The sequence below is a fragment of the Platalea leucorodia genome (genome assembly GCF_965183815.1).
Source record: "Platalea leucorodia genome assembly, chromosome: 4".
Lineage (NCBI taxonomy): Eukaryota > Metazoa > Chordata > Aves > Pelecaniformes > Threskiornithidae > Platalea > Platalea leucorodia.
Window position 1 is genome coordinate 54,014,909 of NC_138826.1, and position 72,089 is coordinate 54,086,997.

At 40.4% G+C, this 72,089-nt stretch overlaps 1 protein-coding gene across 1 annotated transcript; it reads left to right on the top strand.

Moving 5' to 3' along the window:
- Positions 1-8,237: 8,237 nt before the first annotated feature.
- Positions 8,238-40,688, top strand: ETNK1 (ethanolamine kinase 1). Its single transcript, XM_082309035.1, has 8 exons — positions 8,238-8,495; positions 18,279-18,538; positions 19,380-19,520; positions 21,099-21,241; positions 27,776-27,859; positions 29,569-29,729; positions 32,343-32,416; positions 33,647-40,688. Exons 1-8 carry the CDS (start codon positions 8,340-8,342, stop codon positions 33,717-33,719), a joined length of 1,092 nt encoding a protein of 363 aa, XP_082165161.1. The 5' UTR covers positions 8,238-8,339; the 3' UTR covers positions 33,720-40,688.
- Positions 40,689-72,089: the final 31,401 nt, after the last annotated feature.

The window sequence follows — 72,089 nt, forward strand, 5'->3', positions numbered from 1 at the left end:
GCTGACTAAGCTCCTGACATACTCGAAGCACAGCCAATTGTAATGAATGCCAGGGAAAACAGTATCTTCTAAACAAAAATGCCGCTCACTTAGAAACTTAAAGTCAAGATAAAAGTGTAAATCTCAGAATAACATTGAGGCAGAAGATACACGGATCACAGAACTGAAGCAAAATGCTGCAGTTGCAACCTGCTTGCAAAAGATTTTCTGCTGTAGTCTGGGTGAACCTCACTCAGCCTTTAGGGATTGTGGGCAGGGAGGCCTAGCTGACATAGAAATGCAAAATTCCAGTGTGTGAGAAAGAACCAGAGGCATTACTCTGTACCTCTGGTGCTTTGGAGAGGGGGGGTGAAGCCGGAATGAATATTCTTTTCTTTTCACATGTTAAAAGCTTTGTGGATTCCAACAAACCAGAAACATCTTCAAGTGTAAAGACTGCAGAGTTGAATCTGCTGCATGAACCAAAATATTTTAAGGGAAGATGAGAAAGAAACAGAATTTAGGAAAGCTGGTAATGATTAAGAATGTGTTTGCTTACACTGCAGTGAAGCTTGCAGTTCTCTTTCAAGGTGTTTTGGTAAAACTTAAACTCTGAATTCCACTTGCACTGGGAGCTCCTAGTAAGACACCATGTTCTTGTAGTACCGACTCTTGCTACCTCTCTCCTTGATTACCCTCCTGCGTGCTTACTGCTTGTTGTCCAAGCTGGCAGGAGTCGGGGAAGCAATTCTCCTCCCCTGCAGTCCTCTGTGCTTCTGTGGTTGTTGAGCTCTACAACCCTATGGAGGGGAAGACAAAGACTTTGGCAAAGTTTGGCCCTTTACCCTTGGTATATTTGCTATCATTTTATTACATTGTATTTATTTTTTATCGTATTATCATTTTACTTTTCCAATGGGAATACATAGCTTTATTATCCCCAGGCTTGAAATGTAATTTAATTAATGCTCCAAGCTCTCCCTTAACAAAAATACAAATGAAGCTGACTAATTCAGTGATTTCCCATGCTTAGCAACAGTTGCAAACAGAGGAGTCTGTAAAAGATATTTACAGCCTATGATTAAATATCAGGCTGTTCTGAGCTGTTCTCTTATGCCCACTGCACTTCTTTGGCAACTCCCCCTAAGATTCCCAGCCTCAGGAGTAAATAAAATCTGTAGGACAAATAATGAAACAAACCATACTGAAAAAATAAAATCTGTAGGACTTTCAAAAGCAGCCTGGGATGGTGACCTACAGCTTGTAGGTTCAGAATGGAAATATGAGTCTGCCCTTCTGAAAGTCAGATTTGCTTCTCCCCTGCCCCCTTGAGAGCAGGTTGTTTTGCTCCAGGGTGGAACCAGGGGGGCTGCTGCCAGGCCCTGGGGCACTCATGGGCTTGCCCAGCCTCCCCAGGACCCCATTTCAGCCCAGCCTGCCTCACTCCTTGGCTGGGGTGGTCAGACAGCCCTGGCTGCCAGGCCCTGCCCTGCCCTGCCCTGCCCTGCAGCCCCGGGGGCATCCCCCATCGCCCCCGGCCCCCAGGGCACCTCCGGCCCCCAGGGCACCTCCGGCCCTGCTGCACCCCGAGAGGTGGGGGGAGCGTGCACCGTCACTGGGCGAGGGGTGACGGCAGCGAGGGAGCAGCGCTCCGCTCTGAACTTTAATCCAAGCTCATGTGACCGTACAGACGTGGGTAGCCTGTTTCACTTCATTTGGCTCCTAATGAAGAACGGTGGTTTTCCTGGTGACGGCAATGGAAGCTGAACGGGCTGCTCAAAGGTCTGCTCCTCCGGCGTAACTGATTTTAAGCAGGCTGGTATTCAACGAGAGAAGACAGACCAAAGGAAACAGGAGTCAACTAAAAACAAAAGCCAATGGGGAAAAAAAAATACAAACAAAATGAAGTGTGTAGGTTATAGAACAAAAAGAAGAGCTCCAGAAAAGGAAAATGACTGCAGAGCCATGGACTAATTTGGGGTGCTGTTGCTTGTTCCTTGGACACAGTGCAAGCCCTTCATTACGAAGCTGCATACTTCCACCCTACCGGCAGGAAAGGACCAAAGCATGAGAGCACTACATGAGAAACAAGGCAGGGGGCTCAAAATAAAGAAAAAAGAGGCAAAGTCTGAGCAGGGAAAACTAAACTAGGTTATGCTAGTCAATTTTAATCCAGAGAAACCGGGATTATGCACCTTTCAAAAGTGAAGTGACCTCTCCCTTCAGTCTAATTGAGAAGTGGTAAAGATAGAGACAAAAACCAAACAAGTTACTTCATTGGTAGCAAGAGAATAGGTAGAAGCTTAGCTCAACTTTCCTTTCTCTCAGTGAGAAATAATGGGGATTCTTTTCGCCTGTTCAGTAATTCCCAGTTCTAAGATTTAAAACTGTCTTTGGGATTTAAAGTCCCAGTGAAATTCTGAAGTCCCTCCTCCTCAAGTTATTAAGGGAGGACAGACACAAAGTCTGGTCGCATTAACCTTAAATCTGTAGGAAATAGGCTATAAACAAGGATGGAAGTAAGGCTTAGAGAAAATATGCACAAAGGGGCACCAAAAGAGTGTCCAGCTTGGAGTCTACTGGGCATGCAGGCCTCGGTACGCAAGCTCGAGTATTTATGGAAAGGATGCAGTGGTGTTGCCCCAGAGTCCCCTCGATTATCTATCAACTTGATGAAAAGGAATAGGGTATAAGCACAAGAAAGCAGCACCATTGCTTATAATTTCTATGATTTTTTCAGTCCTTGACTTCTTGAAACTACCAAGAAATTTGCTGGGAATGGTGTTTCTGTGAGGAAGACACTTAAGTCAGTTTAGTAATTTCTTCTCTCATTGACGCAGAATCACAACGATTTCCTGCTCTTTCCTTCCCCTTCTCCCTCTCATCTCCTCTCTTTGCCACCCTTTTTTGCCTTTCCTTCTTTATTATTGATTCAGGTTGAATGTGAATTGGCAGTCATTTATATGGGATAACTATACTCTCAGTCTCTCAAGATAATTCTGTACACATTTTTTAATTGTTTTGATTTAGTTCAGCTAACTCTCCACACACTTTTTATGCTAGAAAATTGATTAGAGATTTCACTAGAGAATACAGAATGGCATTCTGACAGTATGTTAAAAAAAGGAAAAAGTATTCTAGGCTTCTTTTACAAGCTTGCATAACATTTAAATGCACATTTGGTATTGTCTTTGTTCACAGAGAGTGTTTCAAATTGCTGAGGTTTATAACTTTTCTTCATAGGAGGATGTTTGATTAGTCAATAAAATGTTAGAAAAGCTTAAATTTCTAGAAGCTTTAAAAGCCATTCAATTTCTCCTCTTATATTGCTGCAGGTGAATTTATTCTTGCATGCAAGGCATCCTAAATCTGCCTAAAAGTAGACTCTTTTTGGGTAGTTACACAGTACATGTATTTGTTGCCCTTGAGAAAAGCACCAGGATACGGTAAATCATTGGACACATGTACAGTTCAAGTTTAGTCAAGGATCAGTCAACTTGTAATTACTCTTCATATTATAAAATACAGGCGTGTCTATTAAAATAAGTGCAGACACTGGCCTTAATTATGATTTTGTAATGCTTTACTTAACCTGTATTTTGAGTAGTGTAATTAGTACGAAGATTTTCTCTTCTTTCTTTATACCCAGTGGCTATAAGGTTTTATAAATAGCCCTAACCAAATGTACAGTTCAGCCCCACCAGCATGCAGGAATCGCAGAATTCCTTGCTAAGCTGCTCATTTTGGTTTAGCACCTGCTTAAGCCTAAGCATGTATTTCGTCCTACTGACTTAAGCAGGTTTTGTCAGGTTTTGTCTCTTCACTGCACGGAGGTTACTTCACAGGCACGTTTAAGCATTTTGCTTAGTTTGCTTAGGTTTCCTGCAGGACGTGTGACGGGGTAACTACTCGCAGCGGTTCAGCCTCCAGTTCATGGACTCGGAGCCAGGGACAGCACAGAGGGAAGGCATCTGTCTGTTCATCTGAAGGAGCCTTGGAGGTAACCAAGCCTATTGGCACAGACGTCCAGACTTCCACTAGAAACTTCTGAGGGCTCCAGGTGAAACCCTGAAAAGCTGAAAGAGCCGGAAACCACTAAGCTATTTCACATGTAGTCACATCTGTTATTACATTACATTATGCACCGCACCACTCCCATGTTGGAAAAAATAGGAGTTAGATAGTCAGGAACTAGGTTATCACATGGAAGGTGTCAAATGGGTGTCACAAATTGCTAGGCTACTAGAAAATTAAGCCATAAAACTGCAGTGAGCATTGCGGCTTTTACTCTGTTATCGTATGTAGCTTTCAAAATATACTTGAAAAAGCTATAACCTATTACTCTGTCAAGCAACTTGCACAAGAGAAGGGTTTTTACCATTTCTACAACATAGCAAGCAGTATCCATCTTAGAGAAATCTGTAAACTGTCAAGATTTTTATAAAATATGTTTCAAGCTAGTCTTCACCAAGATTAAAATGAAATCTGTTTATGAAGTACAATAAACATATGACAGAACTATCAACTTTGTGTGTTGAGAGCTGTTGCTGGTAAATCAATATGGATGCTAGGGCACCAGGCACTTTAAAAATCGATATAATAAATAAATAAATGTAAGAGTTGAATTACAGTTTAACACTGTGTGTACAGAGATGTGATTCATCTTGACACAAATAATACATGCTGGATAAGAGCAGAGATGACATTCTTTAAAGCGCTGAAGAAAGCCTGTGATCGAAGGACTGGACTGGAAGTCAAAAATTATTTCCAGGCCCACTGACTGACTGGTCTAATGGCAGGTTTAACCTTCTGATGACTCCATTTTTGTATTTGTGAGATTAGGACAACAGAAAGTATTTTGAGACTCTCTGCTATGCAAAATGTTATTATTATTAATTATGGCTAGAAGGGGTAAATTTCCCATTTATAGTCACATTTATGCATGGAGTTCTTCTGAAGCAATTACTGAATTACTGGGTTTGGAAAGCAGCCAGGAGAACTGCACCTGGGAAGTTAAAACTGGTTCTGAGCCTGACATTGCTCTTTCCTTTGTGCCTTTTTTTTTTTTTTTTCTTCTTCTTTCTTTTAAAGAGCTTATAAAGCATCCAGCACTGACCTAAAGGCAAGGTGAAAAATGTAGGAATAAATGAAATGGCACAACCTGGTTTCTGATTAGCAGAAGAAGGAAAAGGGGATGGCAGAACAGTGAGGATAAGCAGGTCGGACAGGCTGTATGTAGTCAGTACCTGGATCGCCTGGTAGAGCACAGGCCTGGGAGAGAACTAAAGCACCCTGTTTTCTTCAGTTCCATGTTGTGTACATCTGTGGTCAGCCTTAGGATGACTTTAATTTAGTATGGTGTACCTACAAAACTATTGGGCATTAAGATAAAACACATTCTCTTTATTCCTAAGCCCTTACTTCATGTAACGTCAGGTCTTTCTAAGAACAAGTCTACAGCTGACCTGAACACTTGCAGCCTGTGAGGAACCCACTGGAGTTCTTATTAACGAATTCCACAGTTTGTAGGGTATAGGTGTCAGGAGCGGGGAAAAGAAAAAGGGAAATACACTTTTCAAAAAGGAAAAGCATACTATTCTTGGAAACTTGAGAAAGAGTCCCAGTCTTCAGATGATGTTTTCTGGGGTTTGATTTGAACACAGCAAATATTTACAGGAAACAAAAGGTAAAAAGGAAAGGAAACGGAGTGAGCAGCAAACTATAACTTTTATTGAACTGTTTTAAAACAGGCATTAAGAATTCCCAATGCACCATGAAGACAAGTAAAAAGGATGGGTCTATACCATGACCAGAAAGATGAAGTTGCTACTGCCTAAGTGTTCTTGGTTCTTTCATCTATTTGATAAATATTTAGAAGGCAGAAGTTCAGTTCCCGTAATTCCCAAACAATCTAAGCACCATGACTGCTCCAACTTCCTCCCTTTATGTTTAAAATATACTCACAGCCGACTTGTGGAAATTTAGTGAGACTTGGGTAAGTTAGCAAGGCTTCTTAGGGTTAACAACTGAAACAACTTCTGGTAGGAGTATTATGTTCAGCATTAGCAAGATTGAATCTCTGTTTAGACCAGTTCTTATTTAAATTAACATACAGAAGCTGGAGCATTCAACCTTTGATATTTTATTTCAACAAAAATGTCACTTTGCCCTTAATCCATAAATAACTTTTAGTTTATCATCTACCAAACTGCCTAAGCGGAGGGCACCATGTATCACACGCTTGATCAGGTAGAGTGATATCATGCTACTATGGTAATACTAACTTTTATAGGACTGAACAATGTATGAAGGTGAGTGTGTTTAAAGAAACCTCCCCCCCCCCCCCCCCCAATAAAAAAGAGTTTAACTTTCAAAATGTCCTTACATTTAAAGAAGAAACAGTGGAGTGGGCTAATGGAAGAAATGGGTAGGTCCAATCAGGTGAGATGGAGAAAGATGATTTTAAGAAAGTGGTGAGTCAGTGTATATAAAAGACAGAGGCAAAATCACAGGAAAGAGGGTTATAAAACTTGAAACAGGTTTTTTTAGGGAACAGATTTAAGCAAAGGAAAGTCAAAAGCATATTACCACTATAAATGTACTCAAGCTATAACATTTAGATCTGGAAATTTTATGACATTTGAAATTAGACCCCTATATTCTTACCCTTTTAATCTTGGATAGAAAAAGGCTATTAATGTAGAATAACATATTTACACTAATAACACCAACCCATAACGATTACATTTTCATTTAAAATACAACAGAAGGAGATTTTGTTTATTGAACTCTCACAAAGAGAGATTCCTGGCTCTAAAGATTTTTAAACATTTGGTCTGAACCAAAGTTTAGACAGAATACTGAGATTAATGATAATGAGGAAAAAAAGATTTAACAAGGAAATTACTTGAAAAATTGTTGACAGACTATTCCAGATGTTTAATCCTGTCTGAGGGGAAAGGCATACAGGTGAGTGAAGGAAGAATAAATACTGGGATGAGGTGAGGTGTTCAACAGAGATAATAGAAGTGATGACGCATTTAGATAGTGAGGTCATGCAAAACCCTTCGGTGACAAGACAACAGCAATTCTTGGTAAAAGAGAAGACACACTCACAAGTAGGTGGTGGTGGGCGACACAGTGGAAAGGTTACTAACGCACTAACCTAAGAAGGTTACTAACGCACTGCGCTTTTGGGGAGGAACACGTATGAAATGAGTGAGAACTAAACCTGTAGAGCTAGCGGTTTCCCTCATGGCATTGTTCATTTTAAGCCTAAATTACGGCCCTTTCCCCTGACCTGGGTCTATTTAGAGTAACAACTCTTCAGGGAAGAGACTGGCCACTATTCTGTTTGCATAGTTCTCGTGTTTTACGCTAACCTAATAAACTTGCTTTATAACTGAGGAATTTCTTGAGTTTTCAGTGTTTCCTAGATGGGAAGATCAGAATGTGACGGGAGGCAGGTACTTGTAGGAATGTCATGGGTAGCATCAAAATATTTCTAAAAAAAACCAAGATAATTTGTTTCTTTTTTTTTTTTTTCCTTGATGGATTAAAATGCTCTGGTGTAGTCGGGGGTTTGTTTTGTTTTGTTTTTTTTTTCCCTGGAAAGAACTGCCCCATAAAACTTCAAGGCGGCAAGGTTTTCAGCACAAAACAGGAAAAAAAACAAAGTAGGTAACTTTTCTGTAGTGCTCACGAAAAGGATAATCGTTATGCAGATGTTTAATCAGGGCGGGCACGTAGCGTGACACCTTCCCCGTGCCCTGCGGGAGCAGAAACGGTATCAAACTACGACTGGTTGACACTGGAAGGTGGTTAGCAGGTACACACCCTGCAGGGCAACGGGGGAAGCAAAAGGGGGGGGCCGCTACGAAGGCTGGCACAGAAATTAAAGAGAAAAATTACCGGCGGCAGCTAACTCAAAGCCTGATTAAAACCAGCCGCCTGCCCGGTGACTGGGCGGCGCCGCGGCAGCCGCCGGCCGCATTCCTTCACGCCCCGCTCGCCCGGGGAGCGGGCGGCGGCGGCGGCCGCTCCCCCGCTCCGGCTGCCTCCACAGCCCCGAGGGGCTTTTATTAATCACCTCCCCGCCGCCCCCCGGCGGCGGGCGGGGCCGGGAGGCTGCCGGCGGCGGCGGGCGGGCAGGTGAGGGGCGCGGGGGAGGCGGAGGGCAGGGCGCCGGCGGGCCCCGCCCGCTCTCCCAGGCTGCTCCGCGCCGCAGCCGGGGGGAGGTGGAGCCGCTTTATCGAGAGCCGAAGTGGAAATTTCCCCCTCAGTTGCCGGCTGCGCCGCGGAGGAGAGGCCAGCGAGAGCCGCCCGCCCTTGTCGCCCCGTGCCGCGTCCCGCCCGCCGCCATGTCCAACTACATCCACGTCCCGCCCGGCTCCCCGGAGGTGCCCAAGCTGGACATCACTGTCAGCGAGCGGGAGGGGCCCGGCTACCGCCAGGGCGCCCTGCAGCTCCTGCGCCGCCTGCGGCCCCACTGGAGACCCGAGGAGGTGACGCTGCAGGTACGGGGGAGGCCGGGCGCGTCGCGGGGCCCTGCGCCCGGGTCCGCGGCGGGGGATGCGGCCGCCCGAGCTCGGGGAGGGGGAGAGAGAGAGAGGGAGGGAGGGAGGGAAGGAAGGGAGAGAGGAAGGAAGGGGGGAGGGCGGGCGGCCATTGTGCGGGGGAGCTGCCGCCTCGCTTCCTTCCCCTCCCCCTCCCTCTTCGCTCTCCAAATGCAGCCCCCTGCGCTGAGCCCCATTTGCTCGGCAGCCTGGCGGCGGGGCGTGTCGGCGCGGCAGCATCCCCTGCCCCCTCCGGCCCTCCTCCTCCTCCTTCCCCCGTCGGTCGCTTTACTCTTCCTCCTTTCCTGCCCTCCCCGCTGAAACTTGGCCGCCCCCCCGTTAGCGGAGGGGCGAGCTCTCCCACCCGCTCTCGGCCGGCGTCCCCGCCGCCGGCCGGGGGGCCGAGGGCTGCGGTGCCGGCGAGGCAGGGGAAGGGGAGGGCCCCGTGAGCCTCATCCTCGCCGGGTCCGTGCCGAGCAGGGCGTGTTCGTAAGGCGGTGGGGGACTTCCCTCGGCCCCGGGGCAGGGGAGGGGAAGGGCAGGCGGAGGAGGAGGGGGCGGCTGGCTGCGCCGCCTGCGCTGCCGTTGCGCGGAGGGGGGCGGCCGCTGAGGTAACGGCCGCCGGGACGCGGCGCGGGGCTGGGGCGCTCCCCTGGGCGCCATCGGCGACGGAGCCCGCGGCGGGCCCTCCCCGCGCCGGCCGTCGCGGGTCAGACATCTCAGTACGTGCCTCGGCTTCGCCGCCGGGTTTGGCTTTAGGCCGGCGGTGTCTCGGTAAGTATCGGCCCCGTTACCGTCCTTGCGTGCATCTCTTGGTCCTGACCGTGTGCAGAGGTACCGCCGCTTGGTCTCTGGTGTTCTCGAGGTGAGCAGTCATTCGTATTTATGACGAGTCATCTGCTTGAGGATTGGCTGCTTTTGTGCTTCTAGAATATACTTAACCTGGCCCCATACGACTCTTCAGTCAATTTACCTGGCTAAAACAGCAGTTCAGTTGCAGCCCGTGTTTAGCCGAGCGTTTCATTATATGCTTTCAAACTGTGTTATTCGGCAGTTACTAATATGGGGAAGTGTCTTATTTTAGTGAAGTTCCCCTGAAGAGAGCTGCTGGAACTAATTCATATAGAAAAACTGAGCACATTGAGGTAATACCACATGAATTGACCGACCTTTACTGAAGTTTCTTGACAAGAAGAGAAACTTGACACGTGCCAGTCCAGTTAGTATGAAAATAAAGCTAATGAGATTTTTCTAAGCAATTTCTTTGAGGCCTATAGCTGTAAATTAAGCACAGCCCCAGCATCCTGAGGTGCAATTCAAATAGCTTTACAACATGTAATACTAAAGAGGGTTGCTAGAGTTCATAGAATCATAGAATATCTCGAGTTGGAAGGGAGCTGTAAGGGTCATCGAGTCCAACTCCCTTCTCCTTGCAGGACTACCTAAAGTTAAACGTGTTTTTGTTCTTTTAGCTCTCTTATGAGGGTACTTCTCAACAGAATATTTTTATTTCTTTCTTTCGTACAGAAATGCTAATAAATGAAACAAACATTTTCTTATTAAGGAGGGATGACTAACCTTTCAGGAAAGTTCTAGTAGGTTTCAGGGAAAAAAAAAAAAAGCTGCTTCCTTCCTCATTTGCAATTAACAGAATAAAAACCACCAGTACTGTTCCTGTGGAACAGGGACTCATTTGACTGGTCATGCAATAGTAAAGTAATAGACTACTGTCTGGCTAGAAGTTTCAGTCTAAAAATTGTCTTGAGTTTTGTTTCAACCAAGTTTCTTTAAGACCAAAACCTTTCAACTCACTTTTTTCCTTTTGCTCCTTTTGAACAGCAGAACATCCTATTCATGAAGCTCTTCAGTGGCCTTTTATTTTTAACTCTTTAGTCTGTGTTTAAACTGCTGTGTGTACCTAACAAGCAAGAATGCATGTGGTTTGACACTAGTTGCATTACCACCATTGCTGCTGCAGTCTGTTACACATGCATGTTACACGTACATAGATACAGTAAGATGCTGAAATGAAAGATGACTGTTTTTGTTAAGAGGATGGAGTGAACGGAAGGTCTGCCTTGGAGTCCCCTCATTAGAGGGGCATCTATTTAGGAGGGAGATGAAAAATGAGAATCATGTATTGCATAGAAAATATGCTTGACTAATCTGAAGCATCAGGATCATAGCAAAATAGATAAAGAACATTGATAGGTGGAATGAACTACTACTTATTCTGAACTCTGCTGTTAGCTACCTTTGCTCTTAGTACTTCTTGGGTCAAAACAACTAGTAAGAAGTTGAAGAGTCCAGAGCTTTACTTGAAAAGTTAATTAACTTCTCTTGCAAAAATTTACTGTTGTGTGTCAAATTGTTTAGTCAGCTAAACAATTTTGAAACAGTGTAGTTAAATTTTAATGCTTAATCCTCGCTTTCTGTAAGATTTGTAAGTATCTAAAATCATTACTATATTTCAACATTTTTGATTTTTTTCATCATAACATAGAACATAAGTGTAGGACAGGATTAAAATAATTTATATCTTCAGTGCTTAAATTACTCTTATTGCATTATTTATCAGAAAGTCTATAGAATCCATAAGTATTGCCAATTATCTGCTGAATCACACGCAGTTCTACTGTAATGTATCTTCTCTATGTCAAGTTATATGTGAATATTTTCGCTACAAAACAGTACAAATATTAAAGTTCTTTGTATTGTTTTGTACTGTTTTGTAGTGAAAATATTAAAGTTCTTTTACATTGGTAAGGAGAAACAAAATTTTCCTGTCTAAACACTGATCTTGTAGATACTTTGTGTAGTTGTCATCTGAGGATGTACTAGGAGCTGTGTAGAACGGGGTGTTACATTTTCTAACTCTTAAATTCTTCAAGCTTGCTTTCTCTGCTTTACGGTAATACAAAGCAATGTCATTAAAACAAATCTATGCTGTTTTTAGTAGTTGCTTTTGATTCTGTAACAGCTGATTTTAATAATAAAATCGTAGAGCAGTTCAGGTTGGAAGGGGTCTCTGGAGGCCTCTCTCCTGACCTCATGCTGAAGAGCTTACTGCTTGCTAAATTCAGAAATTGATTGCAGTGAACATGAGAAACATTTTTTTGGGACTTCATAAACAAAAATGCTCTTCAAAACTCAAACCCTGTTTTGAGTTGGTGAACAGCTTAAATTGTGACAGTGGACCTTACAATTTTTATATCTTGGACAATTCTTTATTAATGAAAGATAAAAAAACGTAATTGTTTTAACTCTTTACTGTCTTAAAGAAGTTGTACCACCCTTCCTAATGTACAAATACAATCACAGTTTGGAATCTGTTGCCCATATTAAGATTTTTTTTTTTTAATTTTTCCTCTGTTATGGAGATTAATTTGTGTAGTATTTCAAGGAGGATCAGTATTTGGTTACAGTAAGGGAAGGTTAGTTACCACTTCAGTAAGTGCAGATTCAGGATTCTTTTATTCCATGATCTATTCTACATCTTGTAGGTCTGGTGATAATGAGGATTCAGTAGGTTAATGTAATGCAGTGTAATGTTATGGTATGGGAAAACCAATTGTATTTCTTTTCATTCTGAAGTAATCTTTAACATTGAGAATAAAGGCTGCTTGTTTTTACTGGTGAAAAGACTTAATATTGATAGTGTTAATTTACATCTTCATCATTTGGATAGACCAGCATATCTTATGTGTGGAAAAAAAAATCAGCTGTAAAATCATTCAGGGATCTAAAATGATAACAATAATGTGCTAGAAAACAGGGCTGTTGACCTGGCTCAGACCTGAAGAGGGAAGAAAAAAAAAAAAATCGGTTTTGCAAAGGATATCAAATTCTTCAAGAAGAACGTTCCGCCCGCTTCCCCCAGAATCCTGCAAGCTCCTGGAACTTAGTTCCAGATCGTCTACAAATAAGTGTCATGAAGTTTGGGGTTTTTTGTTTGGTTGGTTTTTTTTGGTTTTTTTATTCTCTGAAATAATTGGACCTTGCTTGTTTTCTGGTACTGTGTCTTTGTTACCATGATGTAAATCTCTTTGCATTTATCAACACTTTGCATGTGTCTCTGCGCTTTATTACTGCAGCATTTTATAATTTTTTGCAAAAATTTGTTCCTGTAGCTACGAAATGTGAAGAGACAAGAGAGCCATGCTTGCAAAGATTTGTGTTTCATGAGCAAAACACCCCCCCCCCTTTTTTTTTTTAACATATATGAGGTCAGCTTTTCTCTGTCTCTCTTTGCTTTTTCTTCCTGACTTGTCCTCAATAGCTTTTCTTCAGACAGTATTTTCCGGCTGCTGGTCTAATTTCTTTGCTTGTGTAAATCTTGGTATTTTCTTTATGACGAAGTATGCTTCAGATTTCTGAACTAGTTAAAATATTTCAAAGTTTATTTAAACAGACTGAATGTGGGATTTAAAGCATTGAAATAATTGAATGGAAACAGAAAATTTTAGTCTGAGAAACTAACCTTTTATTTTGTGTCATTACATTTTTCAAGAGTATTTTTATTGCTTAGGTGTTTTTAGGACATCATGCTCTTCAGCAGATGTGAAAGTAGCTACCACTTAAAGAGGAAAGACTGAGTTCACAGATTAACATCCTGACATGCTAGTATCTCTAAATAGAAAAGTGATGAGTGATGGCAAGAATAAGAAAAGTTAGAGATGCCGAATGGGCTGCATTGCTGATGTGTTGTGGAAAAACTGTAATTTGAGGTGTGCCTTGAACACAGTGTCACAGTAAGTGGGAAATGTAAGCCGTATTAGATGTCGCTTGAGGCTAGGTTGGTTTCTCCATTCTTACTAAGCTTCTGATGAAGTTTGATAATCTCAATCCCTGGTTGTAAAGGGTTTTTTGTGCTATTGGTGGGTGGGGCAGCAATTGTGCATGTGGTGATGTTTTACGCAATTGATGTGCCACGTCACAGTGCATGACATAGTCCAGTTGTGCATGCTGTAGGTGTGTTTGTATTGCTGACTGGTTCTGATTACAGAGAATCGATATTTCCGTAGACACAGCTTCAGTCTGGCTATGTAACAGCATATGACTTACGCTATAGACTCATAATGTTGGAAAGGAAGGTAGCTATCTAAGATATTTTAGTTTCTGGCTTTTTCCCCCTACTGTTACATGGCCATTTTATGTCAAAATCTTCCAGGGAAAGGAGCAGCAAATTAATTCTTTGAGTTAGAATAAAATCTTATACTCCTTTTCTGTTAGCTTAATTTTTTGGATTTATCTGTAACTGTTTTCATCAGTATCGTGAAATCTGTAGAAAGATCTAAAACAATTCACCGCTTTGGAAGTCTTAACTAGTTACCTGATGTTGACTGTTATCAGGTAGGAGAATATTCTTCAGAAACAAGATGAAAAATATATAATTTCTCTTTGGGGTTTTCTTCTGACATAAAAAAAGCTTTGTCATCTTGTCATGCCTTTAGATCAGAACCAGCCCTTGCAAGGGGTGGCGTATCTATAGCATTTTATAATAGAATACTGAATGTAATTTTAAATGTTCTTTATACTGAGAATATGGAGGATGTTAAAACCGTAAAAAAAAAAAAAACAACCCTCTAACAAAACCAACAACAACAATGAACCCCACCCCCAAGTTCTTCTTGAAGCTGCAGTGTTGATGGTTTGGTAGCAAAAGAAATGTTTAAGTGATACTATATAGCATAGGTAGTGGTGGTGGTGCTTTCTCCATGCTTCTGTTGTGGATGAGCACCCCAAGAGTTCAGTGGAAAACTGCTAGTTCAGTCTGTGGCCAAACTTACCATAGAACAGTGCCATTAACTTACTGGCTCCCTGCTAGCCTTGGTACTTCTGACACCAAATGGTCTTGTTCATGATCATCTGACCACAAAAATCATGTAGACAATGGCTTTCACCTGCTGAATGTAATGATCTAGAGGATATGGCTCCAGAGCCTGGAGACCTTTGAATGATGTTTCTTGTAAGCCCTGTTGAATATATGGGAATTTACCCAAGGCCTGCATTTTCCATTAGTTGTACTTTGTCCTTCTATTAGGAATAGCTACAGAAAGAGTTGGAGAAATAACTAGCCTTGTTTTAAGAAATGAAATTTTTGAGATGTATACTTGTGGATGTGCCTGTATTTATTTTTCCAGAAGAAACGAAGTTACACCTTACAATACAAACTTGAAGTTTTGTGAGTGTTAAAGAAGCACATATTAAAAGTCTGTTCCTTTCTGGAGATCTTGCTGTGCAATATGAGGTTCAGCAGCAGAATTGGGGGAGTCCCTACTGCTTGATGCTGAAACTTCACATCACTGTTCTGTTTCTACAGCAGTACAATACTGCTTTCTGTATTTCTCCTCCTATGGATGTAATTAACAGTCTAGAAGGAAAAAATCTGCTTGGTTTTACATCTCTTCTCTGAGTGATAAGTGCTTTGTACTTTGCCCCTGTGACACTTTATTTTTGCCTGTTCACGCTTATTATGTGTGACTAATTTTGTTCTCACTCTTTTGAACACCTGGAACAATAGGATTAGATATAAACTTTTCTTGAACCACCTACTTATGAGATGGGACCATATCTATCACATGCCCGTTTCAGGAATCTAATAATCTGATTGATGCTGATAAGAGTGCTTTTAATGTAAACTGTCTCAAAGATACTTTGTCTTGATTGAGTTTTCTCTGCTCTTCCTGGACTCACTTGGCCTGTCTTGTTTCTACCATGTGCTGCTTTCTGAGACTGCATTTGAGTAACTCAGGCTTATTTGTAGCTTATTCACCTTCATTCTGCATTTCAGTGAAGTTTATATTTGTTCCCAAGAGCTAGAAAGCCTTGACTTCAAGCTAGATCTGACTGGATTGTGGGCCAGTATAAATAGCATTTCCAGAAATGTTTTTGGAATTTAGTTTTAGCTTTGTGTCACCTTACCTGAAAGTACTAACTACAATGTAATAAGTACATATCACAATAATTTTAATGTAATTATAAGATTTAAATTAAATAATTAAATTACAAGAGTACCTGAATCGTGCTGCTGGATTTTTGTGTTGGATTGTGTTCTTGACTTCTGTTGGCACTTTGTATTTCTTACTTATTTCCAGGATTTTCTATCTGCTATTCACAACATTCTGTAGATTCTTACATTGTCTTCCACATGGTCTTGAGAGTTTACTGATTATCTTATCCATGTCATCATAGTCCATTCTCTGTTTATGTTGCTCAGGTGATGCTTTTGTTACAGAATTCCTGTTTTGCTCGTGCTGCATCTCAGGTTACATGTCAGGCAAGGCATTCTAAGCTGATTCTTTAAATGCTACAGTAAAGGCGTTCTGAATAAAAGAATAAAGTGAGTATTAAGTTCTTTTACTGGTAGAAAACATGAGATGTTTTCTCATGATGGAGTATGGAAATTGTCTACCTTGGATAATGTTATTAGAAAAGTAAGCAAACCCTTCTGCCTTTTTAAGAAGCAATAACTAAAATGCTCCTGGGTGTAAATAATTACTTATAGCAGCATGTTACAAATAGATGCTAATAAGAAGTAGAGTTCCTAAATTATCAGTTGAGGGAGTTCAATTTCCTTGCTGTAGATTTCTTTTTATTAACACTAATGAGACTTGTTTTAAGGCGATAATAGACCTGTGCACTATGACAGAAGCTGTACAGTGGCCAGAAGTTTCTGTTTAACAGCATAAGCAAATCAAATTCTTACTGCTTCTTTGCAACAGGCCTACTTAACGTCTGTTTTTTTGGTAGTATCACTATTTCTGATGGCCTGAGAGCCTTGTCTTTTTTATAGTACAGTTTTCTATGGAGAGAAAGGCAAGCTTCATTAGAGGGTTGTTTTATAATAAGTAGAAAACGGTAGCACAAGTGATTGAAGTGATGCCATTGTACGTTGAGAATTAGTGCCTATTGTGTTTGCCACCTTTGCCATTCGATAAAGACAATGGACTCCAGAGGGGATAGTGAATTTTATACTTACTGGTTTTGATCCTTCTTAGTTCAACAGAACTTTCACTTTTCTTTTGGTCCTGCAATGACAGGATAAGAGCTTTTTCTAATGTTACATTTCAGAAGTTTTCATTTATGTGTGGCAGGCAAGATATTTTTTAACTTGATCAACAGCTCAACACTAATCACTTCTGCAAAGAGCTCTTTAAACTTTCTAATGAGTTAATTCTGGTTTTATGCTAAAATGTATGAAAATCAGTACTTATACATTGATTTGCCATATTAGGGTGCCGTGTCCTGTTCTTGGCTCCCCAGTATGACAAAGATAGTGACTCACTGGAGCAAGTCCAGCAAAGGGCCACGAAGATGATTGAGGGACTGGAGCGTCTTTTCATATGAGGAGATGCTGGGAGGGCTGGGACTTTGGCCTGGAAAAAAGAGGGCTTGCAGGGATCTTACCAATAGGTATAAATACCTGATGGGGGGGTGGTGAAGAAGACAGAGCCAGGCTCTTCTCAGTGCCCAGTGACAGGCAAGTGCAAAGAGCTGGAAAGCACCAAACATCTGTTTTCTGAGCTGTAAAACTGTCCCAGATTGTAGGAGGAGATCAAGAACTGGTGTGTTACTCTTGCATGCATTGAGCAGGATTTCAAATGCTTGACTACGTGCAACTGGGTACACATAGCCCAGTAACTCAGGATCTAGTCTGCTTGTCAGGTAGCATCTGCAAGAGTTCAGCCTGTATAATGACTATTTTAGGCCTCATCAGCAAATGTGAAAGGAGAAGCAGCAGTTAAGGAGTGGGGTTTTTTTTTGGTTTGACACCCTGCTCCCCTTGCCTTCCCATAGCTAGGAACTTGTAGTATCCATACCTCCATGATTATTTGAAAGGCAGTGAGTAGGTTGTCATTACAGGTAAACATAGTGCTCTTAACTTACTCTTGTAGAAAATTACTTGCTTCATCTTCAGTATGTTCAGGCATCAGTGACTAGACTGGTCAAAGTCTAGTAGATTGCAGGACTTTAAAAATTGCATTTATATACAGCTTAATGGTAAGGACTTGAAAAGCTTCTTTACTCTTTTAAATGGCATGTACCAGTTATGAGGTAAAATGGGAGGATGGTGGGTTGTCTTAGAAGCTTTCAAATCGTGCTTGAGGCTGAAGACTGGGGTCTTGAATTTTAAGTACCGTCTCAAATTTGTAGAGGAGCCAAAGTGACTTTAGTAATTGTTATCAATCAGTAAAACCTCAAGGCTAGTGGGAAGATGATAACCACCAAACTCAAACTGTTTCTGATCTGAATTTTGCTTTTTAAAAGGAGTAGTGTTGAACTCCAGGAATAACTTTCACTAGTTGTGCACTGATCAGCAAATACTGAAATTCTGAAGTGTATCAAAATTGTTTTTGTTTTTTGTGCTGCCTGTATTCGTGACTGTTTTCATACTGGTTTACTGTTGGGGCTTTGATTTCAGCCATTTTAATCTATCAGTTTTAGAGTGGTTATGTGGTAACTCATTTTACAATATTGGGCTTTCAGTTATCGGCGTTTACATGTAGTGTTTCTGTAGTTCACTGTAGCATGTTTTCACACTTTCCTCTTTTCTTTTCATGTGTTACTTGGAAAAATCCTTGCAATTTTCTCCATGATTTTCCTGTATCTTAAAGATTTCTTTTGTTAATGCTTAATCTAGTAAACATTTGTGTTTTGTGAATTAGAGAATAACCCTGCATTCTTTTCCTGCATGTTGAAAATGCAGATCTGAGTTGCTTATGCATTGTTTTTACTTTTCAGCTGTTCACCGATGGAATCACCAATAAACTAATTGGCTGCTACGTGGGTGACATAACAGACGATGTGGTTCTAGTTAGGATCTATGGAAATAAGACCGAGCTCTTAGTAGATCGAGATGAGGAAGTGAAGAGTTTCCGTGTGTTGCAGGCTCATGGTTGTGCACCTCAACTATACTGTACTTTCAATAATGGCCTGTGCTACGAGTTCATGCAGGGAGAAGCACTGGATCCAGAGCATGTATGCAATCCAGATATTTTCAGGTAAGCTTTTTTATTTTATTTTTGTAATTATTAGTATTTCATTATTCAAGTTCTATGATGCATTTATGGTGTTCTGTGAGGCCCAAAGGATCTCAAGCTTAGTTTATGAGCAGGCAGAAAAGAAATATTTTTATAAGCTGGCGCTAAGTTGATGTTCACACTCTTGACAGCTCACTGTCCTCTATCTTAGTTATCATGGTATTTCAGTGCTGAACAAATGATCCTTGCTGCCTCCCCAGAAGACTATATACTCATTAGAGGTCTGCTTATTGTGAGTATTTAACACTTGCACATTACCATTAGGGAGATCATTTAACATGGTGTAATTGTAGGGGGCTGGACTTGATTAAAGCAAGTACTCCTAGCTCTGTTTCTAATACAGTCCTTTTGTGAATAGGTTCAAGATATTCTTCCATCAAGACATAACTTTTTAAACTATTAGTAGTGAACAGAAATTGCTGATGTCTTAAGATTTTAGCTTTTCATGTATGCACTGAAATGTATTTGCCTAACAATGGCAGCTGATTTGAGTCAACTCTTCTAATGATAAGCAAGTTGAAGAGTGGACTGTAAATACAGGTGAAGTATGCATGCTGTAACTGAACTCCATCCCTTCTGCCCCCCCCCTTTAGTGCTGCTAATGACCTTTTGAGTCTCTAAGGTGCTACCCTATAGCTGTGCTGCTCTTGTTTAAACCCTCTTTGGATTCCCTTGCTGCATTTTTTTACGGTTTTCCTGTTAAATATATTGTAGTTGCCTTCTCTTGTTGCTAGGAGAAATATGATAAAGACTGTCAGATCTATTGCAAATATAACATTAAATTAAATGTTGTTGGTTTTAGACTCATTGCCAGACAACTTGCTAAAATCCATACTATTCATGCACACAATGGATGGATCCCTAAATCTAATCTGTGGCTGAAGATGGGGAAATACTTCTCTCTCATACCCACAGAATTTACGGATGAGGAAGTAAATAAAAGGTAGGCATTTCATTGTGTGCTTTCCAGATTTCCCATTATTTCTGGTTGAGGGGTAGAAGAATGTTTAAAAAAAAAAGGTTTGGGTTACTCCGTAATGTTGAAGTTCATAAAATTTTGAGTTTTGTCATACTCTTGTATACTGAAGTAGCTATGTAAATGTCGAATATGATAAGGAGAGACTTTAAATTCATTTGGTATATTGTGTATATATACATACAGGTTTTGGTTTGATTAGATGTTTAATAAATGATGGTAGTTTTCTTTATTCTTTTCAAAGAACCAAGGTCAAGTGAAGTACTTCAGTTAGTTGTGTGTCAATAGCTTTTAAGAGATCCATCATTCTCCCAAACTGAGACCTCTGTTCTGGGATGAATACTGAAAGCATATTTCCTGGGGTTGCAGGAGTACTGCTTGTTGTTCATTCTAACCTGCACCTCTTAGCTGTCCTGTATTTGTTCAGTTTATAAATTTGCCGAAAATTGTGTGGCATAAAAGTAAAGTTAATGAAAGGCTGGTTTGGGTGATGGGATGAGCCCCTGAAGTGTTTTCCAGAGGAGAAAAAGGTACCCACACAGTCATTCTAGACTTGTGCTATCATGGAGTTTCACCTGGGTTTAAGGGTTTAATTACTTTTTTTTTTAGGCATCCCAGTGTAGCTCTTGACTTGTAAATCAAACTGTTTTTTCTTAGGAGCTTAACAAAATAAGAAAATAGTTCCGAAGGGTTCTAGCATCAGTCACTGGAAGAGTGGGATGAGAGGAACAGTAAAGCTAGGAGCAATGTTTTATATTTATGTTAACCTAAATAAAATTTCTGTACTGTAGTCTAAAGCTTGAGTTGAAGACAATGTTTCTCAGGGACTAGAGAACAAACTTTTAAGCTAAAACTGTAATTTGGAAGTGTGTTTACAGTATCATCAAACTTCATATCACTCAGGAAGCAGATTCCAGCTTAAAAACATTCTTCATAGAACTTCTTTGAAATCACTGATGCCAACTGCCCTTCTTGCTACATTGTAATTAAAGAATGATCTAGCAAAGTTGGTTGAATCTTTTTTCTTCTACAGTGTAGTGTTCTTAAGAAAACTGAGGAAAATTTGAGTAGTTAATTGAAAGTCTAAAAGAGAAAATGGCTACTTAAGCATATTTACTGTGACTAGGACAAAAAAATGAATCCTAATTTCCTCTCTATAGATAGATATATAGTACTGTGTATTCTACTTGAAGGAAGTAAAGTAATGTGAACAAAAAAACTAATGAAATTCATGTTATAACACTTTTAGTCTCTACTCTTTTAAAAAATATGCAGGATCGTGTTCAAGTTCTTCCCCTGATTTTTGGCCTACTGTCATTTTTACAGCACGGACAATCTTTGAAGAATTGTTTTTTGGGGAGGACAGAGGGAAATAATTGTTGTAATTTGACTGCCATGGTGCCAGGGGAAAGAGTGCTCTAGTTTGGGAGAAGGTCTATTGAATTATTTGAGCTAAGAATGTAGAGGAAAACAAGTTATTTCATCACAAATGCTTAGTATGGAACACAGTACCAAATACTAACACTCAGACTTATACCTGAAAAGGTTTTTAAGTGACATTCCAAGTCCTCAAGTTCTTCAGGAAGAGATGGCCTGGATGAAGGAAAGACTGTCAAATTTAGGATCACCAGTGGTACTCTGTCACAATGACCTGTTGTGTAAGAATATTATTTACAACAAGAAACGAGGTAGGTATTGAACTAAACAGTAAGTAGTGGCTTAATTTGTTTATGCTGTAATTGCATTTGCTACATCAGTAGTGTCATTTTACTGGCTTTCATGAGTGAACTTAATTTGAGCTTTTAAGAACCAATGTAGTGGTAGTGATATCTGTGCAAATATTAAGTTGCTTAATTAGCTAATTGTCATCTATATGTACTGTACAGAGGAGGAATGTTGGTGTTCCTTGCTTTACTTTAATGAATTTGTTAATCCCTAGCTTGCCTGTATGACTAGGATTCAAAGTATGTAATTGTTTGTTAATTCTATTCTAGTCATATAAAGCTTTTTGGAGGGGGAAAAAAAAATCATGCAAGCATAGAAAATAACCTGAAGACATTATCTCCTATAACAGGTGTATTGTTCTGGTTTGTGATTGTGGGAAGATGCTTTCATAGTGAAGTAGCTTAGTGATACTTGATGCCGCATTCTGTGACTCTATTTCCTGTGTGAGGTACGCAGGCGTCTGAAAGATTTCCTTTGTAAATATGTACTTCATTTAAACAGTTGTAGGCTGTATGCATCCTAGCAAAGATGAATTATACTTCTGTTTTTATTATAATAAATTTAACTCATAATTCATGTTATTAAAGAATGCCTTAACTAAAATCTATAAAGCCTCTGTATAAACCCGCAGTTTCTTTTAATTCTGGATTTTAGTGGTTTGAGGTTCGGTTACTAAATGAATCAATCAAACAGGATATTAAAACAAACGAAAAAGGCAAACTGGCAACACTAAAATGGCCATGGTGCAGTAAAAATGCACAACTCCTCCCGCTTCAAATAGCTCAGCTGAGTGCAACAAATTCATCAGCTTAGATCAAGATTTTTTTTTTGAAGTGAGGATGACATGTTCCTTCTAGTAGCTTCATATTTGTTTGTGACAGTTTGATGATAAGACTGTTGGTATGTAAGCCAAAAGCATGTGAAGTAAACGACTCTGGAGCTGAAGTATTCTCCATCAGTCATCATTGGTCTTTGACCTTTTAAACTTATGTGCCTTAATTTCTAAATAAAAACTAGCAAAAACATGCTCGAGTTGGTTCTAGTATGAAAACTGTCTGTGTATGTATAACCAATTTCTGCATCCGGTATGCACTGAATGCAAGTGAATTGAGAAAATAGTCTTTTAGTGACTTTAGTGTTTGCATACAAGTTTCCTTCTGAGTAATATCATTTTGAAGGGAATTGCAAGTACTTCTAGTTCTATAGGTGTGTACATATATATGTATGTATATACACCTGTACAACGCTGTTAACAGCAGTTTTAAATTCTAAGAATTCAGTATGAAACTTCAATGGTTTTACTTAGTTTCAATGGTAGGTTATAGTTCTGCTTAAAAAGGGGGGGGGGGGGAAGGACGGAAGGTACGCCAAAAAAAAATCAGCTTGTGGTCTTAAACACATTGGAGTTGTGATACTGTATGTGTACTGAATCTATTGTTATTGTGTGAGTTTTCTCAGTGCTGAAACTACTTTGAGTTTTAGCATTCCGTAACAGACTCATTGAAGTAAAAGTAATTTTTATAGTCACTTTTCATAGTAGAACCAAGCTGAAAAAAAAAAAAATCAGAGGAATTTCTTTAAAAGGCTCGCTATCGTGGTCAATAGACTTGAAGTTCCTACTTTTAAAACAAATGCTGTATGCTTTTCTTTTTGTAAACAGAATGGAGGAAAAAAACAATGCCAGCAGTGCATCACTTATGAGCAATCCTACAATAATGAGTGTGTGAGTGCTTAGTGTTTGGGGACAGGGTTGGGAGGAGGGAGGTACATAAAGCACTTTGGCTTCAAGCTAGTTGTAAACATCTTGGTGGGGAGGGAAGACTTGGAAATAGTAAATACATATACTAAACTTATGTTTGAATGTTGCACATGTACTGTGTTGTAAAACTTCTGCAATCTGGGTACAACAGGTACCATTTTCATAGTAACCAAACCTCAATGCCATCTGTAGAATATTTGTCTGTTGTTTGAAAGCTGTTTCTTACAATATACTTTTTAAAGAGCAAAAAATACCTGTCTGTTAGTACAATCCTAAGATGAGGAACATGATTTTAGAAGTGGAAGCTCAGCTTTTAACTGTAAATAAACATGTATTGCTAGAATTCTGTTTAGCAGAGCAGAAGCTTTTATTGGTATACAAATAATTTTGCAAGAGCACAAAATCCAATCTCTAAAGATATACTTCATTAGGAATGATGTCAAACTGTATGAAGGTAGTTAACAGCTTTGGTGATGCTGAACTCTTACTAAATTTACTCTTTCATCTAGAAAGGCTCCTGTGTATCAGAGACCTTGGTGACCTTGAGCTGGAACTAGAGAGAGCGCATGAGTCTTCTAGATTAACTACTATATTTTTTTTCTCTCCCCAGTAAAGTTTGAGCAAACCTGGTAGTGTTTATCTGGCTTTTCAGAAGCTGGCACAAACAAAATAATTCATTTACTCGTTTTAGCAACATGGTATTTATAATTTTGTTTGTGAATGCTTAATTTGCATATTTACTAGGCCTGGGGTGGTTGCGTGTATGTGTTTTTTAAGCTACAGCCTATCAACAGATACTAGGACTCTTGTCCAATGTAGTTAGAATGATTGTGGCTTGTCCCAGTGCTTTGCTTTAGACTTGTCCTCTGCATTAAATTTATGTTAATTTTTCAGACTTGAAAGAAAAATCATGGTTGTGCCACATACTGCTTTTAAGAAGAATCGGTCTCATGTCCTTAATAAATGCTGTTTATGAGACTGGAATAGCATGTTGAGTGCTAGCTTCATTTAATGGAGTGTCACTCATCTTATTTGAATTTGTTCATGCTGTGGCTGAGAGAACTCTGCCTCTTGCTGTTTTGTTAATGTCCGTTTGCACTCACTCAGGATATGAAAATTTGCAAGTGTTACTGTACATAACTTATTATTATCAGTGTGAACTACTCTTTGAAGGATATAACTCAGAGCTTCACATTGCTCTTAATTACAATTGGGCATCAAGATAGTCAAAATATGCTTGATGCTTGGTACTGCTTATTTATAGACCTTGTGTTATGATGCTCTTAAAGTTTGGTGGTTTTTGTCAATGTGACCTGGGAATTTCCAAAAATACCTGATGTTTAAGAGTATTCAAATACTTGCTATTCAATAAGACCAAGTATCAGTATTCTTTTGTCTATATCTGTATATGCTCTTTTTGAATGTATAAAAATCACCTGCCAGGAAGTTAAGTGTGTAGGTAGATGGCTAGTTTTGTTCTGTTTATTCCCTCTGCCTACCCAATGTTTTCTATGATCTTTGGTAGGAGTCTGTGGGTGCTCAGTGCTTCTGAAGACTGAGGTATGTTTAAGGCTTCTGGTTTTGATCTAAAAAACTTTTTTTTTTTTTTTTTTGCAAAGGTATATTGGGTATTTATAGCTAAAATTATTCTTTGGGTATATGACCCGTTTGTGAATTTCAAGTATGTTCCTAGCATAGATCATTGTCTTTACTGAAGCTGTCTTCTAGGGCCTCAGTGGCTCACCTGATGAGCAGGATGGGACGGAACTCAGGATACATCATTTTGCTGTGGTAACTACAGCTAGGACTTGCACGTTGAAAGTGTTTACCGTATTACACCATTAAAAGTGAAGAGCAGCTAGAAAGAGGTGTCATCGGCCTCCTACCTTTCAGTTCCCTGAGGAGATCTAACAGATGTCCTCTTGACTACTACTTGATCTATTTAAAAATTGAATTTCTGGTGTATGGATCACGTGTATTCCATTTTGTGTCTTCGTGTAGTTTTCATAGGTTACACTGCATGTTGTCTACAGTGGTAGACCCCTTGATGAAAGGAGCATGTTTCAACTGGAAATGTTCAATGCTCTTGATGCCTCTATTCCTGTTGGTAACGATAGCTTCTCTAGAGAGGTGATAGAGCTTAGCTTTAAACCATGTCTTGCTTCAATAAAATACAAATGCGCTTAGACTAGTGTCTCTTTGTTGGTCTGCCTGCTCCTAGTGAAATCAGTGGGATGTACAAATTCTCTGTACTTATTAAAAACTGCAGTAAATCTTAAAAGTAACTTCTAATACTGTGGATACTTAAACAATTAATGCAAAGTTTCTTCTGCTGCTAAAACAAGGTAGCTGAGACATGTATGCATTTATGAAGTGACAAACTTGCGGTTTTTGCTTTCTTTCAGTTTCACAGAAAGAGCTGTGCATCTTTATTTTGAGCCTTTCATGCAAAAATTAAACTTAAGGTTGAGTTCCACAGTAGCCATAAGTCTGAAAGTGATCAGTAAAAATGCAGGACTTTTTCACTTAAACTTTTGTCTTATTGAATGTGAGTTTACCAAATTTTCTTCATCTGCTATAGATTAGGTATGCCATTGTTGCTGCCTTGTGGTGGCACGCACCATGCTACTTGTGCACTGACTGGAGGTTTATTGCATCACTTGTTCACATGCATTTCCGCATAGGAGAGTGTCTGGTAACAGCCTCATTCCTGTCTTGTTGGATTCAATTTCTTACTGTACATAACAGTATTTACATCTGGAATTAAGTTTTAAATGTTAGCTGTACTTAAAAATGCCTAATAGCGCATAGGTATATTCAAGATTAAATTTGCACATGAAAGAAATTTAAAGTATTTCTGATGCTGATATTTTGTAAGTAGACTTTTACCTGCCATGTTTGTATTTTAGGTGGGGGAGGATGGAAAACCCTTTGAATACAAGCACTACCAAATGTTTGGGTGTGTGTGTGTAGAGGGGAAGTTCAGGAGGTCGGTTGTGTAGCAGAATATTAACCAGGGTTGGGCTGTACAGGTGTTGTTTCTTAAAAGTAGTACTAAAGAACCAGTGGGAAATGCAAGCATATAAAAGTATATGAATGTGCCAGTCAAATGCTGGCAGAAGTTAATCTGTGACAATATTATAAGATCTTGGCTGCAGCTGCTGTAAAATTTCTTGTCCCTTCAGAGTTCTAGAGAACCTCAATTTTCCGTTGCCAGCAAGATTTCCCTGGGAGGAGCTTGCCACTCTGCAGGCCATTTTCATGTTGGTTTGTCAGAGCCTAAAAGGTTTAACCTCATAACCTTGGTAAGCAATCCTCTCTTTCTGTGGAAGTAAGGATAAACTCTGACTTGGAGGATTGTGACTAAGTGATTTTTGTCTGTGTTGTGGGGCTTAACTTCCATTATAAGTGCTTAGACAGGAAGATTTTTTTCCATCTGGAAAACATTAATGTGTTAGTATTTCAAATACAGTAAAGATGAACTACATAAATGCAAGGAACTCTTCAAACAAAGATGTTCTATGATAACTTGGTGAGGGCATTTATCTGGCAAAGCTACTGTATTTGATACGTGCAATATCCATAAATAGTAAGGAGGCGGTATATTAAGTCACTTAATCCTTAGTCTAGGAAATATACTTAACATTATTCGTGATTTACTTTGGTTTTGACCTGGAGTTCTGATAGTTAGCATTAGTATCTGTAAGATGTTTTAAGTCATGCTAAGAAGATTGTTCATTGTAATAGAAGGAATATGTTTTTATTGAGTAAATATGCAGCTAGTCATCAAAAGAATGGGTGTAGAGAGGGAGAAGGGTGCAACTGTGATAATTACCCATTTCAGCATAGCAGTGGGAAATGTAAGGTTTTGCATTTTAATATTCTAGTGCAAACAGCTGTTAAGTTAACCCATTGCTTTTCTGATACTTTTAGTAAATTTGCTGTTTTCCCTTAAAGTACAAGAGCTCTAGTTTTACCTAATCCATCTTGCTAATGTCTTGACTGTTTGATGTGGTGTAGACATTCTTGAGCAGGTTCAATGCTGTATTACCTTGAGTGAGGCATTTTCCCCAGCTTCACTATAGGTAAATGTAATTTGGAAACATTTGGGGCTGTGTTTGCTGCTTTATCAGTCCTTGTTTACATAATGCTACATATTTTCATAGTTTTGAGGACCTGAGGATTGTCTAATGGTTTCTTGAGACTAGTTTAAGCCAGCTAAAAAAAGCAACAATTAAGAATAGTCTTGCTTTGTAAGTGCAGTTGGAGGAAGCAGGAAACATCAACATGTTGCAATGTGTTAGTCCACTGTGGTTGCACACTTGTGTGAGAATATACAGGACTGTTCTTTTTTAAGTTGGGGGAAAATTGATCTGCTATTTCTACATAAAGTTTAAATAAAAGATCCTCTGCTATTATTTTTTATTTTGAAGGTAAGGGATGCCCTCCTGTGGTAGAAGTTAAAATTGAAATTCTGCTATTCAGAGTTCAAAAATAGAGAACTATAAGCTCTAAGTAATTATTTCAGAGCTTGCTTGAATGAATATTCTAGGAAATATCATATCATAAAAATCACAGCCTTACCCTGGAATGTCTGAGTGCACACAATGGGGCACAAGTAAGATGGGTGTGTGGTTTTGTTTTGTTTTCCCCCCAAAACTTCAAAGGACACCAAAGGATTAGGGCTGTGACTCCATTTGATATGGATTCTGATGTTGCTGCTTTGTCTCTCACATAGGTGATGTGCAGTTCATAGATTATGAATACTCTGGATACAACTACCTGGCTTATGACATTGGAAATCACTTCAATGAATTTGCAGGTAAAAATTGGATTTCTGAGGTAAAGGTAAACTGGTTTTATAAAAAAACCCCTCATTCTTGCCCATTCTCTTTTTCCCTGTCTGTGTTTCTAGATACATGTATATAGCTGTTCATCTGATGGTATCAAAATATGTTAATGTCTCATCTTGTAGGCCAGTTATGCCCTTCCTTTGCAGTTCTGCTAACCCAGAAATGGGGACATCATGTCCTAAGTTTTGGCAGAGTCAGATAAATACAGAACTCATAGCTTTCCCTCTGTGAAATGGCACAGCAGAGACTCAGCCCACTGTAAGGAAATACTGCAGATGTATCTCTTACAGCATAGGTATATATTGAGAATACGCTGTGTGTTTTCACAGTTCCAAATGGCAGGCTTATGAGGTTTTTTTGGTGGCTTTACATGTGTGTGCTAAGTACTTGCCCTTGAATCGTGTCCTAAAATGAGAAGTAAAGGCTAAGACTCTGGTAGGAAAAAAGTAGAATTTTACAAATAAGGTGCTGATGGACTCATTCGTTCACTACTTCAGTTTTTTTCAGTGAATGCTCATTCTGTTTACTCCGTAAGAGAGAAATAACCTTGACTTTATGCTGTGTTATTTCAGAAGATGGGGCAACAGGAAAAACCTACATAATGATTAATACAGATGGAAGGTGCAGTATGGTGAAACTAGGAGCCTTAATCTACCACTTGTTTCACCAACTGAATGTTCAAGTCTAGATAACTTAAAAAAAATTCAGAGTATATACTTGATAATTTAAGTATTTGGAAAGCAAGTTAAATTCTTTACCAAATATATTTGAGAGCTTTCGATTTTTCATGTGGGACTTCTTCTGAGAGTCTGACTACATCTTTAAGGAGCTAAGTACAGTAAGAAGATGAAACATGATTAATTTTTTTTTTTTGCCTATGGAGAACAGTTGTGCTTCACCTCTGCTATTCTCTGTCCATGCGGTAAAAATCTGATTTTTTTTTTTTTTTTAAAGCTAAATTTGAGTGGATCTGACACAGGAAAGTTTAGGTGCTAGAGGATTGCACTGTTCATAAAAATAAGACTTACGGGGAATTTCCAAATCCAGGAATGATAGCTAGTGGGAGCGAACTGTGATCCAAGTTTGGGACTTCTGGCAGACTCTGTATGGTCTGTGACTAAGCATTTCCAGTATAGGAAGAAAAATAGGACAAAAAAGAGTGGTTGTGGTGATAACATTTCTAATTCTACCCAGTACCCTGTGGAGGAGAGAGGTAGACTTCTAATAAATTTTTCATCTCAGAAATATGAGCTTAGTTGGTGACAATGTATATATATCTGGATTCAGCTTTGGATATTGTTGCATACAAGTCCCTTTTCTTATGAAATGTGTAATATTGGATGTGTGGGAGGGCTTTTGTTTCATAAGGCAAATGCTTTTTCTTGAGGCTTCTCTCAAAGCCAAACTCCTTGAATTTCAAAATACCAGTAGAATATATATGTGGCTGAGAACATACACAGCTTAAATCTGCTATGTTGAATGCTCTGATTCGTGTGTGAGAAACTCTTGCCAACATGTAACTGATAAAATCAAGTCAAAGTAAAAACACTGATATTTGTCCACATCAATTTGCGCGTGTGTGTCGGGGTAAGGAGAGGGGGGAGTAGTCCAGTAATGTGATTCTAATGGTCTTTTTAGATGCTGTAAGGTTCTAATAGGTATTTTTTTCTTTTTTTAGGAGTAAATGAGGTAGACTACAGCCTTTATCCTAACAGAAAATTACAGGAACAATGGCTGAGATCTTACCTTGAGGCCTACAAAGAATATAAAGGATTTGGCACAGAAGTCAGTGAAAAGGAAGTTGAAGTTCTATATGTCCAAGTCAATCAGTTTGCACTGGTAAATAACAAACTGCTGATTAGAGTATGTTAAATGCTATAGAGAAGCCTGTTACTCTGTGGATAAATGTCATTGCCAGTTTCTTACTCTGAGTGCTGTGGTATGTAAAGAAAAACTTCCTTAGCCTGTTTTATGGAAACTTTCTGTTATGTTGTGTGTTAAAAATTCTCTGTAGAATTTTCCTCGTGAAAGAGGCAGTGAGTATTCGGAAAACGAGATGGACTTTTAGGAAGTGTTCCTATTGGCTGTTTATTGGTCTGGCAAGTTCCTGAGGTGGCTAGAGCTTATGGTGGGTCTGTGTTAAACTTTTTCTGGTAATGATAAGAAGACAGAAGAGCAAGGTAGTACTGCATAAAGACCTATAAATCTTCTGATTTTTAAAAGCCTTTTTAAAGTAAGATGATAAAATTTTGTTAAACTAGGATACTTTGGGTTTGGTTTTGTTTTGTTAACAGATAATTAGGTCACTCTAGAGTCGTTCAGTACTACCTTAACTCTTTCCTTGCCTGCAGTGTCTTGTCAAGCAGGGAGTTCCTTTCAGCTTTGGGTTTGGTCACCTTAATGGTTTAAATTGTAGCAAAGTGCCCATGTAGTCTCCTCTGGTTCCCCGGAAGTTCTGCCTTTCTGTAGAATGTGAGGGCTCTCTGTGTGAGTCTGCTCCCTGCTCCTCCTGTATCTTGTGCATTATAAGCTGTCTCCTGTCTGTCAGTCTGTCTTTCCTAGACTTTAGATGTAAAAGCTTCACTCCCTTGTTCTTTCCCTTTGAAAGGATGAGCGTGTTCAGTTTTGATCTGCCTCCAGAAAATTCCACCTGGCTTCGGTGCCTTGTCCTTCAGGGAAAAAACCACATCATTCATGGAGGTAGAATAAGAAGTCAGATAGATGTGGCATTGAGTCCTTGAATGCTCCAATGGTGTATACTGTTAGAAGCAGTTTGAAGATGTCTTTTTTTCTTTTTTCACAAGCTTTATCTCTGTGATTTCTGAAGATACTTTACAGGTTTTGTTATATTTTCTGACTAGCCCTGATCTTGCTTTGTGTGGAGGATGTAACATGAAATGTTACAGCAAAAATGCCTTTTACCCAACAGCTAGATAATTTTATTTTGCTTTGTCCTGAAGAATAACATGCCAAACTAGTCATAGGAGGACTAAGGCTAAGAAGCGAGTTTGGCTTTATTTCAGCCCTCTTTCTGACTAATCCAAGCACGCCTCTGTTACTGTAATACCTTCGGTTTTCTGGCAAAAAGCTAGTGGTTGCAGTGAGGAAATACAGTTCATCTTCTAGGAAGATAATTATTAAACAAGCCCTTAAAAAATACCAGCTTATTTGCTGCTGTTCTTTTAAAAGCTGTATTCAGATCAATCAACTGTTACTGTTAAATTCAGCTGTCCCATTCATTTAGGAAAGTTAGATCTGCAATTAAATAGGCTGGTGGTCTGTTTTAAAATATACAGCATTGTTTTGTCAGTTTTAAACTATGGTCATGCTAATGTTTAAGAGGATAGCGTTCTGTTTAGAGAACAGCTCAAGACCTGCCTATAGACCACACATGATGCACAAATACTGCCAAGTGCTCTTGTGTTTGTTACGCGGGAAGCTTTGCTAAGAGAAAATATGAACTGAAGTTAATGGATGCTGGTGTAAAATGCCAAGCTGCTCACTTACCAGGCAATGTTATCTAAACTAGAGGTACAAGAAAGATGCACATGTACGTACAGTAGTTGCCATCTTAAGGTTTTTTCAGGGGTGTGTGCATGCATGTGTCTTCTACGCTTCTGATAGTGTTAACATGGAAGCTTCAGGAAGCAATTTAGGTAATTTCTGTAAGCAGTTATTTACTGAACAGGAGCCTGAAGTATATCAGTTGTAGTCTGAAGTGTATCACTTGTAACCTGGGTAGTCCAGAAATGTCTTCCACAAGGAGACTATCAGGCTTATGGCCATTACATGTATTTGTTCATTTGAAGTATACTAACAATCATATTAACATAATCCATAGTTTCAATCTGAAACTGAACATAGGCCTTCAGACTACTTATCTGAACTTGTAATGGAAGTAAGTTTGGAATAGATGAGAAATTTGTAAATGCTGATGAGCTAGAGGTTCTCTTACATAGCTACAGGGCATATCTCTTTGTCCAAGTCCGTAGTGAAAGTGAGTTGTAGTTATAATGGCTTAACTGTTGTAATCAAAGATTCAAAAGGAATTTCATATTTGAACTAGAGTTGAATAAATGTAGAATAAGGTATATTTAATTAGCAACAATAGAAATGATAGTCATATTTCTGTGTATTTTTTTTAACCTGGTGTATATAGCTGTGCAACAGTCTACTTAATAGATGACCTATTTCATAAATGCAACATTACTTTTCTTGAAAATGACACGTGGAGAGTCGGGAGGCCAATGGATTTACTCCTCTGATTGCCAGTAATTAATTCTATAATACTCATTTACCAATCTCTTTGGTAAAGAGATATCAAATAACTTTACAAAAAGATTGGGTGTTGAGAGTTCCCTTGTAGATAACTTTTTGTCTCAATGTGAGAATATGTTTACATGTTGGGTTTTATATAATGTTAATCTTTCACTAATAATTTTTTTCTTTCAGGCTTCCCACTTCTTTTGGGGATTGTGGGCTCTAATTCAAGCCAAATATTCCACCATTGACTTTGATTTTCTAGGGTAAGTGTGCTTGCTACATATAATCATATAGAGTACTTGAGGCTGGAAGGGACGTGTGGGGCCATCTAGTCCAACATTCCAGCTGTCAGAAACAGAGATCTGAGCAACAGACCTGATCTATGTGATCACACTGTAACTCTTAATTTTTAAGTGAAAACAAGACAGTAAAAGCTGTCTTGTCTGTAATTTTTGTTGCTGAAAGTTCTCTAAATTAGTATGTACCCTGGGCCAAAACACATAGTATAACAAGGCAAGGAACATGTAGAGGGGTAAATGTTTTTGAGCATTGAGTGTGGGTTGTTTTTTTTTTTTTTTTTTTTTTTTGTTGGAGGGACAATGGCATAAAAGCCAAGTTGGTCAGTGTGGAGTACTGTCTGTCAGATACAAGACCTATGTTTCCAATTGCAAGAATTAAGCAAGCAACAGGGCTCTTGTACAGAAGAGCTTGTTTCCTTCTTATTGCGTGGAGTGTTGATCTTGGAAATTCCTAATCTTTTTTTAAAGAGTCTTTGTAATGCCAATGAATGTTAAGTTCTTTTTCTTAAGACGCTGGCCAATGGTGTTCTATTTCAGGTAGATGTGTGTCTTTAGCATTTTTTTAAATGGTCTTTCATGGCAACAAGCGGAGGAATTCATCTCTCCATTGGGAACTGGGCAAGGTGATAAAATTAATCATTTCGCTTGGTAAAAGATCCCACTCAGAATTTTTTGCACTGACTAAGCCATTTTCCTAGGCTTAGTTGTTTCATTTGTAAATGAAACAAATGTGAATTTCTTCCTGTGGCTAATTATTCTCAAGTAGAAGTACTTGTTAGTAACCACTAGATGGCACAAAAACCCAAGTTAAAGCACAGGTGGTAGACCCCAAAAAAGTGTCAGTTTTTTGAATAAAATGTCGGTCTTGCAATGATCAAGATCAGTATTCCTTGGAATTGTAGTTGTCAGTTGTCAGACGGTCTAAGAACTATTAAACACGAAAACACCACCTCCGATAATCCCGGAACAACATCTGTTTTGCAAACTGCAGCAAGCTGGGAGTCGGGAGGGTGGTGAGAAAGTACTGGAATATGGTTGCTCTGTTCCTAATTTCTTCCTTTGGCAGCTGGTAAGGGTCGATGTTGGAAAGAGGGTACTGGGGTAGGTGGACTTTTCACTAGTCCTACCTCGCGTGGTTGTTTTCATGTAAGGAGTTGCCTGCTCTTAACTTCAAATCTCTCTCCCTTTGAATAGGTATGCAATTGTTCGGTTTAACCAGTACTTCAAAATGAAGTTGGAGGTCATGACATTAACTCTTCCTGAGTAATGAAGAGAAAGAAACTTGCCAAGTGGATAGACAACCCCTGAATCTTTTCTGAGAACAGATACTGGAAAAAAGCTAAACATTTGTTGAAGTTCTGTAATGCTCACTTGGTGGTTCTTGCTTTATAAATAATGCCTCTAAACAGTCCTTCAATGTTAAATTTAATATGAAGAGCATACGTACTGCTGTTGATATAAAACGGATTAGAAACTTGCTAAATCTATAAAAAGTTGTAGAAATGGCAATTTAATCCTTCTTTGTAATTTAACATATGTTGTATGTGAATTATTTATTATAAGTTTAACATGATTCCATTGCTGCTTTCATCAGTTTTTGTAAAAGTTGGGTGCAGACAGTGAAGTTGTTCCAAGGGATTCGTTTAACAACGTATTTTATTGAAGTTGCATTAACTTATATTAAAGAAAACATGGTCAGAGAATATTAACCTTTTAGATGTATACAGGCAAAATATGAGCGATAATAGACTTGAGATCACCAGTGTGCTGTAACTAGGGAAAAAGCTTAGGGTGATCTTTATTTTTTTCCCGCTTTTTTAAAAAATAAAAAGGTAGCTTTCCATATGATGGTACTTTTCTTTCGTATAAGAATCAACCAGCTTGCTGAAATGATAAATAACGTTTTGATTTTTTCCTTCTTGATGCATTAAGCTGTAGAAATGTTAAAGTTCTGTGGCCATCAGATTCTTTGAGGAGATACGTACCATCATAGTGTTAGATGGACAACGTACCATCTCTAACTTCTGTGGGAAAGCTGCTTGTTTATGAAGTGTACTTTTAAAGCAAAAGACCACTATTCCAAATCTATATTCCTTTTTGAAACTTGATTCTAAATTTGAACACTATTCTGGTGTCTGTATTTGATGTGCTTCAGCAGTATCTAGCGGAACGGACTATTGAACGGAAGATTAGTGAACAGAGATCCTGTTGCACTGGGGAGCAAGACACTTAGGTTTACAGTTCGTGTATTGTTGACATCTTTCTGCTTTGTCATCTTCTAACCTTGGATTCCAGTCTTAAATGCTTGGTCCTGTAGTTGCAGATTCTGGTATGTCTGTTATTTGGTATTTTTGTTGTTTTGTGTTTTTTTCTGTGGCAGCAAATTACTTTTCAAAGTCTCCAGTTTTGAAGGATAATGTGGAAAAGTATATGACTTGAACAATGGGGCTTTGATCATCACACACGTTTCCTTATTTCTTAAAGCTATTATACCAAGAATGGTCTGGATTACAAAATGTGAATTGAAAAGAAAATGTTTACTTAAAACAATGTGTACGTTTGAGTGGAAAAGAGGCTTTAAGTCTGAAGGGGGGCGGGGGCGGGGGGGGGGGGGGGAGGAGAAACCCACAACAAAAATAAAACCCAACAATGCAGTATGGAGTTGGGCAGGCATGTACTCAACTCTCATTATACTCTGAAAAACTTTGCACTTTGGTCACATAAGTGCCCACATGTACAAAGTCTGTGTGTGTGCATATACACGTGCAAACACAAACTTACCTGAAGAGTAAATATTATGGGGAGTCTGTTGTACAGACTCCAGCAAAGATATTTATTCAAAATTGCTTTATGGCACACTGGTGTGTGTGTATGTGTATATACATATACACATATATACACATATGTGCTTTACAAAAGCTTGGATTGATTCAGGACAAAGAAAATTGATGTGAATGAAAAACTTTCACCTTGAAAGACCATTTTGAATGGCATTCTGTTATTTTACAAAAGCAAGGTTTGGGATTTTTTTCCTCTTAACTTGTTTATATTCATCTCTGAATGTTTCCAATTTTATTTTATTTTATTTCCTTCAGTCAAAACCTTAGAAATCCTAATACAAATGGGAGAACTGAGATTTTTTTGTAACTTGAAATTAGGTAACCATGATCGCTAGCATTTGTTAGCTGGAGGCTACTATCCTGGAAAAATTTTCTTGGTGGTTAAATAGAAACAAATAGCTAAAATAGACATTTATATTTTCCTCTGTAGCAGTTATCAAGGGTGTTGCTAGAGCTCATGAAAGCACCGAAGACTTTAATTTTTTGTACTTTCTCCCTGTTGTGATATTATTGACATATGTTGAATAATACCCTGCTGTCTTGGTAGTCCCTTTCAGTTCAGCAAGATATGCTTGGAAGTAAGCTTGATAAAGATTTGTGAACTCTTATTACTGTTTTGTTCAAGTGATGGCTTTATTTCTGGCACTGTAGCTTTGTATTTGTGAAATATTTGAAAAAGGCTGTGAAGTTCACTTGGTCTTGGGAAATCCAACACTTGACAGATCCTAGCTTTCCCAACAGTTGGCAATCCACATTCCCTTTTCAGGTACCAGTACTATTTACGTTTGGAGTTAGTGTAATTTTTTTCAGTAGTATTTTTTTGTATAGCTCAAGTAGCAATAACTGTAGGAGTGGAAGCTTGCTTCTGCAGAACCAAAGCTCTTCATGAGTGCAGCTCAATCTCATTCTTGTGGAGTGAAGTTCCACTGAATCCTGTAAAAGCACTTTGAAGCAGATAGTAAATACTGCAAGCTTTTCCTGAGCCACTTCGAAGAAGCACAAGGATTATCACAGGTTACAGTGGTTGACTTTGCAGTGCTGGTAGAGGCTTTCATTTTGCATGTTGAAATTAATTTTACACACTTCAATGCTGCTTTGCATCAGCTTTCTTTCAAGACAAGTGCAGGTTAAAAGAATTCCTGATAAGTTCTGAGGAAATACTGTAAAACATTTTCCAAAATGAAATGCCAGTTACCTTCAGCCTTGGTCCACATCCGTTTGAGCCAGTAGCACTCAGATATTCTCACTTGCTAAGGAATATCCACAGGTGTGTGAAGTTTGAAGCAGTAGCTTGCAATAGCATTGCAGATTACAAGGTGGCTTGAAACTGTGAATACAGGACATTCTGAATGTAAGTTCGGTACTAGAGCACCAAACTAGAGAACATGTACTTGTTTCAGTTAATTTATCTCAGTCTCCTTAATAGCAATGTTGAGATATTTGAAGGAGGACAAAAAAATGACTGAGCTCTAGAAACATCCTTAAGTAGTTTTGACTGTGACTTGCCAAGAAGATCTTCTGTTGCCTTTATGTTAAGCTGAGGGCATGAATGCCAAAATTAATAATTCTTACTGTAGTTAAACCCATACTGTAAATATAAAGAGGATTATTAGTAATGGCATTCTTGCATAAATAGCATCAAGTCAATAGACCATAGCGGCCTGGTTGCTTTTGTAAAGCAGAATAGTGTGAATTTTTTTCTTCTCATTTCTGCAGTCAGATCTGGCTAATCCATGCCTAATTTCATAAGTTACCTAAGCATTAAAGGTTTCTGAATGATAACTAGTCTCTTCTCACATAATTTTAAATTCCTTCACTTACACCTCTTGATTTGCATTTTAAAAGGACGTACCGAATTTGCATTAACCAGGTCTGACTGTGTATGTATATACAACAGTGTAAATAACCATTTGTAAATTAGTGTGAATTGTATTGTATCTTGCATTTATGGACTTGTGTATTGCATTGTATTCTCTCCTATTTTGTAGAAATTTTGATGTAAAGAAGAAATCTAACTCTGTGTGCGGACTTCTTTTGTTAACTTGACCTGTAACAGAACATAATAGTTTTATGTTAAGGTATCCATTTATAACCTTGAGCATCCAGTGTCTTTTTTTCCCCGTTAGCTTTTTTTGACATCTTGCTCTTGGGAACGATTCCGGGAATAAAGGAATTTATACAGTACTAACATGAAGAGAAAGTCTATTCTAATAATAGGGCAAACTATGTGTCAGAGGTACCTGTAGTACCTGTGGTATAAGGAAGGCTGTTAAAATTGTTTACTTAAACTTCCAAAAATTTCCTGTACAGTCTTGAATGCTGGTGACTTCTAAACATAAGCGTGTGGAATTGAAGTACTCCTGAAGCGCGCGCTCCCGTGGTGACAGCAATTGAGTTAGTTGTGGTAGAAGTCCCCCACCTTAAATGTTTTTGGTGGATATAGCCTTATAATAGGAATAGTTGCTAACTCGTAAATGCTTATAATAAATGCCCAAATCAGTGAAATAGTTCTGCCAGTCATTTTCCTCGACACTAGAACTATTGGTGGCCCCTTTAGACTATTTGAAACTTACCTGAGGTATTTTCCCTGTGTGCCATTCCTTCCACCTCCTCCCCGTGCCCACAACCCTACTTCATTAGGGGAAACAAGACTAGAAACAGCTTCCTTTCCATACTTAATCATCACTGCTTCCTTTTTGACTAAGATTGTGTTTGTTTTGTCAGTACATGACTTCCTATCAGATTTTTTTGTGTAGGAAGTCCCTTCCTGAAGAGGCCTTTAATCTTGGAAGCATAGAGATAATGAAGCACAGCTTTCCCCAAATGCCCAACTGTATTTCATTACTGTTGCCTTTCACTGTCTGTTTTGAACTCCATAGTGTCCTTCAAGCTGTTAGTTTATTCTTGTCACTGTTGTGTTTAATAACTCTGCGGGAAAATACAGGTGTGCAGATCTCGCTGTCCATCTGACAAATTGATCTTGATGCAGTTTGTACCTCCTGTCAGCTTTACCTGCACCGGGGGGAAGGTACGCGTGCTTATCCGTGTTGACACTTGTAAGTTACTAGGGTCCTGGGAAGTGAGTTTATCAAAGAAATACTGGTCAGGAGGGGAGGGATGGGCTCAGTAAATATAAGTAAAAGGAAATCATTCACATGGAAGCTTAAGCTTTTGATGTAGTATTGGATATGCTTATTTACTTGCATGATTTAAGGACAAGAGCAAATTGTGAAGAGTAAAGTTTGTTTCAAGATGACGTTCAGATTTTTTTTTTAAAGCCTTTGGTAGCTAACAAAAGCTTGCAAAATAGTCTCTTGTTACTCCTACTGAAAGAAAGCTTTAAAAAAAAAAAAAAATGGGTAACTTTCTGATTAAACAAAACTTTTGTTCTGTAACCGCGTGGAATACAATGTCCTGCTTGGGGTAGTCCTTCCTGTAGTTTGCAGGGGAGGCTGATCACATCTAGCCTGTCAGTGTTTGAGGTGGCTGCCTATTCTTGGTGTGTTTTAATGGTTTTGTATTGTTCACTGTGTTCTTGGATGCCTTCTAAGGTATGCTAGATTACTAAATGACTGGAATTAGCTACTGTCTCCTGTCATCTCTTCCTCACCAGGCAGGCTGTAGTTACAGCAGTCTCTATATGCAAGGCTGATGTTGAGCAGTCTTGCAGCTGATTCTTTCCCCAACTTTTTATGACTGTGGGCCGCAAGCTGATTGTTTTCATTAGCGGTGAAAGATACGAAAAGCCACAACCTTTGGTCCTGTGCAAGGTAGGTGTTCTGTTCGCCAGCCACACAACCTCTAGGAAAGGGGCTCTCAGCAGTGAGAAACCACACAAATCCAGGTGGGACATGTTGGAGGAAACCAAACTTTGTGGCTTACAGACCTCTGGAGTGGAAAGGAAAACGTGTGAAATGTTTGCATGTGCCAGTTGTATGGAGGTGCTCTATTTAAGTGATCTGGTGAGACACTGCAAAAAGCATGGTTTGATTTTTTTTTTTTTTTAAAGTGACTTTTCCAATTGGTCTGATTTGTAGAGATTAAGTTCCTGTGATTAGGAAACCAGTCAGCCTGGGGGGAGAGGGAAGAAACGTTCCAAAAGACTGTTAAAAAAAAAAAAAAAAAACAAAACAAACAAACCAACCAAAACAACCAAACCCTATGCAGTTGATTAATTTGCAACACTTAAGTGTGTGTTGGGTTTTTCTGTGCACTTAATAGTATAGGTGGTGATCTGCACCAGAATCTTTAATAAAGGGTTTTATTATTATTGTGAAGTGTCGGAAAGCTGACTGGAATGGCCCCGAAGCCCATCATGATCGCAGAACAGGGGGCCAGACTTCAGATGACCACACTTCTGGTTCAGGGTTTTACGTTGGCTGTTTCTGTAGCTGCCTATAATTGTTGAGCTGCTGTCTCGGGTTCCCTGCGGTGTGAAAATCTTAGTTCATGGACTTCCCAAATACGCCTGATTTGATGCTTATAGAGGGATGACAGAGAAAACTTGCTGGAACTTAGAAGTTGTATGAACATTTAGAAAGCAAACAAGTTACCTGGAATCTAGCAAGCTTTGAAAATAAATGCTGAAATAACTTCAGGTACTGCCCCAGCCTATTTTTGTGGTATTGCAGCTGCGTTTTTTTCTAAGTGTTTTTTTTTCCCCACATAGAGATCCATGCAAAACACAAGATGAAAGAGACCATGGAAGAGAAACATGAAAAATGTTGTATACAATGCCATAAAATGCCATGTGAACTGGAAAAAAGTATATGTTCCTAAGCTTTTGGTAGTAGTAATTAAGTGTTATCAAAAATGGTAGGTGTCAAGTCTTTCGTGTGTGAAAGAAATTTTTTTTTTGTAGAAATGTTCCTTTTAACATTTTGTATCTCAGATGCAGTCTGTGGTAGTTAATGCTGCTTTGTACACAAGTGCTTTGAATAGTCTCAGAACCGAGAATGTATCCAATCTTTCTTAAATATGACTTAAAGTTAGACTCATTGGTTCTGTCTTGAGCCTCTTAACCCAGCTATCTAAGACCCTTTAAATACTTGCAGAAACAGGGCCATAGTGTATTAGGGAGATACTCAGTTTTGTGGCATTTTTTTGTTACTGCATATTTTTCAGTGTTCTTTTAAACATGAGTCCATTTATGTCCTGTGAATAAAATAAGCTCAATTTACAAATAAGCCTTTGTCATCTTCCAGCACTGTCACCCCCGCAAAAGTCCCCATCACCCTTCTTGTGTGTTGTGGAGTTTAGATGCATCATTTATCCATTGGAGTGAATCGTATTTCTTTTGAACTAAATGTTATCAAAGCTATTATAAGGCCTTCTACCACTGATTAAATGAAGTAATGTACCTTTCAAAGAGATTTATATTGTGTAAATAATTTCAAACTGCGACAATAAAGTTTGTTTCTAACTGCACTGCTGGCATATATCGTGATGATTTTGCTTTCCCCAGGTTTGAAAGCACTTGTTAGGGAATACTTGGCACTTAATATGGAATACTTAAGAGTTCTTAAAAGGCTTTTGACTTGTGTTAAAACGCATACCTCTTTCTGGGATTAACAACGGGGCTAAAAAGAAATACTTTGAGCCGCTATTTGGCTCTGGCTCGCACAAAGTTAGATCTTTTAACAGCTCTGCATTTAAATAGGCTTGGTCATTGACAACTAGAATTGCACATCTGGGAGGCAGGAATTAGATGGAACCTGGCTGTCGGTAGGAATTAGTGCAGGAAAACATGCAAAGTTTGGGCTGCTCTGAAGTTTAATTTCTGCAGAATAAGGGCTGTGTTGACTACGTGGGCCCCGTTTCACAGGCTGATCCGTGACGCTGGGGAAAGGCTCCGCATCCAGCGCTAGTGGCACAATGCTCGAGGCTTGCTGGGGCGTTAACTGGGATGTTACCATGTATGTCAACAAAACTCGGCTTCCTCCTCCTTGGCTGCGCACCCTAAAGAGAATGATTTCACCAAGATACAGATTTTCCTTGGGCTTGAGTTACCCTCTGCAGTTGCCCGCAGTGAATTTATTGAGGAAAACATTTCTTGGGCCAAAGCGTGCGCTCCGTTGTGTACCTGCCGTCCTCCTCACTGCAAAGGGGCCTTTCCTCCATGCGCCAAATACGAAATTTTGGTCTTGTTCGTAGTGAGCTTAATTAAGGAGTTACCAGAGTTTGTGTGTATGTAGTAAGGGACAGATAGAACAAGCAAATAAAGCAACACCTTACAAAAAAGTTCTGCCAAGTGCAAAAACAGATTAATCTTTGGGCTAAGAAAAAGCATGGACCCAGTGCTGTAGGGGACTGGAGCCTTGAGCCCCATGCGTCTTTGCTTAAATAGGTTTTCGCAAGTAGAAATTCCTTCTTAATCTGCAAGGCCTCCACCTCTTAATTCTGTTTTCTGGAAGTGTAATGATCACGCAGTAATACTCTATCTGCACAGCTGCTCTGGCCTGAGATTCTGAAACGCTCCGAGCGTCGCTGCCTCTCGTTGACCTGAACGCGTGGCCCGTTTCCATTGGGCTTTTTGCTGCTGAAGTAGTGCTGCTACAGAATGGGGGAACTGAAGAATTGTTGTTCAGTTTAATAGGAAATACTCAGGCGATGACGGGATATCTAGGGTTACTTGTCCTTACTGATTTGCTGCTTAGTGCCAAGAGCTGGTGTTTCTCTGGCATCCACTGCCCAAATCCTCAAAACTTTCCACGGGGCTAGCTTGTGGCTACTCTTTGTTCACTGTTGTAACTGGAGTGAAAAGGAGATCTCCTGTGCTGATGAACCAATCCATCATAACATGGAATCTTTCTTTTCTCCCCCAGGTAAAAATCCTTCACTCACAACTTGGCCAGAAAATGCAGAGCAAGTTCTTACTGAGCTAGAAGTTCAGTGGGAAGTAATGAGGTTTTTTGAGGCCACCCCAGAAAATAAGGTCCTGAATAGGTTATTTATTTTTCTCAAGATAAAGAGCCAAACTACAGGCATAAATAGGAGGGAAAACAACGGCATGTGTAGTGGACTTCAATACGTAATGTATTTAAATGTCAGCTATATAAAATGTGCGTTCCTAGGAGTTTCCCCGAGTGAAATCAAAATAGCACGTTTACCCTTAATAACAATAGAACGCTGATTTGTGTTATATAGAATGCAAATAGGTTTATAGGTTAATAAATATATTAAATAGAAGGCTTTACTCCCATTAGCACTGCCGAGTCAAGCTGCGTGAGAGTGCACTGGAATCTGTTTGATGCACAGCCGTGGGTGTGCGCTGCCCATGGTCCCCTTTCAGGAGCTCCGCTTGCTACTGAACAGGTAGGGAAGGCTTTTTTAAGCCCCAGGGTGTGCTTTTATTGCTGATGTGTAGGGACAAAAATGTTTCTTTAATCAGGAACTGGCTTTGAGACGGGAGTGCGAACCTCTTGTGCGTACTCTTCTGGAAGCCTTCCTTGAGACTCCAGACTTAAGCCGCTAACCATGACTTGTTTCCTTCCCATCTCCTGTTAATATTCCCTAAAATTAATCTGCAGTTTATCCTCATCCCGGTCTCTTGCCATGCTATTTAGAATAAAGCTCCTCATCTGGTTTTTAAGTTTTTAGGAGTGTGAAAGGAGCAACACATAAAATTGTTCAAATGGTAGCAGTCACCTGAGAGGCCAAAGGTGGTGTCTAACTTCACATGATGTTGTGACCGACTGGCGCCAGTCAGAAGTGTGGCTCTTACTTTGTTGTCGCTCTTTTCTGTGGATGCCTTTATTTCTCTGCGCCCCGTGATGCGCAGAGCGGGATGATAGACTCCAGCACTTACCCGCAGATGGCAATGGAGCTGCAGACTGTGTCTCATTGTTGAAGAAGCTTTTCAAGACAGCTTATTTTTCTAGTACAGCACGTCATGTGTTGAGTTAAGCAGGAAAAAGGGTATTCTTTTATCTCTCAGTGAGTTGCAGCCAAGATCTGTAATTGCCTTGCTCTTAATGTTGCGTAACTGTTAACTAGACTCAAGCCAAGCATTAATGAATTTCATCAGAACTTCATTTTTTAATGAGCATCATTAATCGTTAGTCATGCGTGCTACAACCTACACTTCTCTAAAGTGGGGGTTTGCCAATCGTGTCGCGCTATAAAAACAGCAGCATATTTCCCCCAGATTTTATCAGTAAAATAACAACAAGAAAAGACCATGGAGGGAGTGAGACCAAAAATTTATTTGACCTTTTAAATACTTAAGATGCTCTCTGAAAGTTGGTCTGAAGCTTCAGCTTGTGAGCAGCTGCTGCCCCACTTTTCTCTGGGCTGTGGTAATACTGGGAGAGCTCTTGGGAGAGCTGCTGGGGGCCGAAATGGATCTCACCTACCAAACTCCAGTTGCTCCAAGCTACAGTGTTCATCCGGCCTCTTCAGATGGACTCACTGGGCTTCCTCTGGCTCTTGTTACAAAATTCAGCCAAGCTTTTAAGGTAAAACTTATTTTCAGGCTTGGAAAAATGATGACTAGGGATCTACCGGCTAGTCTTTACCCCTTTGGATTGTGCAACGGGATGCGTCTAAAAGCTAGAGAAGGAGCATCAGGTTCCTGACTGTCCTGGCGTGCTTGTCCAGATTTAGCAACCCTGGTAACTGGTCAGTGGTGATGTTTTATCTGCACCGACCAGCCTTGCAGCTCCTTCATACTCCCTCTGTATAAACTGGAGCTGACTAACTTGCAGAGGTGGGTGAATTAAGTTGTCACGCAGGTGTTAGACTGGTGGAGCTTTACAAGAAACAAAAGCTTTTCCCTGTTGCGTGTAGTAGAAACGCATGACTACTTGTAACTCTGGCCTCTCTCACTGCAGATGCTGATTAGTAGCAAGATTTTAGAAGCAGGTTAAAACAACCAAAACTAGTCAAATTGTGTCTAATAATACTGCACAACAATGAAAAAGTATTTTCTGTTTCTTAGGCACCAGACCAAGACAAGGTTTTACCCTAATCTTAACCTGTGTGAATACTAATGTTTGTGGTTCAAACAGAGGAGTTTAAGGTAGTGGTCTATAGGGGTAAGAGTAAAAGAAGGGATCTTCATTTGCAGAGATCAGAAAGAAGGGTGTGCCTCACTGATGGGAGAAGGAGGAGGAGGAGGAGGAGGAGCTAGCATCATGGAGGAGAAAGATGAGGAAAAGAGAATGGAAGAAAGAGTGATTAATGAAAAGATGTACTGACATGGGCGACAGTGGAGCGCTAAAAAAATGGGGACATGAAATAAAGGGAGCACCCAAGATGAAGAGGAGAAGATATTGATTAGAGTGGCGAGAATAAATCAGAGGTTTGCTGCAAATAATCAGTTTGCAGCTGAGAAAAAAATGGAGACCTCCTTATGAAGGTGTCATAGTTAACTTACTTTATTGTTTCTCTGGCATATATTATCAAAAGCAGTGGTGGTTTTAGATATTTTTGTTTGAATGCCTAATTGGAGATCCAGCAGTGTTCAGGGCAGCTTGCTACAGTGTCCCAAAACCAGGTCTACTTGCAAGTTCTGAGCTTCACATTTTGGAAGTGTATTTATTCATTAGATGAAGGGATCCTTTCAACTGTTTATGATTCTCTAGGCCAAAAACTTGAGAGGAAAAAATAGAAATGCATGCAGGAGATAATTCTCCAGTGTGAGTGCACATTTAGTCCTAGAACAACTCTTTGAATAAAACACAACTGTTGCTATTTATGTTGTGTTAACACGAATCTGAAGGCCTGTACCCAACCTTTACCTAGCCCAGCTGATGACACAAAAGTTTGAGGAGGAAATAAAAAGGCAGAAAGTAACCTCATAGGTCACCTCAAATAAAGCAAGAATATTTGGGACAGAAGGGTTTCTCTCAATGTTTAGCTGCTTTTGGCTTGAGCATTGCAGAATTCCTCCTAGCTTATTTTCTATGGCTGAGTAGCAAAACCTGCTGCAGCTGGCTTTATGGGTTGTGAATCAAAAAGACCGAGATTTTAGTAATTTGCTGGTTAATACCCATTCCGGGGTGCGCGTGTGTGCAGTGAGAGTGCTGTAAATATCACGTCTTTCTTTGTATAACCTGGTCCTCAGTGAGGGAAGCCGGAGAAAACTGGCAGGGAGAGATGGCTGAGAAATTCAGCTTATGAGAAATAACGTATGGATTGCATCAATGAATTGGTGAGATGGAGGCTACTGAAATCACTTCTTCGTGCCAAGGTTTTGTAAGTCGTGTCATTCAGTATCCTGATTTATGGCTGCTTCGCTTGAGAAGTACATGCCTGTGGTAGGATATTGCAGGTGCAGAATTACTTTGAGTGGCAAAAATAAGTGATATTTTAAACTTTGCCACTGAGTAATGTTATTGTTGCCATGTTACGTTTCATAATGCTGGACCAAATAGTGTATTACTGCTGCTTTCGATCTTCCTTTGGGCTGTGAGCAAATATACATATTAACCGCTGGGTTCGCTAGCAGGAATGTGTATCCGACTGAGCAACTGATTCAGTTTAATACCTTGCTCTGATATGAACCTGTTAACTAACCTGATTTGGGCCGATCTTGCTTTCTCCATTTCTCTTTTCCTGCCATATTTGGTGTATTTAGATTGCCCAAGTCCTAGATTTGTCCTAGATGCTGTGATAAACACTGGCAGGAGTCCCCTGTGTCAGACATACAAACAGCTACTACTGTCACAATTAAAACAAGCAAATTCTTTTCTTTATATATAATTCTGTATAACAAGTATAACACACAAAATTAATGCAAACAATGTCAACTTAATATACCTATACATTTATTAAATATGATTAAACCTATTAATATACATAGCATAGAATATATATTCTTCTGTATGCTACATTATATCTGTTACTATGTATTACATTATAATTGCATTATACATTATTACATGTATTATTACATGCACTATAATAACGTAATTAATTAAATTCATTAAAAGCCATCCTACTCTATAAGCAAAACAAAAACTTCTAAAACTGAAAAGCATGATTAGATTTTGAGAGCTGAAAATACCAGAAGCTGATATACATGATTTTCTATCATTGTATCTGTTGTTAGACTTAGTTGTGAACAATGTTCTACTACAGACATCAGTCCTAACCAGTATCTATCATGTGTACATTAAATGGAGCAAAAAAACCAGCTGGCTGGCAAATATAATTTTCTTGCCATGGGAAATGATCTGAAATTGCAAAATGTTATCTTACTGTCATATTGTTCTGCAAAGAAACACATGGCATAAAATAATTCCTTTCCTTCAAATAATTCAATATTTTATTCCATTCCTTCAAATAATTCAATATTTTATTTAAATACACAATATTCAAGTAATGGATGGCAGATAATATCTCTGAGTTGCACTTCCTAACTGTTGACTATATTTTTTAAATAGAGCGGTCGAACAAACATTATCTATGCTACCAATGAGCTTAGACCTCCAAAGCTGTTTTGCTTTTTACTTTGTGTGTAAACACACGCACACAGGGAAAGAGAGAGTCTTCTGCCCAAGGACTTGACAATAGAAATAAAGGTAGAAGAAGGTCCTATTCCCATTTTACAAGTAGAGAAGAACATAATAGAAATATAAATTACAAACCTAGCTTCACACAATGAGTTTTGTAGCATGAACAGGAATTAAACACAGATATGAAATTGATCAAGCTTTTCAAATACCTCTTTTTTCTCCTGAGAAAGCGGTGCTCGCTGAGACTGAAATGTTTCTACAATTATGTTCTGTTCGCTGAAAATTTCCCGAGATCTTGGGCAATGAATGAGGCACCAAGGAAGCTTTGAATCGGGAAGGAAAGCAGGTCTCTCTCTTGCATCTGCGTGAGTCCCCCTGCCATCAGGGCAGTGATTCTGGCTGGGTTCTCTTCTTCCTCCCCCTAAAATGAAGGTTAAAAACTCAGTCTTGTTAGAGTTAGTACCAACATTTTGGAAGTTGGAAATGCTTTTGTGAAATGATGTCCAGGACAGTGTTTTAAATCCAAACATCTACCTTCAACAACTGTTGAACATGATGATAAATTCATGATTTTCAGCATAATTTAAGATTCACTGACAATTTCCTGGCTATCAGATTATCTACCATATGCAAATAATTAATGTGTAGATTCACATGTGGCTATTAATAGAATACGTACTATGATCTTTTCTGCAATTCTGGTCATATAAATTTTTTCCTCCTCCTGCTAGGCTGAACCAAAAGAACTTGTGCCTTCAGTAAACAAGCCAATCCTGACTTAAAGAGAGCGTGAAATGGTAAGTTGGCTGCTTTAACGGGTACCATGTTCCTATGGTCAGTCAGAGTCACCAGTAAAAACAGTTACCTCATTTTTCCTCTGAATTTGTCTCCTTTAAATTCCTTTTTTATAACTCTCTGTTTAAAAAAAAAAAAGTCACCTTTTTACCTCATTTTTCCCCCGTCACCTTTCAGTCTTCTTTCTGACAGGCAAAACAATGAAGCACACTAACTCAGCTTAGTTAGTACTTTCCTCAATACTTTCCTCATCGCACTTTTCCATGCTTGCATTTTTACGCTGCTGATACCAGAGCCGGACACCATATTCCACTATTGGTCCCCTCTCAGTATCCTACTTGTTTCTCCCCTGCTTTCATTTACTGCTGAGTTATTTATCTATTAAAAATCATTGATCCCTTCCTGCCAAGGCAGAGTTGCCCTCAGGCAGCAGAGTCGGCATCTTTGTTCGCGGGGGCAAGGTCTAGATTTTCCTGATTTGAAACACTTGACGTTTGAGTCACCGGTCTGCCAAGGTGATCCCCATCACACTACGACGGCCCTGGCCACTCTGCCAAACTCCTTATCACCCAGAAATTTGTCAAAAGTGTTTTTATATTCATTTCAGGGTCACAGATGGTAATATGAAATTGCATTGGGCCATGAACTGATCCCTTTCACCATATATCTGATGCACAGTAATAATTCACCACTGACAACTATTTTTTTGAGATCTGTGAGTTAGCCAGTTTTTAATTAGAGCTTACTGAAACAATTCTTCTGTAAAAAAGAATTCTGTTTGTCAAAATCCAAATGTTTTGCAAGAATGTGTCAATTCTGACAAATATTTTTAACAAGAAAAAGTCAAAACATTTCATTTTTACTTTCTTGATTTATTTTAATAATATCAAAATGTTTTGTTTTGATATAAGATACAATTGTTTTGACTTTATCGTGTTTTTATTTCATTTTCTTTCTATATTAAAATATCTTTAACATGTTTCATATTAAATATACCAGCTAACACATCATATTTAACATAAGAGAAGCTCAAATGAGATGGATAAACATTATCCAAATGAATTATTGGAAATATGTTGGTTGTTCTAAATCAACTTGGAGGCAATTTTTAATCTATTGCTGCTTTTGAAGTCACAAAATTTTGCTCTGATTTGGAAACCACTTCAGCCCCTCTCTATAGCTCTGACTTCTCTGCAAGGTAAGTTTGCATTCTGGATCCATTTAACGTCCACTCTATGAATGACCAGCAGTAACCGTACAACTGTAATGGTAGTATCGTTGCTCCACCTATTAAAGTGAACTCATCTTGTCACTTTTTAATGGAAAAAAACATATTTTAAAAGGGCTTTTTTTGAGTTTTAGTTATGCAAGCCGTTTTCTTACAGTTCTTGGTCTGGGAGGGTCATGGTTTAAGATGTTGGAGCTGGGCCCTCACTCATCAGTACTACAGACCAAGTGTTGCAAAACTGGGGCCATTTCAATAAAGCACAGCAATAAGACTGGGGAGTTCTCTTCCAAATCTGCTGGCAAAGGTACGAACAACGTGCAGCAAAGGCTAGGGAAACTGTGAGCAGTGCAGCTCTACCATCAGTAAAAAGCTGTGTGAAGAGAAAAGGGGGGAGCTCCCCAGTCTCGGTGCAGCCCCAAGCGTGCGGCCGGGTGTCTGAAGGAGGAGGCAGAGATGGGGCAGCCTGACCCCCGAAAGCCCCAGAGTCAACTTTCGGGAGCATTTAATTTTTGGCCAGGGCATTTTCTTGACCCAGCTTATGGTGTGGCTGTGGGGAGCCAACACGCAGGAACGGCTCGGTGTGGGGGGTGGGACCAGGGCTACGCTTTTTGGCAGTGGCCTGTAGCTGGGTTGGGTTGTGAGTCTTGGCAGTGGCTGTTGTGCTGCAGCAGCTTTCTGGCCACCGAAATACAAAACGCTGCAGGGTGGCAAGGGCAGATACCCACACTGCTACCCAGCTGAGTGGGGCAAGAAGATGGAGCCTGGCCTGTTGCAGACCTTTGCCCTGATGTGTAGCTGGGCAATAAGAGAATGATTTGTCCAAGAGTGACTTTTCCAAGTTGCCCATGGCTGGAGTGGAAGACAAGAAGAAGGAAGAGATGATAACAAATTGAATGGCTGGGAAATGGAGTTTGAAATAGGACTGTGAGTGGAAGGAATAACAGTAAAAAAACGAGAGAGGAAGCCACCAAGAAAAAAAAACGACAGAAAAAAAGTCATGTATGAAGGAAAACTATAAGAAAGTGCTAGTATTTTCCTTTGCAGATAAATAATTAATTTGAGATTTACCATGAAAGCAGGGGTGAGATCTGTAGTGAACCTGACCACCAGGTACATTTATGTAAGCAAAGGTGCAGCCCTCGGGCTTATGGGGAGGTGCTTGTATGGCCAGTGCCACGATAAGGTTGTGGATTCTGCTCCTCTTCTGCCCATCTGTCAGCTCTTCCACAGTGTATCTCCATTTTGGGCACAGCTAAATGAAGCTGGTCTGGATGAAACTGGTAGAAATGTTCCAGAAAGGTTGAAAATCTTCCATTTTTACAGGCTTCAAAAATAGACGGTAATTTCTGAGTAGGACAGATTTTACGGGTAATGGAACTGTGGGCCAAAGATGTCCCTGGCAGAAATTCCTGTTGCGGTTCACCCCATATTGCTCAGGTCAGGAAGCGGGATCTTGTTTTCAGTGAAAATCCTGTGGAAAGGAGTGGAGATACTCTTTTATCTAAGTTGACAATATTCCTGGGATCTACTGAGGCTTGTTTTGTAAAATATCTAAATATTCCGAGTAAATCCTCTGTTTGCATAGTAAATAGCAATAGCTAGAACCAGGCTGATGCCGTCTCTTGGTTCATCTACCCAGGTGTATAGCTATGGCTGGTCCACTGCACACCCGTTGTGGGCAAGATACAGAAATACTGACGTGCCATTGACATCTCAAAGTACCTCACCTATCTAAATATCTGTGTATGTGTCAGAGGAACAAATGAAAGCCTCCCAAATCAATAGGGCACACCAAAAGCTACGGGCTTCCCTTGACCTGGAGGTTAGATAGCGTTCATCATTTTGCGGTTCATATATGGGTAAAGCGAGGCACAAAACCACCTACGTTTGCCAAAGCTCACTCCATGAAGGAGCACAAATTAAAAGACAAATTCTGGCACAATGGGGAGCCTGTGGCAAGACTCCAGGTGACGTTAGGCAGCCTGGCTCTCCTGACACCCCCTCGCAGCCCTCCCTCCTCTTTGGATGTCTCCCCTCTCCTTAGAACTAACAGAGCACAATAAGTTTTATAATGAGGGGCCAGGTCTTCGACTTGTGTTCGGCCACCAAGCTGCAGTGAAATTGCTGGAGACTGGCAGGCTTTATACCAGCTGAAGCTCTGATACCTGTCATTTCAGGCCCAGTGCTCCGGGCTCTTTGCGGCAGCTGGAGACCAGTGTTGCTGGTCAGGAGTCTGAACAGAACAGATGAGTGGAAGCAAAAAATGAGGATTTGCACTGTTCTCCCCATCCCACAACTGGCTCCGCTTATAAGCCGGTACAGTATCTTTACCCAAACAACACATCAGATTCTTGTCAGCCAATTTAAAAATAGACTGCCAGGCACAATCCTGCCTTTTCCTGCGGTTTTTGGCTTACAATAGGTTCTTTATTTCAACCTCTCTTTCCCACCGTCTTTTCTCTTTCGTTCCCCTCCTCCCATCCCCGCTGCAGCCTGGCTGAATACCTGCCCATGCACAAGCGAATAATTCCATTGTTCAGTCCGCGTAGGACGGCGGCATCCGAATCCGCACCCGTCCCCGCACAGCTGGCGCTGGCAGGCGGCCACCCCGCAGCCTCCCCAGCACAGCTGGCGCCCGAGGAGCCCCAGCCGCCTCTTTTCCTACCTCTACGCAACATTGCAAGGGATGGCTGGAAAAATCAGGTTAAGCCTCTTGCGGAATAGCTGACTTTCCACATAAGGCCCCACCACTGCAGAAAAGCATGGTGAGGAGAGGATTTACTCCTTTTGGGAGTAAATGGCATTTTAAATGACTGGGTGGTGTTAGGAAAAGGCTGAAGATTTCACTTGTGCAGAGGAGGTGAAGGCATCTGCTTGCTAATAAATGTGTGAAGGAAGCAATCGCTTTTATTGAGCTGTGGTGGAAGAGAGCTTGCTTTAAAACCAGTGAGTCATAAATAAGCTTCCAGTGAAGCCTGTTGTTCCCAGCAAGCAGCAGGCAGGTGCCTGGATCCAGTGGGGTGGGGGCAGCTAGGAGCGCTGTAAGCCCAGCCTGAGGTGGGCATAATAGAAAGAGTAAGAAATTATAATAGAGCTCATAGAAAAATGGTCATAAAACTCCTCCCCCACCTTGTGTGTAGAAAAACAACCGCTTGGTCAAAATGGAAAATTTGATGAAATGGTAATTCCTAGGGGAAATGTCTGTTTTCAATTCTGTATCGTGCACAAAGACTTAAATCTGACACTGTTTGGGTTTTCTTAACAAAAAATATTTTCTTAAGAATTTTTTTTTTTCAAAAAGCAATTTCTTTCCAAAGTACAGCTAAACTTCAAAACTTTTTAATAATAGCCATGAAGTATCCAAGCTGGTGAAATATTTGGCTGAAAAATTACACACGCTATTTTCAGCTTCAGTGTTTCATTTTGTTGAAGACCTTTATGGTTTGAGATTTTGTACAAAAGAAAATTTAAGAAAAAGATGTTGAAACAAGATTGTTTTCTCTGTTGATGTTTTTCATAAAAAAAAAAAAAACAAACCCAAAATGTTTTACCGCATCTATGCAACTGTGGTCCCCATGCAGCAGGAAGTAACGTTATACCCCAAAATATACTTTCCTTGCTGTACAGTGGTGATGTTACTGGCAATGACTAATCTCGCTAGAACTCAAAGTCCTTTCTCCATCTGTAAAACTGAGATGTCACCTCTTAAGGAGAAATGATCTTAACCCAGGCTACTTTCAAAATACAAACACTTTCGGCGTTCCTAGGCTCTTTGCAGGCTTAGATATTTAAAGTGCCATTTTACTTCATTAAGTAACTGCTTAATTAAATGAACAAAAAACCCCTTTCCTAATCAGTAGATCTTGTGTCTCTTACTCTGAGTCATATTCTGAGTGACAAAAATTTATTGCTTTTTCTCTCATTAACACTGCAGAAAAATAGTAGCAATGACTGACCTAGATGCTCTTTTGCATCAGGAAGAAGATTTCACTAAACTTTATTCTATTTCTCCCATGCAAATTCAATAAAGCACATTTTTAATAGAGAACCTAATTTTGCTTGAAGAACCTTTAATGCCAGCGATGTATAAGGAAGACACTTTGCTTACAGCACTCGGACAATAAAGAACACTGATAGGCCAGGAGAAGGAGTTAGATTTTGCTTCAGGTTGAGATAGGTGCCTAAATTCTGGGCCCTTTGTATTTAAGATACATCTTAGGACTGGTAGCAGCACACATGAACTTGCTGACAAACTCAGCACAGTTTATAAATACACAATAGTCTCTCTTTCTTTGATTGCTTTACAGAAGAGAAATATACTTTTAGTACAAATTGTAAAAAAGGCAAAGGTGAAAAACATTTTGATAAAATGTTCATGTGAGGTAAATATGTGGAGAAAGATATAGTATGGATGTATGGAAAAACTGGTACACGTATACTTTTATGTATGTATACTATAGTACATATAGTATAGAAATTATGCAAATAAGATGGTTAGTCTCTATAAAATCCTCACAACCTATCTCTGGTTATTTTTTAGTCTTCTGGTAGATATTTTTTGTCCTGTCTGGAAGACGCAGTAGGATTTTTCTAGCTTGTAGTCAGGATCTATAAAATGTTGACTGAGATTTGTTCATTCCTTTGATTAAATGAAGTTTGTACCCAGAATTCTCCACATCTTGGAGTTTTTTAACAAGTAACTCCTATATCTGAAAGAGAATACAAGTTCTGTTTTTCAAGCTACATTATGCAGAAATGGATAAAAAGATACCTGTCAATATTTTGTGCTTAATTTGTGTCCCATAAAGTAATGCTTAACATGAATTAAAAAAAAGTAAAGAGCAAAAGAGAATTAAAAAAACCATCCAATCTAAACAAAACAAGCCATTCACTCAGGAAACAATAGATTCTGAAGAAATATATAGGAAACGAAGTGCAAGCAGCAAGACAACATCAACATCTGGAAGCCTTACCCGTATGAAACTCGTGTACATTACGCAGTTTGTGCTTTATCCTCGCTATAACGTGAGCACGTAGATAACCTTTTCTTCTTTTACTCGGGAAAAGCATCTAAAGAGGATGCTGCAAGGCCTTCACGGGTGGCCATAATACCCTTCAGTTCATTACTCCATCAGAGAAGACCCAGGCAGCCTGTGGTGATCACTGTTACCTATATCAGTTGTATTTTTAGAAAGTGCTTCTGCTGCCTTTAAGCCTGTTGAGCCTGTCCTAGGAGAGCAAAAAAGTGTGAAACAGTAATATAAAATTAATTCTAAACAGAAGCTCTGCCAGATGCTCCCTAAGGTCTCTGGGCAGTTTAAGAGCAGAGTCGGTATTTTCAGACGGACACAGAAGAGAGGAGTTAAAAATCAGAGGACGTTTTCAGTTTAATCAAGCTGAAATGTTGACTACGCCTGTATGCAGGACCCTGCGATTGTGCGAGACGTGAATACATACGGAGAGCTGGGCGGGCGTAGCAGCTCGTTTCAGAAAGAGCGCGCTCGCATATGTCGAGGGCTGCACGCAGGAACTGGGGCTGTCCGGCTTGGGCACGGCGTGTTGTGTGCTGCATTACGAACACTGTGCTGACCTCACCTGGTTCCAGCAATACTCACCAGGTGTAAGAAAGATCGGTGAGCAGCAATCTCGACAAAGGAAATATTCATTTACTGTACAGTACGTCCACCTCTCTTAGCCTCCACTTGCCAATGTACTGGTTGGTGCCCACCAGAGAAAATGGGTTTGACACCCTTGAATGAGAAGACTGGTTGCATCTGCTGGAGGTAGGGTTGAAAACCTGGTTTCATCCAGAACTCCCTTGTTTCAAATGTCTTTAACTTTCTCGAACTTTCACCATTTGGACTGGAATTTTCCATGCCAGCTCTGCATCCAAAGGTGATTATATATTTTTAAAGATTGTTACAATCAAAGAAAGGAAGATGTTTTTCTGTTTGTTTGTTTGTTGCTTTTTTAAGAGACAGTAGATTACTTCTACTTTTTGAGTGGATAGCTCTGCTCTCTGGAGGAGAACACTGCGTTTTTCCTCCTCTCCGCGCAGTCTTTTCTGGAGTCGGGTTTTTCACAGTTGCTCCCTGCTAAAGCTTGTTCAATGAGACGATGAGTTTAACGTGCTCTAGGAGAAAACAGGACTAAAACCTGAGGCAGACTGGCTGCCACCCCCAAACTTCTGCAACGTTTAGACAGGAATCTTTCTTTCTACCTAATTTAGGATGTGACTCTGAATGTGCTTTTCAAACTAGTCTTTTATTCTACTGTACATATAATTTAATAATGGTTTGTGTCCTGCAGTGGCTTGAACAGCATGTAGGAGGACTGTGCTGGGCTAATACTCTACTGTATTCATTTGCTCACGTGGCTTATTCGCATTTCTTACCTATCATCCACAAGTCTTTTAACTGGAAGCCTCCAGGGTGGGCTGAGCTTATGTATGTATAGCAAGCTGCACAGCACGGTCCCTTCCCAATTATTCCTTTGCATCTTAGCCATCGTGGTTGAATGTTATACGCAAACACAACAGAAATAGAATGGTCTGATGTCTTTCCGTAGTAGCTTGTGCTAAGCGTTAACTAACTGCTGTTACCACAGATGCTTTCTTTGGTAAGAATTCCATTTTCTCTGTGAGTTTGACTGCAGCCACCTCAGTGGCTTTCTGACCAGTGTCACAGTATTGACAGTTGATTTGCTCATGATGCAGGCATCAAATGTGTAGCCTCTCCTCTTCAGTTACTATGCTTTTTAATAGATTTTATTCTTCCTCTGAGCTATCAAGGTCTGTGCTAGATTGCTTCAGAGTGGGGCCAATTATTGGGTTTTTTTTAATAAAAAAAGTCCTTTAGATACCTATGGCAAAGATCTATTTATTCAGATTGTCGAATTAAAAATTAACTGCTAAGTCTGATCATTAAAATTTATTGCAAATTTTCTGAAGAATTATTTTCTAATGCAAAATGCAACCTTAAAAGTTAGGAAAATATTAATATTGCAAAAGAGATTGAAAAAAAATATTGTTTTCACTGATTTGATCCAAGTGGAAATAGTTAATGCAGAACATTACAAAGAACATGTAATTTTTCATCCTGCAATAAAACACTAAACTACATTTCTCTTTCAGCACATTGCTTTATTAAGACTTTTGAGCTCTCTTCGATTCTATGAGCAAGGCTCCCTAGAGGACCACATCTCCCACCACATAATGAATACTTTCCTGTGACCAAGCCAGCTGGTGCACGACAAGCCGGTAAATCCCACGAGGAAAACGGAGGCACTGGGCTCCTGAACGGCTCCCATGGAGGCACTGTGCCAAAGAAGGCAAGTACTGAACACCCCGATCTGTCTCAGAATGACACGTTACAGATCAGCTTAACACACTGAAATGAAACAATTGTTTTGGAGAATATCGGAACAACTATGATCTGTTTCTGAAGACATATAAAAACACTGGAGTTTTCTTGGGTTTATTCATTTCACATAACCATCAGCTCTGCTCTGATGCCTTTTCTTTGGACTCAGGTCCTAAGAAGTGCAACTCACTCAGCGTTGTTTGATCAGCCTCCCCAGTTCCTTTGCTCTGACAGACACGTTCCTGGCAGCCTTTATTCTTGAACTTCATGTAACTACTTTCATGGGCTTGATAGACATGGTTTTTCCTGTGTTTTCCCCTGTGTTACTTCAGACCATGAGTCAGAGTTTTCAATAGGGATTTTAATTTGTTTTTATTGCAAAGCACCTCTTTTTCTCACAGTAGTTTCTTTTTTGCTCTTCCCCATAGCAGTGTGAGCGACCTTCCTGATTAAAGACTGACTTACAAAAATCTTTGTATAGCTGAGATATGAAGGACACATAGTGTACCCTAAAGAGCAATAGGGAGAGGTAGTTCTGGGAGTGAGCTGCAAATAGGAGACACCAAGTTTGTCCCACCAGGTCCCGCAGGGTACAGCCAGCCATACAGCTGGGTCTTAGGATAGTCCAGCGACGGCAGCCTGGGCAGGCTAATTTGGGAACACTGGGATAGCAGTGTCAGACCAGACGACGCTTTCTGCCTCCTGTGGAAGTTTAAAAAAGGAATGCAGGAAGGGGTCTAATGTGTCGTGAAACTTTCTCCTCCCCTGTTGCTCAGGGACTTTCTGAGCTGGAGACTTGTGGCTTTGTGTTCAACAGCCCTTGGTAGATTTTCCTCCATGAATTTGTCAAATGACGTTTTAAACCAATTTATACTTTTGGCTTCCAGAGTTATCTGTGCTTGAGCTTAATTATGTGCCACATGGAAAAGTGCTTCCTCCGCTCATTCCAGTCCTGTTGCAAGATAATTCATTTCATGTCCTTAGGTCTTAGATACTGAGAAGCAGCCACAAGTCTTCCCCTCCTGCCCTTCGCTGCAGCCACCAGCACTTCGAAGACCAAGTTCTCTCTTCTCCAGGCTGGAGAGTACCTCTCCATTCCCCGCACAGATGCTGCTCTGTAACTGTGACCGTGGCTGTTGCCCTATCATTTCTACAGCCTTTCTGTCATTTTTGAGAAGAACGACAGGGACTTGAAGCAGACACAGGCACAGTGTGCAATATTCCTTTCTGTTTTATTTGCTTTTCCTTCCCTCATGGTTCCCGGTGTCCTATTTGCCTTTTCGATCATCATGAAGCGCAGGCTTGACGTTCCTATGGCACTATCCGCAGTGACGCCAAGCTCTTTCCTGAGTGATAATTAGTGACTTCATGCCCGAGCACAGTTCTTTGCTTTTCTTGGTGTTTATGTGCTTTTCCTGGCTACCTTATCACCTACTCACCCAATAACTTTCTCGCACAGATGGACCTTTGGATTTCCGAGACGCTGCCTGTGCCAAATAGTTGTGCTGCTGGCTTGTGTCACAGTCCCAGCGTGGGAGCTGCACTTGAGATGTTTGGGAGCTCAACTTGGCTACCACTGCCCTACAAGAAGTTTCCATTCTGTTTTCACTCTTAGTTTTGAAATGATTCTCAAATGTTTCTTAAAAGCCCTCGTACCAAGTGAGTTCTTGTGCGTGCCTCCCTGCTGCTTCCTCCTTCCCAGCTCTCCTCCTGCTCCTGTAAGAAGACTCCTTCACAGACTTCTGCATTGTCCCCCTTGAAAAAGCATGGCTGTTTGTTTTGCATTTGCTTAAGCCTGAGCTGTTTCCTTTTCATGGCACAAATCAGCAAGCTGACTTATGTTCCTTGATTGGCGAGTTAAGCCTAGCCAAGATTCAAAACTCAGTCTTGAACAGAAATGAACTTCGACATTTTCTTTTCCAGCTGCTTCTCTGAGTTCAAAATGCAATGCTACCATGAAGAAGAATCCCAGAACAGAGCTGCTTTCTTCTAACCCTGAACAAGACACTTTACCAACACAGGAAAAAACTGCACTATTTGTAAAATTCCTCTTTCCATCCTCCAGGGTAAAATGCTCCGCAGACCCCTCTGCTCAGTGGAGGGCTACGCTTCCAGGCAAACAACGTGCACCCTTAGGGCTGCTCAGGCAGAGGGAGCAAAAGTCATTGTGCCCACGTGTGAAAGATTATGTCTGAACTCTCCATATCCATCAGTCTTTCCAAATATACAGAATCATTTGCACTGTAAAATCACAGTAGCATATACTCTGGTTATCTTACCCTGCAGCACAAGGGCTGAAAGGAAGGTGCTGGGGCACTGCTGGGCCTGGGCTCAGTGATGAAGAGGTCTCTTCCAGGATGTTTGCTGTTACTACCTGTCGCCACATCTCATTGGGACGTACGGATAGGACAATGACTATTTTATGCTGTGGTTTTGTGCTTTTCTTTTTAAAAAAGAACAAAGCAGCACCCATAGAGTTGTTTTTGTTTTGATGAACAACAACTTAGACTTAATGGTACTTTTGCTGTGTGCCTACTACTGAAGGCAGAGTGTACAAGTTACTGGGGATCTTACACTTTTTTTAACCTATGTGCAAAACCAGAGTCGCTGAAAGAACAAAAAAGTCATAACAATTAATTCACTGCAGCTGGTAACATTAAAAATCCTACTCTATGCGTTAAGCTCATGATGTGCCTCCGCTATTGCTGTTTTCCCACATCCCAAAAACAATATAACAGTCTGTCTTCATGTTAAGCACAATAATGGAGCAACGTTGCCATGACTAGGAGCAATTGTTAAACAGATCTCCTTATTATATATAATTACCTCACTGTCTAAGCAAGCAGCCACACAGAGCAGCTTAATTTTTCTTAAATTTAATTGAAATCTGACAGTATTGCAAACTCTCAGAACACTGTAACAAAAGGGCTTGGTATTCATAAAGTAATTTGTTGCTAATTTGGTTCAGTGCTTTAAAAGGTTGCTGGAAGTAGGGGACCACAAAAGCAAATATACGGCTCTAAGCTGGGATTTTTATCACTTTCTAAATGACAGAGTGAATGACAGGGAAAAGCTGCATGATAGTGGCTGAGTGGGTATTGATGGCTGCTGCAGCGCTAAATGATGCATTGGCACTGAAATATAGTGAAAGAACAAATCATCAGTGACTTTTCTATTTTATTCTTTCAGGAAGAAAAACCCACATCAAGAATTGCAAAACCTGAATTGGATTTGTTAAAAAAAATTAGCCAAAGGAAACACACAGCAGACAAGCCTGGTTGTGTGCCCACGCTCTCTCACCCATAGCTGCAGCAGCACATTAGGCAGGGGTCTCTGAAAAGCGCAAGAACAGTTTTGAGGAGATCCAGGTTGTGCTTTTCATAAATCTGACAAGCTCTGGAGCAAAAAAAAACCCAAAAAGCATGGGAAAAGGATGGTATTCCTTCTGCCCACCTTGGTACACCCAGCTCTGGTGCCGATATTAAAAAGCTGGTCTTCCTCATCTATGGATAGGAACAAACTCTTCCAGCTGCCTATGCAGAGCAGGCAGGAAACACAGCTCCCTCTGATCTCTGCTGTCCAAACCAGACTGAATGCAAGGCATGATGCGTAATAAGCTTAATACGTGCTCCTTTGTCTAATAGTAGGGCAGTGAACTGGGGACCTCCCAGAACATGGCACAAGTATTTCTCCATTTCATGTTAATACACTTTGGGCCTGAGAAGTGTGACCGATTTACTTGCCCTGTGGTTTAGGCACCCAGAGACACCTAACCCACGCCAACCAGGCACTACCAGTGCATGCACTGGTGTTTGTGGGTCAGGTTCCCAGGCTGGGCAAGTTCAGCCCTGCTGAACATCAACAGCACAAAATGTGCACAGAGTAGGTGGATCTAGATTCCTCTTTCAGCAGAGGGGGTCCAGGGACTTATAAACAACGTCAGCTGGGGGGGTGGGCTGGACCGATGAGTGGTCTGGAAATTCCTGACACTCCGCTCCCCTTGGCTGGCAGGGCTGAGCTCAGTTCCTGCTAAAACCACAGCGGTTGTGCTCCAAAAGTACGAAGAGTGTAGGATTAGAAAGGAGATGACCTCACTGATGAGATCTGGACTCCACCCTCCTTTCTCCATGGGGGGTGATAGCTGCCGTGCGAATGACTGCAAGTTCCCTGCATCCCGATGTGGTCTGGACATGATCAGTGACCTCATGGGGTTATTATTGCTTCTTACTTCACTTGCATTTTTTCACTTGCGTTTTTCATTTACCCATCCAATATTTTAATTCTCTCAGTATTTCTTAAGCTACCCTTGGGTCCTATTATCAGCAAAAAAAAGGGGAACTAAGAATAATTTTGCTTACACTGCTAGGGTAGAGGTCAGCCTTTGGCAGCAAAGATGTTTTGTAGTACGACTAATACAAAAATTACTTAAAAAAAGCGCAAGCAATCAGATCTCATACGACCTAAACAAAATGAGAGTTCATCTGCAACACACCCTGTCTAAACAGGTCTGTTTCCTGGCAGACCTTTGAGGGGAATATCACAGCTCACCGTGAGAGTGATCATAGACCACATGTAGGGAAGGGAAGAGCCAAAAAAAATCCAGCAGTCCCTATATACTAGACTGTTCCTCGGGGCAGCAGCTAGAGCAATGCGTCTGAAGGAGTCCAAGGAACAACACTGACGCAACGCCTACGCTGTTAGTAGCAGCAGGCTGAGAGATGGGAATGAATATGTTCAAGCAGTGCTGGAGCTGCTACCCATGCTCTGTGGAGTAGAACCGTTTGGACAACCTTGGAGCACGCTCAGCCAACAGGAATGTATGGAAATAACGCATGGAGAGAAAGGGAACCACCTTTGTGGCACAGCTGTGACCAGAGAAAGGGATTTTAGAAATCGCTTGCTTCTATAGAGTACCCTGTTTTAATTTGGCTCAGTTAACCAATGTCTTCACAACAGGAATTAAGGATACGTGTCAATAAAAGTGAATGAGCATCTAAAACTTGAGTAGGTCAATAAACCTTTCATAAATAAATCACTGGAGTTGCTTCAGTAGCATGTAGCAGCTCAGAAATTACATGCTTTGCTTTTAAGAGCTACACAGTTAAGGAAGCCATTGACAACCCAGGGATGCGTGAACCAACTACATTCATAAAGAAACACTTAGCATACTTAGTCAAGTGAGCGCAGATGAGAGCAGTGCACCTAAAGGCTGTCCTTTCACGCCTCTCCCTGGGTTGTGAGGAAACCAGAGCTCCGCATTTGTGCCTGTCTGAAAAAACTAGGCATGTGTGTGTATGAAACATCTGTCTTTTACCGGTTTTACGTTTTTTTAAATAACTTTTTACACCATATACCTTCTTGGTCAAGCACTAAAAGGGAGGCAGTGGCAGATTTACCCTGAAGGTGAGGTGAGTTTTGTGCCCTGCAGTTAGTACCGTGCAGTCGTAAGGCGGCAGGTGAGCCTGCCCGGGGCTGCAATACTCTGCCTACAGCCGCAAAGGGGTACCGGAGGGACAAGAAGCAGAGGATTTAAGAATGACAAACTTGCCTCCTTTTCTTGTTTCCTAGCAAATTCATCATCGCAGGAATCTGTAACCAGCAAGTTGATTCAGTAAGCAAACCAAAAATGAGTCAAAGCTGTTGGATGGCAGCGCCACCATCTTGGCTCCGACTCGAGGAAGCCTTGACTCTAAAAAAAAACCCCTCACTTTCCAGAAAAGAGAACAAACAAACAAAAAAAGTAACACATAAATTAGAACTTACATGCCCCCATGCCACAGACACGCATTTGTGGGGCTCAGAACCTGACACGTAGGCAGCAGGGCGAGGGGCTTTAGGTACTCGTGCTGAGAGGGGCTGTGGGGGTGAGGCACAGCAGGCGAGGGCAGTTAGAGGCCCTCTCAGGGAGCAGCGGGGCAGGAGAGGTTTTACATAGGTTACAGCGTGGTCTCCCAGGCACCACCCCCCAAATCAACTCTCTCAGGGCTTCCACCTGGAGCCTCCCTCTGAAAAGCCTGGACATGGCTGCTTGGGATGATCCCTGGGACGTGTGAGGGCCTGGCTGCTGTTCTGCTCCTGGAGATGGCGGTGTGTGAGGCCGGCCTGGGTGAGGCACCAGGGAGAAGCAGCAGCGGGAGGCAGGCGCGTGTCAATCAGTGGCTGGTGTCGCAGTATCATTAGGCAGAAGAGGTTAAAAATAGGATTTTGCAATCTAGCAAGTGGAGATATCAACCAGATGGCAGAGGAAGGAAAGAGACGCTATTACTACCCTCTAGGTAAGAATTTTTGTTAAATCATTAAGTATCAGAAGAACCCTGGAGAGGAAGAAGGCACGGTGCAGCCCTGTGCCAGCAGGGCACGGGGGGCAGCAGGGTCTGCGAGCCTGAGCTCTCTCAGGGGGTTGGTGTCTGCCTGCGCCCTGTGATGCGGGTTATGGGGGCTACTGTGGTCCTGCTAAACGTTGTGCTAGAGGTGTGAGATGCAGCAAGTAACTTCTACCTGCTGGGGCAGTATGTCGTGCCTGCCGTGGGCAGTGGCTGGCTGGAGCTGTGCTGAGGGAGGCAAATGGTGTCCTTCTGCTTGCTTTGTGTCCGTGGGCGTTGCGCTCAGGCGCGAAGCTTTGGCTTTCACCTGAGGCGCGTGGGTAGCTTCTTAGCCAAATACTGATGAGTCCGAGGTTGCTCAGGTTGGGTGACTCTCATCTTGTGTGCTGGTACGTCATGGAGAAAGGCTTGGCTGGGGAGCCCCAGCACCAGGTCTCATCCTGCTGGCAGGACAAGCCTGTGGCCAACCAAACATGCATGAGAGAAAGCTCAGGTTGATCTTTGTGTTGCCAAGCTGATAGCGACTTATCCTGTGGCGAAGGATCAGCTGCTGTTACCGGTGGTGCTACTGGGTCACGGCAGTCTCGGGAGGATGTGCCTCCCCTCCCGCTGGGAGGAGCGGGGTCTGGCCTGCTCCGCGCCCTGGCTAGGGCAGCCTGCTGCTTTGTACCGGGCTGCATGGGTGTATGGCGGCCTAACTGCCTGGCTGAAACTAAACCTGCGCCTGCCGCCGCGGGGACGGACGGGTCTTCTGTGCCCTCCTTCTTCCCTGTGCCCCTGCCGCTGCTCCTGGCCCTGAGGCCCTGCCTTCTCAGCTGCAGTGCTTCTTGTTAAGCAGATAGTGAGTAGATGCAAAAGGTATTATGGGATGAGGATCATTTTCTTATCTGGTCTAATTTGTGCTTTAAATTAAAATTCTCAGGTGAAAAATTTGGACCTAGCATTTACCTAAAAGAAATCCTTTGAATAAGGAAGTGCTTTATGTAACAGCAAGAGGTGAAAAAGGAAATTACTACATGTTAACTCCATTATAACAAGTTGTATCTCTGCATCATTCAGGTGCTTCGCTGTCACTTCCCCCGCCTCCCCCCCAGTATGAAATAACATATGTGGTCATGATGTGAACTACTGAAATGGTGGGGGATGAGACTATTCTGGGACTTGTTAGTTGTGCAAAAGGGTCGCAGTCAGAAACAGCACAATAAATTAGCTAACGTACTTCTTGCGGCTTTCTTTCTCTTAATTCATAATGCATTCGCTCTAGACAAGTAAAGCTGTATAGTCGTGTGTGAAAAGGTGCTCCGATGGAATGAGTGTTGCCTAATGGAATCAATACAAAAATATCTGATATTAATTTTCTAGCTACTATGACAGAAAATTGTGGAAGGAGGAGGGATCCTCTTGCAGAGGCAAATCCTATGACTCCCTCAGTTATCCCCCACTTAAAAGCTATCAATTTAGAGCTGTCCTGTGTATTGCCCTGTGAATTGAACAAGCCTTTTCAGTCTTTAATTAAGGGTGACAAACTCTTTGAACATCACAGCATTCATCTGTTCATGTGTGGAAAGCCTGGTGTAACAAAAGAATTTAATCAAACTACAAGCCTAATAAAGACTACATTGCCTGAACTAAATGATGTTATTGCTGCTGCAGCTCATAGTTTTACATTTAAAAAAGCGGGTCAGAGTGTTCATTCATCTTGATTAGCAATGCCAACCTAATTACTTCTGGAGGAAACAGTAATTAGCTGGAGTCTCACCTCATTAATCATGACATTCTTCTAGCAGACTATTTTTATCTGATAAATGGCTTGGATTGGAACAAGGTGTATATTTGAATTCTAGTTAATTGTACACAGCTTGCTGCATAACATTTCACATTTTTATCATTTAACTGCTTCCTTCCTGTGAACCTCTCAGCCATTTTTGCAGGCTGTTCATGTTGAATAAAAGGTGAATGGCCCACATAAGATATGTCAGCTTTAATTATGGATAGAAGTAACTGAAGGTGTGTTCCAACAGCAGGGAAATGGTGGAGTCCGTGCCTGCATAGGAGACTAAAGGCATCTTTTTCCCAGGCAGAAACCGGTGCACAGCTACTACTGCACAAAGGCTGACACTGGTTACACTTCACAGAAGCCTGGGCCCAGATTTGCAATGGGGACTGATGATTAAATACATCCTTGTTCTTAAAGTCAAGTTCTTGGAGGTGTCTCCATTTAGGCACCTTGAAGCCAGTGTACTTAAATTGCCAGTCACTTCTGCCGGTGTTGACTATTATATGGTTTCAAAATGTGTATTTTTGGAAACTTAGAGTTTTGTGTTTATTAAAACCAATGAGGAAGCATGTACTAGGTTTTTGGGGGGGAGGTTGTTTTTTGAAAAGTTGCTTTAAGCAACAGAGATGCTTCTTAATCTTGCAAAGCACAATTGCCTTATTTATCTGAACTGTAAGAACTGGAAAAGAGGAAGAGTCTGGAAGCTGCAATTCCAGATTCAGTTTTCTAATAAAACTAACAGGTTCTCATTTTCTGGGGAGGATGATTGAGTGCATTAGTCTGGGAACATCAGATTTTCAGAGGTAGTTAAATAAATGGATCTTTGGATGCATGCTTCTAAAACCTATGCCCAGTGTACCTGTATTACTGGTCTACCATGAAGAAAGTTCTCCTGCATAAGGCAGTGGTTTATATATGTATATATTCTTTTTTTAATGGTGAAATAAAGGGTTTACATTTTCCTTACCTACAATCTATCCTTTTTAACAAACAGTATGTTAACCTGAAACAATGACAGAAGATTAACTGAGAAAAATAGGAAAAATAAAAGTTACTCTTTCATTTTCAGGTAACAAATATTGTTGATACTTGGTGTTAGTTGTATGCAATGCTTTACACTTTCAAAGCACGCAAATGTTAACATCAGCTTTTCATTTGCTTTGAATAAGTAGAGAAATTGGGTGTATTTTAGGAGTTGATCTGTGTTCTAGAAGTAGCTTTCTCTTCCATAATCAAGTAAATTTACTCCTACTAATAGAAATTGAAACTACTCGCTATTTCTGAATGCTTCCTATAGGAATCTTTAGCTATAGCTGCCCCACGGACTGAGCTGCAACCCAGCAGCCATTGAGGTAATGTTGGAACTTGCCAGTAGGAGAACAAATATTGCTGACAATTTTTGAGAAATGATAAAATTATTTTCATTTTAATAATGATAATAAAAAGTACTCTGCACTTTCCTGCAAATGTGTTTTAGAAAAGTTTTCTTTGGGTCCTCTTTCCTGGTCTTTCAACTAAAAAAAGAAAATGGAAAACACAAGAGGAGAAAATCCAGTGTCCCTAAAATTAAACTATCACACCCCCCCCCCCCCCCAACCTCTGAAAAAAAATTTTGTAAAAATATGTTCAATGCATATTTTTTCCTCCCAGAAAAAGAACTTTATGTAAGACACAACTTTCATTCTAAAAAGATGTCAAATTACAATCAGCTCCACACAGTCTTGATATAGCAAAAAGCTTCCTAACTTCTCTGGTAGAAGAACTTCTTTGTAGATGTGAAATATCTGCAGAAAAGGGGTGTATTTGATGCATACACTTACTACATGTAAGTGACTTTTTGATATTCAAATGATTAATTTAAAAGTCTGTTTCAATAACTGGTATTGTTTCAAATCGTTAACTTTGTTATTAGGATCCAATATGCCCTAGGCTGATACCTTTGATCGTAGGTCCCAGTTACAGTGTTATGCTAGAGGCAGTGCTTGTCAGATGTTAGAAATGTAGGATTTTTGCTAATGAGTATATACTTATAAATTAATGCAACCTTAGTAAATCTCTAATGAAAATCATAGACTTGTTTGCCTGCATATTACTTGTGTAGATACCGCTAATGTCTCATAACTTCAGTCATGGATCACTTCTAGATGATCCTGCATATCTAGAGAAAATGACTTTCCAACTTCTAATAGGTTAGAAAGAATTCATACAAAGTCTTTAATATTTAAGTAGCACTTTTCTTCTGACATCTCAAAGGAATTTATAAACAACTAATTAAGCCACTCTTCCTCTTCTTATAAAGGTTGGCATTACCATGCCCAACTTAGAGAAGGAACTGAAATCTAAGTTGGTTAAGGACAACTGTTTCAAAAGGAGGTTAACTTATGTCGGGCTCAGAATAACCAACCTTGTCTGTAGCTAGAGATCAAAAACTCTGCATATCTTATATTAGAGTTTTGCGACTTACCAAGGGAGTCAAGTGCAGAGCTGAGGGTAGAATCCCAAAGTCCTTGTTATCAGCTCTCTTTTCCAACCATGAGATACCGACTCAAACTTTCCTCTTGCTGTAGCCCTCTCTTCAATTTAATTTCTTCTGGAAGTGGACTCTTTAGTCAAAGGGCCAAGCTGATGTGGTATCCCAATATAACACTATTTCTCACCCTGAAATCCATGACAAACGGAACTGAGCCTCAGTTGTGTTGTTTCATTGATGAGTGCTGTACAGAAGTGGGGAACGATGGCCAGTGGTTTGGCTTCCCAGCCCTTGTGACTTAGGTGGTCTGAGATATGGAGAAAAAAGCCCTTTTGTTGGTCTGAACATGCAAAGTCAGCTCCTGGTGCATTGGTGGGGGCTGTGGGGAAGGGGCCAAGCAGCTGCAGGAAGAGTGGAATGGACCAGGTTGCTGCTCCGGGGGCTTTGGTGCATCCTGCTCCCCCCCCCGTTCGCTGCTGCAGAACTGTAAGTAGCACTTAAGCTGATCTCCAAATTTCTTATTTTGGTTCCTTGTAATATATGTCTTGATTCCCTTTTGGGAGGCCTGCAGTACAAAACACTCCCACCATCCTAGTAATCTGCCAGTGACAGGATACAAGTGCTGTTTTTTTTGGTATGTTATATAGGACGTTATAAGTTTTGCATCTCTCCAGTCCCCTTGTTCCCTCATTCATAGTGCCTCATTTAAAACATGTGGCCCCAGGCTCAGGTATTGCAGTCTCCCATAGGCTCTGCCATAGTCTCATCCTGTGTTTGGATTGAACAGCTTTTTAGAATGTCTGGAGGAAAACCTTTAAAAATTAAAATTCAATTACAAACTCCATAAAAATATTCAAAATTGCTACTGCTTGGTAACCAAAAGACAAAGGCAAATGAAGAATTTTTAGACAGCAAGAGAGAAGGAATGAGTCTGGACTTATAGACAAGGGTAAGGGACTTAGGTGGCATAATTTCTGTCACTGTTTATGCCTCCGATAGCACTATCCTTCAGGCTAAAATTGACTACATGGCCTCTGAGGAATTGCTACAGGCCTTTGCTCTTGCCCATTCCTATAGCTGAACAGAAAGCTAACAGAAACTAGAGCAAACTTTTGAGCAATTTAATTCTTTTTTAATAGCTATTGTTCTTCTGTTTTTTCTAGCAGCATAAGGTGGACAAACTATGGTACTGTGAGCAACTGGTTTGTGGGAAAAATTAAAAAAATAAATCACAATCTAGAGGCAGAGTGACTGTGCATTAAAAATGTGGATGTCATCCAGGTATAACCATGCATTGGCATGATGATAATCAGACTTTCAGTATAAGACACTCTTCTGGAAAAGGCAAGTTGTGTGATATTTCTGCTTGCTGAAGACTAACTTGTGTCTCCTAATTTTATATTGGTTTGAAGTTATCTAACCCGCATCAGAAAATACACATAGTAAAACAGATATTTAAAAAGTTCCTAACACATTTTAAAATAAAATCTAAGGCACAACCTTATGATTGAAAGATTAAATCCTGCCCTAGCCAGTAAAAATAGATTGAAAAAAAAGTGAAACTATTTTAAGCATAGTGTTGGCTGTACTAGACAATTTTAGTTAGGTCTGTGTCTCAGTCTTGTCAGAGATTAGCATAGTCCAGAAGGCTGCAGTCAGTATGCCAAAAAATCATAACAGCAGGGGTGATAAAAAAAGTATTAAAAAATTAATAGAAAGCCAATGTCTATAAATAAAATGAGACAGTAAATGTGTACCTGGAATCTAGAAGTAATATAAAGATAAACCTTGGAAACTTGTCACAGATGAAAAATAGAAGAAACTCTCAAGGACAGAATCCAGTCCTGTTGAATGCAGTGGGAATTCTGCCACTTCCATCTTTTTTGGCCAGGATTTTTTTCATACAGAATAGGCCCCCAGCTGGCACACGCTGTTGCAGTTTGATGGTTTACCATGGAATTATTACATGTTTTTAACAACATAGAGTGGACTTGGTTTGAGGCTTTGCACCTTCTGCAGTTCTTCGTATCAATGTGAGGAAGTTGGATCATTGAAAATTTTACAGGAGAAAGAAGAAGTGAGATCCTCTTGTTGCTGTAATGGCTTTCACTGGTAACTGAAAAAATGCTAGGCTAAACTTTGAATGCTTGTTACTCTTATTTTTCCTCTTTTAATTTTCTGTTTGCTTGCTTTTATGTATGGGATTTAAAAAACTAATTTGTGAAGAATTTGCAGGTGATCTCTGTCTTGTTAACTGCTAATGGTATCTAAACTGAAAATATCGCCACACAGGAACATGCATGTTGTTGTAATAGCCTCACCTCTGAGTAGACCCTCACAGTGTACGCACTTAGGAAACAAATGTGGTCTCAGTCCCAAAGACTTTACAGTCACAGTCCAAGAGAAGAGAGACAGATGTGTCCAAAGAGTTTGCAAGGATTGAAAAAAGTACCTATGAGCTTAGATTGACTGTGGTTTCAGCTGAATATGAAGTAACTGATTTTTTTACATAATGGCTTTTGAGAATATACAGCAGTTTGAGAAAGGAAATTTTTCAATCCAGACTTTTGAAATCCTGAAGAGCTATTACCTCCCACTTCTGGTGTTGCACCACTGTTCTGGGGACTGATATAGCCATTTCATGTCAGGTGTCATCCGTGAAGGGAATGTGGTTATACTACAAACTGCCGGGGAAATTCCTGGTGACTGTTTCTCTTTGTAACAGTATATCTCGGCTCAGGCTTTTTCTCTGTGAAGCTATGTGTATTTTTAGTTTTTCCAGGAGAGGTAAAGAGGTAGTGCTTCTGCTGCTCTTGATTTGTCTCATATGCAAAACATTTCTATATGTCTTTCCTCCTCCTGACTTAGAAGCACCTCAGAGCCTCTACCATGCATTTGAATTTTGGCTTGATTTGGTTATTCTATTCATCTGTAGACAGTATACTGTAATTATTCTTTGCCCCAGGGGTTTGTTTGTACTGAGTCACTGAAGCTGAATAGCCCTTCCCTATGCATATTTTCTTTGCAGTTATAATTTGCTCACTTGATTTATTAGTGTGTTTATGCTACTTATGTTTGATCTTGATTATAAAAAAGTGCTCATTGTTGCCCTGAGTTGTAGATAATGCCTGGCATCCATTAACCAGCTTAATTTAAAGTGTAATTTTAAACTGATCTAGTAAATAGGTAGAAGAGGTGGTATAGGCTGAAGTGCTCTAAATGAGCACCTTTCACTTGGGATTTATCACGCTAAAGAATGCGCACAAGACCAGTACTCTCGTGCCGATTGGTCGGCTACTGCAAACCTGGTTGCTGTTGACTGTGTGCCCATGTTTGGCCCATAAAAGCACTTGGTAAGAAATGAGTGGGACAGGAGCTCTGAAGGAAACTATACCTTAATCAATACACTGGGCAGCCTGACAGGGCTTTGCACTTGTTTAAACTGTTTTGCAAAAATTGGTCTGAGGCCATGGTTTCATGTACAGCAGCTTTGCTTGCATCTGCTAGAGGGAGGCCTCAGTGCTTGCAGCCGCTGACCTGCCTCTCCCCGGCAGCCGCTCCCAGCGAGCGCGTGGGCCTGCCCTCTCCTCCTCCTGCTGCGTCTGGGGCTCACGAGAGATTGCCACGCTGCAAAGAGCATTTTCTTTTTTTTTTTGGCTGAGTTAGTTTTCTGTCAGGTTAGCGACATCCGTTCCCTCCTGAAGGGGGTCTGAGGACATACAAAAGTAATGGGAGATGGGCAACAACATCTGGGAGTGGGGAAGAAAGGCCAGTAACACTTCTGGGTGGAAGCTTGTCCTCCTGTGCTGGCAGCAGCAAGGTGCTAGATCAGCTCAACATGTTAACGCTGTAACTTCATCCCAAGTTAATGCTGGGCCAGGTCAGCAGGTGCTCGGCACCTGGTTAAGGCTGGTGGCACTTCGCTGCTTCAAATTCCGGCACTGTGAAAGGATCCTCAGGGAAAGGAGGATCAGGCTTAGACTGCTGGAGTCCAGCACTGGGAGGTATTCACCTCTGAGAGAACCTACTGAGTTCCAGAAACAAATTTGACCCAGTGAACCTGTCTCTTGCATGCGGTAATGCTGCCCCACACAGCTGCGGCCTCTTTGCAGGACTGGAGCAGCAGGAAACAAGAGGAGCAAAAATGATGATGGGGCTCAGCATGTATGGATTTGTGTATCTTTGTACACATCTGGTATAAGTAAATCTTTGTGTGCAAGGCACATGATTTTGAAGTGTCAATTTGGCTTTGGGTAACATTCAATAATCTCTTTTTAGTCCCATTTAAAATCTGGCTTAATTAAAATGTACAGAGCATTCTCACAATGAGTATTGTTTCTAAGCTCTGTGTCTCTTTCAAATTCCCAGTATAAACAATCCTGTAAATAGGTAATTAAAGCCATCTGCTTCTTGGTAGCCCAGTTACCTTTGCAGCATCATTTACATCTTTCTCCCCTTTAACTCAGGGAATTAAACTGCCATAAATTCTTTCTTTAGTGTATAAGCCATTACAAAATAATGCTTGTGGCACATAATTTGTCAAGAAGAAAAGACATTTTCTACTAAATTTCTCTTCCAAATAAACTGTTCTTCATGGCCACAAAAAATTGTGCTGTCAGGTGATGGACATACTCATAAACTTTAATCCAGCACAAGATACTTAAAATAATGCAGTTACTGTCTATGATCTTATATTGCTCCTTTTCTGTGAAAACACTGCTTTTTGTCTTGCCATCAAGGGTAAGTACTGATGTCTATGGAGCTATTTTGAGCTAAGGATCTGGCCCAATTTTTTTAGACCCATTTCACAGAGGAGTAAACTGAAACTCAAGTTTTAAAATCATTCTTGGAAGTGGATAAAAACAGAGTTTTGCCTCTTGGTCACCTCTTTAAGTGAGAGAAAATGAACCTGTTTTGCAGCAACCTCACTGATTATGTCTACAGGGAGAAGGTTTAAATGCATTGAAGTAGTTGCAAAAGTCTAGATCGTACTGCCCAGAGGTACTTAGTGAGGCCCTGAAAGAAATGTATGCTCATTAGCATGGATCTGTGGACCTGGAAGCACACCATGCTGATGTGAGCACACTGGTCTTCATGGTGAGCTAGTTGTTGGGGGTTAATGCTGGTATCTCTGCAAAGTATTGAGCTGTATTGCTACCAAAATAGGGTTTTTTTATTTCTCTGCTAAAACCATGTATGATTTGGGTTATGTGGCAGGGAATAGTCAATGAGACAAACACCATATCCTTATCGGATGAATTTGTGGTTAAAAAGGCTAAAGTAAGTGGAGGTGGAAACAGGGTATGGCATTTTGTTTTCCTTTCCAAAGACCTCGCTGTTCTGGTTGCCCTCGTTCCCATTGACCTTTTGGCTTAAAGGAAGGG

What these genes read in the sequence shown, in the direction of transcription:
- ETNK1 (XM_082309035.1), top strand. Translation starts at nt 8,340, where the DNA reads ATGTCCAACTACATCCACGTCCCGCCCGGCTCCCCGGAGGTGCCCAAG. An exon ending in CCGAGGAGGTGACGCTGCAG is followed by an intron (nt 8,496 to 18,278) that starts GTACGGGGGAGG and finishes TTTACTTTTCAG; the next exon opens with CTGTTCACCGATGGAATCAC. An exon ending in ATTGACTTTGATTTTCTAGG is followed by an intron (nt 32,417 to 33,646) that starts GTAAGTGTGCTT and finishes CCCTTTGAATAG; the next exon opens with GTATGCAATTGTTCGGTTTA.